Source organism: Brachionichthys hirsutus, chromosome 7 (assembly GCF_040956055.1).
Source record: "Brachionichthys hirsutus isolate HB-005 chromosome 7, CSIRO-AGI_Bhir_v1, whole genome shotgun sequence".
NCBI classification, from domain to species: domain Eukaryota; kingdom Metazoa; phylum Chordata; class Actinopteri; order Lophiiformes; family Brachionichthyidae; genus Brachionichthys; species Brachionichthys hirsutus.
In genome coordinates this window covers 8,197,472-8,269,560 of record NC_090903.1, presented here as the reverse complement: position 1 = coordinate 8,269,560, position 72,089 = coordinate 8,197,472, and the positions used below count along the sequence as shown (strand labels likewise).

The 72,089-nt window shown below is 44.4% G+C and overlaps 2 protein-coding genes across 2 annotated transcripts in view; one reads left to right on the top strand and one right to left on the bottom strand.

Moving 5' to 3' along the window:
* The window catches only part of LOC137896206 (arginine vasopressin-induced protein 1-like), a 2,208-nt gene extending 1,025 nt beyond the window's left edge, over positions 1-1,183 (top strand). Inside the window, exons 2-3 of the mRNA XM_068741734.1 lie at positions 1-103; positions 211-1,183. The exon at positions 1-103 is cut by the window's left edge and continues 217 nt beyond it. Of these exons, the coding sequence (XP_068597835.1) occupies positions 1-103; positions 211-472 (365 nt within the window). The 3' untranslated portion in view covers positions 473-1,183. The remainder of the gene's footprint in view (positions 104-210) is intronic.
* Positions 1,184-32,511: 31,328 nt separating this feature from the next.
* Positions 32,512-62,940, bottom strand: zgc:171482 (zinc finger protein). Its single transcript, XM_068741356.1, has 7 exons — positions 62,876-62,940; positions 57,812-57,928; positions 54,585-54,677; positions 49,774-49,951; positions 47,319-47,576; positions 40,916-41,012; positions 32,512-32,533 (listed from the first exon to the last, which is right to left on the bottom strand). Exons 2-7 carry the CDS (start codon positions 57,920-57,922, stop codon positions 32,512-32,514), a joined length of 759 nt encoding a protein of 252 aa, XP_068597457.1. The 5' UTR covers positions 57,923-57,928; positions 62,876-62,940.
* Positions 62,941-72,089: the final 9,149 nt, after the last annotated feature.

Genomic DNA, 72,089 nt, shown 5'->3' with positions numbered 1-72,089 from the left:
AGGCCCTGATTGGACGAAGGACCCAAAGTCAAAGGAGAGGGTTAAGGACTAACTCAAAGGATGTTCTGGGTTCACACTGGCTGCAAGCCTTTAATCATCTAAGGTAGAAAAACGAAACTTTCCTCCCTTCAAATGCTTTGGTCACCGTTAATCTTCTTGGCTTGTTCGTGTCTTGTATCAATATTGTCTCCTACGATTTATTTTGTTCAGAATTGACGAGAGCCTGCCAAGCAGCCAGGGGAAGGATTGTGTGAATGCGAGTGATTCTGAGGCAGGAGCGCACAGCGATCCAGAGCCACACCACCAAAGCTCCTCGGCAGGGACTCCAAGAAGAGCCACGGGGGCCACAGAGGTGCTGGCTGAGAGCCGGGGCCTCGCCGGAACTTCTGAGAGAAGAGTTCGAGCCAGCTCAGGAGCGAGGAGAGGAGAAAAGAACAAGCCAGAAAGATACCTGCACAGAATACTGCACTGAGAAAATGAAATACAAAAAACTGTTTACCAGCGAAGAACAGTCCACGTGGACAAGCGTTCAGAAACTGGAGTTACAGCAGGATTAGTTACCTGATTGGACATCACAATTTTGTACAGTGCGCTCGTCGACTTACGACCTATGCGACTTGCGACAGTCTGACCTTACGGCCGAGTGTACGGCAGTTTCTGCGGTCTCGCCCACGATGTCTACCGAGAGGAAACTGTCTCTTTCTACTCGTTTACGGAATCATGACTCAGCATAATATACTTACGGTAATTTAAAATGGGCCGACTTGCAACCAAAACCCTCGGAACCAAATGTCGTAAATCAACAACCCCCCCGTATAATGTTTGTTTCTGCCTCACCAGATTTCCTTGATTCATCGTACCACTAGAGCTCAACATATGGTGGTTTTAGGTAATTTATCACGAACCTGATTAAAACATCACTATCACCCGTTTTTATTTAACCTGTCATTCGCCTGCGCGATTTAACGGCACCGGTAATTAAAAAATATAAATCAGCATCGACCAAAGTGCTGAAGCAAGTTCAAACACATAAAACAACTTCCTACTTCACTCCACCATCAATTTCTACCAACATTTGCACGGTTGCAGGCCCTGGTGTGTGTGTGTGTGTTCAAGGCCTCTGTGTGTAAAACAATGTTAGTGTGAAATTTTAGAAAACAATTATTTCCCCACACGGGATTAATAAAGAGAACTTTCTAATGTTTCTTTTTTTTATGATCTACAGTAGTGACCAGTTGAGCTGAGGTGGCTCCAAAATGATTTCGTCTCAGATTATTTCATATTAATCAAGTAAAGCGTTCTAATTTTCTCTCGCCCTGCTTTACGCTTCACGTTCATAGACAGACAAACGCCACTGGCATTAGAGCTGAATGCTGCCCCCTAGCGGCCATTTATAGTAATGACGCCAACATGTACACCAGCTGGTTGGCACTAGATGGCACTAAAGAGCCTTAATTTTGCGAAGCAAGCCATCCAAGAGGAAATAATCACTTGTCATCAATGACGATAACTGCAGCAGAAAGCCTATAAAATGCGGACTCGTTTTAGCAAGTAGTTTAATTAAATAATATTAATAGACCTCGATATGTACTAGATTAAGTTCCCTTTTCTGTTTAGTCTCACAGATTTCATGAATATGGTGATATATAATAAGTTGTACAGTAAAAGAATAATATATTAGACTGGTCTTGCTGTTTGGGTTTTTGTATGTAATAAGACACTTAAACGGTGACTGACGTTCATATTGACGTGATTTATTCCATCCAGTTTCTGATTGCTCATTCAGGTACGCAGGATGCAGCCAGCAGCTGCCCGATTCCCATCAGTTTCACCTTCTCATGGACGAAGGATTCACAGATCATATATGGAAGATTAAATCCTTTCTGTACATCCTTGGCCTCCATAGTGCAGAAAAGGTAGAAGATTGAGGTAATCCTCAGTTTGCTGAGCTTCTCAAACTCATTGCAGAGAAAATCTCATTTCAGCACCCGTATAGATTATCTCAAGGTATCTCACTATAAATCCAGTAACTTCAGATCAAACATGGAATGATGATTGAGCAATAACAACTTAGTTGTAGTGGTTTAATGTGAGCCTCAGCGTATTCTTCACCATTATGATCCGCGTTGGAAAGTAATAAAGTACATTTTCCATCCATCATGATATCCGTTCTAATTTAATTCTATTTTTTTAGTTTTCATTTAGGTACTGTGTCTTACTCCTCCAGATCTCCTCCTCTGCTACAGTTACTGAATTTAGTTTCTGATTTCAATGCAAAATATTTAATTTTAATAAATTCTATATTACATTGCTTATATTTACTCGTGATGGCGGCAGGATTTTGTCTCTCCAGCGTGTTCTAGGTCTTCCCCGATGCTTCCTTCCAGCGGGACATGCCTGCTGGGCCTCCTCATTCTGTGATGTGATTGCAAAGCGCCATGCTTTTGTAGTTCATCACTGCCTTTGAGGCAACATGCACGTCTCGGCCGTTATCTGCATATAAATGAACGTCTTCAGTTTCAGGAGTCTGATTAAGTAGACAATGGAAAATGACGTTATGCTTCTTTCTACGGTAGTTTTATATAAGATTTTGTAATTCCTCAGTCCTTTGCAAAAAAAAAAACCCATCTTAAACCAAAGAAGTTAAGTAAACCAAACCATGTACTTTTTTCTGTCCAAATATATGAAGACAGGAGCATAAAGGTGTAGCGTTTGTATGTTCTCCTCGTGTCTCTGTGGGTTCTCACCGGGTTCTCCGGTTGTTTGTTTATGAACTTGTAAGGCGTCAGATCTGACATATTTATAGTTTCCTGTTAACAATTCTGAATGTCCATATTGTAGATAATAGTACTGTATTTATGAGGGCAATCTACCTAATTGGTCCTTCCATGCCCTCCAATCAGTGGTCGGTTTTGACCTTTCGTTGTTGACATTTGGGATCACTCCTCACCCAAAATATACTGTATATCAAAAACGACCATGTCGGAACACGATGGATTTCTCCATAGATCACTAGTTTCGTTTCTCTAACTTAATTATTAATTCATCAGCAATAACATCAGCCGAGTTGAATCGTCCTTCTCAGAAGTGATTCAGCCAGACGGTGATGAGCTCCCCCCCCCCCCCCCCCCCGTCTTTGTTTTTACAAACTATGATGCAGGAATTTGCCAAGCATTTATGAAACCTGACCGAAATGGCAGCTCTTTGTCCGAAGCTTCTTGCAATTGTTTTCCAGACATTTTTGCAGGGATGAGTGAAGCAACATCCTGCCTTACCAACAAGGTAAGGCAGGAAAAGCGATGAAGAAAGAGAGGAGTGACAGCTGCGTGGGGATCATGTGGAGCGGATTGGATTTTCAAAAGGAAGACAGGCAGGAGAAGAAGCAAGCTTCCTCCCCTTTTTTTTTTTGTCTCCGTCTGCTTGTGATTGACAACGGAAGCCATATTGAAATGCAACACAAGCTTGGATCCGAGAGTCGAACGTGTCCCTCCTGCATTGTACTGAGAGCATGGAACTATAATGAGTAAAATAACATATTCAGAATATGCTTCCCCGTGTCCTGACAACACCCCAAACTCTCACACGCACAGACAAACGCAACATCTGCCACACTCGGTGTCTTTGAATCACGTCACTGCAGCAGGGCACTCATTGCTATTCCTTCCTCCGTGTGATGGAGTGCTCTGTTCTCATTCTCACTCCTGTTCAGCTCAGACTCTCACTCGCTGCTGCAGGCTCTCTGCACTTCCTTCCTGCCCCCCCCCCCCCCTTTGAGTGAAACATCAAACACGATCCAGCAAAGAATGCCCCCCACCCCCCGCTGCTGACCTGAGGCCAGCACCTTCTCTACCTCAACCTCAGCCATGAGAAACCTCTTCATCCGCATGAAAGGATGATCGTTTTCTTCAAACTATGAAAGGAAAGTGAGAACTTGTCTCTGATATCAGGCAGGTAGTGATGATGATGATGATGAATATATTTATTAGATAGAATGTTAAACAGTAGCATGTATTACAGTACAAGTACAGTCAAACATCCTGTCTAAGAGGAACATTTCAAAAAAGCCCTTGCGGTCTTGTTTCCGTTGAAAGTCCTTCGTACATAAATCATCGACATTTAACAATACAAATAAAACCAATATTAAATTACTCAATTTAAACTAGTGCTAGTTCGCCTAGTGCTATACGAGTATTTTCTCTGCACTCTTTGGGCCTCTTTAGTAACAATTGAAGATTGTATGTATGGTAGCTGACCAGGTCCCTTCCTTTATGACCAGAGTGCGTCTTCCAGCGGAGTAACGCGCCGTTCGATGGACTCAAAACGGTTTCCATAGTCACCAGATGCAGCTCCAGCAGAGCACCTTAGCGACGTGGTAGAACGGAGGGTCAGCATCATGGACGTTGCAGCTGATGACATCATTTCAACATGATCCACAGTCTCTGAGGAATGTTTCTAGCGCCTTGTTGAATCTATGCCACAGAGGATTCAGCCAAAAGGAGTCCAGCGCAGCTCTAGCGAGGGGCACCTGTTGAAGCGGCCCCTGAGCGCCTGTAGTTGGCCTGGATGCCGTCTCCAGTCTCGTTGGTAGTACCGGTAAATGTGTTTTCTTCGTTTCCAGTCTGACTTTGAATAAGACAACCTTTAGTTTAATAAATGCCGGCTGTGGTGAGAAGCCTCACAGGATCCGGCTTTTACCTCGTTGAAGCTCATCCAGCAAAAAATACATTTTTTTTATTAATTTTAATCTTAAAACACGAATAAAGGTTTTATTTTAAGTTGGTCTGCATTCAGAAGATGTTTCCTCTGTCACTTTTTACAGCTGAATTTTCTGAAATTTTGTACGTATTGTTCCAGCTTTGAACTCTTCTGCCGTCTGCGGCATCACCAGGGACTATAAGAAATCTGGGCCTTACAAGCTCATGGCTGCAACGCTTTAGTGAAGGTTCGTTTGTTTACCACTCTACCAAAATGTGTCATACAATTAAATGCAAATTGTGATCCCTTCAAGCCAGTCACAGAACAAAGACAACATCGGCCGGTCCATGATCCCTGCTCTACAGGGCCATGTCCAACTCACCGTAGGACGTTTTCAATCTCTAGCTCGTCATAGCGTGTTATGGCACTTTAAGATGTGCCTAATGCATCACTGCATTAGCCGTGATAATTAATTCATCATCCAGTGGCTCTCACTGAACAGCATCAATCAAGCTTTAGTCTGTAACATCAGGACTTTAGTGTGAGATGAGGACTGAGGAGGCGGCAAGGCCGTCATGTCAAAGTGCTGTCGCGAGGGACAGATTTTTTTTTTTTTACCATTCGTTGCTTATTTTAAACCCTGGAGAGGTATTTCTGTGAGCTACCGTGAAAACTGCTCTTTATTTTGTCACCACCGGCTTGTGCAAAGAGTGCAGACTCCTGAGAGTCCAAACATTCCTTTTTTGCTGCTGAAAAGTAATCGGTTTCCCCATCACACGTCTAAACAAAGAAAACATCTCAATTCAGCCCGCCAGTCATACCAGGAGGAGATTTTGTGTCGGCGGATTGGATGCTTTTGAAACACAATGGTGCGTAACTGATGGCCGCTTTCATGCAGTAACGAGCCGGCGGATGACAAGCAGGACATGAAAGTGGCACGTTGCGCCGAACAGCAGGATTATTCTGGAATCACAATGGATGATTTTTATAGGAGATAAAAAGAAAAGAAAGAAAACACTGCATTCTTCATAAATACATATTGATAACAGTAATTTGGAACAATAAAGGTACAGAATCAATAGTTTGAGCGCCGACAGACTTGCATAACGACTCGGCTCTACTTGCCACCCTTTTTTCACCTTTACATCCCTCATTCTCTTAGAGTTAATCCTTTAGAGGAGCGCAGCGTTCTTCAACCGGTACTGTTTTTTTTTTACTTGACAGTAGAGTTTCATGCACACTCATTCGCTTCACGAGATATTCCAGCATCCTGATTCCGGTCTGTGAAATGTGTGTTCATTGTGTAACTGAGCCCCCCCCCCCCCCCCCCTGCCATGCACCTCTTAGAATCTGTTCTCGCCTTGAACTGTCGGTGTAAAATATGTCCCGACATATTCAGAATGCACTGTAACTCATTTTCACGCACGTGTTCGTGTGCTCTGCTGAGAAGAGTCTGTTTTGACTTCACTTCCATCAAGCTCTGCAAAACTTCAGAAGAGACAAACAGAAGCTCACTTTGTCGAAGTGGGTTCCATGCTGTGTGTGCGTGTGTGCATGTGTGTGTGCGACTCAGGGGGCCGGGGGTTGATTGTACAGAGTACAGCAGGGTGCAGACGGAGAGGGAGAGAAACAGCAGCAACTATGTGGATGTGGGAACAGCGGAACAAAAAAGGAACCAGCTGGCAAGCGTATGCTATTTCTGAGACCAGAGTCGTAGTAAACAGAGCCAGAGAACTCAAGAACCCACAAAGCCTCATTGTGATCAGCACAAAATGTAACGCCAATATTTCAAGACAGAATCCGAACGCCCTTTGACAACTAGAAAACTATGATAATTTACTTTACTACATTTATTTAAAAAGCAAAACACACTGTCTGGAGGACGTCTATTAGAAACGGCTGCTTTTAATTTGGGCTCTCATTCCCCTGTTACATGAAGTCAACTATATAAAAATAAAGAACCACTCTTTGTATAGAACGGATTTATAAGACTTCAGTCAATTTTTAAAGAGAGCAAGAAACACAAGATCCCTCATAGAATAATGGATTCATATATAGTTTGTCTCTCAGCAGGGATTTCCAGATTTCCCTCGCCCTGTGTGCGTGTGTGTGTGTGTGTGTGTGTGTGTGTGTATGAACAACCATTCTTAGTCTGGATGGACCACAGGCCTCAGGAGTACATCCGATCTACAAAGAGACTAACCTCCAGGCAAGGCAGGAGGGCGCCGTCTCATAACTGGGTTCAGTTCTGCTCGTCTTATCGACCAGACTCTAGAAACCAACCATTTTCCTGTAGAAAAGTTCAATCCTTTCAGGAAAGCCTGATGCAAATATGTAGCATTACAGATCTCTGACGCTGGGGGGCAGCATTTCAAAAATAATTTTAGAAATGTGTCTATTTAACATCCCAAATAATAATCCTGAGGGGAGACAAGAGTTTTGATGTTTAATGATTTTACACTAAATATATATATTAGTAGTTTACAATAAACTGTATAAGATAGCGTTACGAAATACCAGTTCAGAAGTCCAGAAGAACTACAGCCTTACTTTTTTATTTGGCTCACCTGTAGGTGCAGCAACGTAAATATGGATGAGATTGTTGCTCCCTCTCAGTTTGTGGCTCTGGCAGGTAATCCGTTCATGCAGCTTGTGTTCAATGTTCAATTATTCAGTCTGCTTCTGCGATGGAGATGAACAAGGACATGCTGAGATGGCACGGAGGCAACGGAGAAACTCCTGGCCTGCTGCAAATCCGGTGCGGCGGAAGGCACCTCAGGCAGCGGCGAGGACAGCGCAGGTGAGAGGCCAAGGAAGAATGACAGGAAGTAACACTTGCTCACTAGTTAGCACGGTGGCAAGGAGGGCTTCATGCATGCTGCCACAACGAAACCAGCGCTCAGCGCTTTTGTGTTTGCAAGGATTAATAACTTCCTTTAGCTTATTTTCTCTCCTGCTCTTAAATTGGATCTAGGATTGCAATTCTTTCAGAGCGGCGCCGTTCAGCGACTCCTTCACACCACGGCTCACGTTCACCTCAGTCCTTCCAAGCCACTGGTTTGCTCACGCAGGCTTATTCAGACACACATTTCCAAGACAGAGAAGGGTGATGCTGCAAAGAGGGCGGGGGGTCACAGCACACACCAGCAGGGGGCAAATGAAGATGAATTAAATCTCCAGGATTTCTGGTAAGTTTTTTTGGCAGGGCAGGAAATCTCAACGTCCGCCCCATCTGGGTAGCAGCGCCGACGCTGTCGAATGATGGACGAGGTCCTCAAGCAAATATGAACGCTGAACCGTTTTCATCATTATTGCTCTTGCAGGCGTGCTTTAATCACACTGGGGGGGGTGCAGCCAGAGGCAAGTGAAGGACGGGCGTAAGACAAACTTTATGAAATGGTGTTATGATCAAGACCAAACAGCAGTGGCCACTACAATATAGAAAAAACACAAATAAATACTTTCCATTGTTTATCTCTCAGTCATTCGCTGTTTCTGTTTGATGTCAGTTCATCTTAAATACTACTAAAAGTTGTCAACGCATCATCGGCACGTGATCGCATTGCAGCAGGTCTCATTTCAGACCCTGACATTCTGTTTCTTGCCACTGCACATATCTGAACAGTCAGCACAACAGCCAGTGCGCTCCGCTCTGCTCTGCACCACGCGTCCCTCCATTATGCTGCTTGATCAGATTCGCTTCATTTCTCTCTCTTCCTCTCCACCCCGTCTCCTTCCCTCATTGTCAGACTGACGATATATAATTGACAGATGGGAGCTATCTCAGATTTGCATCATGAATTCCTCACAGTGCACTTATGACAGCTGAGCCTATAGTATATATTGCAGTATATTTATGTTTCAATAGAGATATTCTCTCCTCTGACTCAAATCGCAACTCATCTCCTCAAGTTGTTGAATATGAATTCTTGGCTCAAACTTCTGTTGGTGTCGAGACAAGAGAAGCAGCTGTTTATCAATATTTCCATTTCTGCCAATAACATCACCGCAGCAAATACGCATCAAAAGTAGAATCTGTAGCTTTGAACCAGCAGGGCCGATGAGAGCTCTCCTTAGGAAACAGAAATAAACTTCTGAAATGCATGTTTTTAGATGTCTCGGCATTAATTAGGAGGATGGCAGACGATTCAGCCGTACGAGCGGACTGTGTTTATGACATTGTGGATGTGAACGAACACGGAACATTATGAAATGCCAGATCCTGACTGATAATGTCGGGAGATTTAAATAATGGATGAGGTTAAACCGCGGCGCCTCGTAAATACACACGGCAGCTCTTTTCTCTTTTGATAGGGAGACGCTGAGGGACGACTGCAGGTGATGTCAATAATGTGATCACCAGTAATGATGTAATATTTAATCCATTCATAACTTATGTGTTATTTATGAGATTGTTAATCATTATGACCCGGGATGGAAGGTCTGCACATTAAGTGCAGATTTAAAACACGTTAAAACATCCGTTAGGAAGATAACTCAAAAAGTCATGGACTTGTTGGGAATGGCACTGGGAACAGATGATTACAATAGCTTTAATGACATAAAATCACACAACTGTACTTAGTTACTTGACCCCACTGCTTGCCACAGTTGTTCTTTTATGCCTTTGATCTCTGACACCTGGCGGTGTGCAGCAGCAGCAGTGGAGGTCGACTGCCTCTGGGTTGTCCTTGTGAATCGGGGGTGTTGCTGGCGGCGTCACCCCCTCATTGTCAGCAGAACAGTGGGGCTGGTAAATGGTTCCCTTTTAACTCAATGGCATCAAATCTAATGTGACACGCACAGTAATGCTTCACAGATCTGAAGTGGCTTCTCACTTCACACCAATCTGCACGGCCTCGTCACGGAGCAAATGCTGCTGTCTCCTCTAGCACTGGAACGACACACACACACACACACACAGATAAATGGACATTATTCTGTCTAATATTTTCAGTGCAAAGATGGAGGTGCCTGTCAGCCTCCCTGTGGACTCATCCCTTGCCTTTCTGTCTCCTCTCCTCCATTTGACACGCCTCTGTTCCACCTCTTGCTACTCCTCCCGCTCCCATGAGGACTATGAATTTAAATTTAGAAAGTGGAACCTAACAGTGAGTCTGAAAATCGGATCAAGCTTATTGAATTCTACAATGTCTTTGTGTTTGTCCTGGGATGGAGTTGATGTTGATGTTCTTTAACATCAGCAAATGTTATTACTGATGAGCATTATAATTAATCTTTTTTTAACAGACCAACAAACAGAGTCGGAGGTGAACTGAGATTAGGTTAAAATGGAAATTACTCTATGGAAGAAAATTAGGTAAGATAATGCGATGCATGTTATTCCAGGCTTGCAGCAAGCACATGCAGAGCAACGCAATCATTTGAGTGTATCTGACAATGGCTGACATTAAATGACACCCATCATTATGCAGATATATATGAGGCGAGTATACTAACTTTCCTGTTTGGCTCGACAGGCCTCACGAACAACAAACTTTCTGAGCTAACTGTCATTTGTTGGCATAAATGTTAACTCGTGTTTCACGCCGTCGAGGAGCTGATGAAGGGCGAGGCTGCTTGGAGAGCACGCAAACAAGCTGTTTTTTTTTATTACTTACAAACACAGGTGTCGCCCAGATGGATTTAGACAGAAATAAGCACTTTGTCCTCACAGATTTATAGTGATTGATTCACTCATGCATAAAGCAATTTTCATTCAACGCTTACCAGCAGTTGATTTAAATGCAGACTTTAAATTCCTCGTTTAAATTAATGTGTCAGAAAAACTTGCACATGCATGATGTCTAAGTGTTACTGAACACCTTTTTTTGTACAATTGATCTGTAATGTGATTTTCTTTCAGGCTATCAGTATCAGGGATTGCAGATCTTTTTTGGTGACCTGTTGAAGATCTCAGTGGAGATAAAGCAAACATTAGAGAAATTTAATTTTGTGGTTAGTGCATTGTAAACAATCTTTAAGAATCCTGCTGTAAATCTGAATTTCATATTAGATTGATTGTTACAGGGTTATGCAAAAAACCTATTGACATATTCACATGAAGTTTTCAAACGATCCATTCACATTGAGAGTTTTAATCATTTTCTGTTAGAACTATGCAAAGCATGTCCATCAGTAACTCTGAAAACCCCTTCCACAAACCTTTCCAAATGTTGCGACCTTTCTGCTCGCTGAGCGCTGGTTGTCTCTTTCACTTATTTTCCCTCAGTGAAGGCTTTATGAGCCTAAATAAAAATATCTCAGTATAAAATCTGTAATAGTATTAAGTGGGTTAATATGAAGGTTACGCTCAGGGCTAATTTGTTGTAAAGCTTTTATGTGAACAATGTCTTATTAAAGATGGAGAGTGTTGGCAATTCTTCTTCTTCTTTCCTTTGTTTTAGTGTAAAGAAGTACAAAAACATTAAGAAAAACTTGATATATAATGAACTATTCTTTTACAAAACATTTCATGAAACAGCTCAGATTTCTTTAGAGAAACGTGCAATTTACTTTTATCATTCACATGTATACATTGCAACTGATCCCATTGATTGAATTTGGGGTACCCTGGCAATAGATACTGATAAAATGTGTCCAGACCTATGGAGGCAAATTTGCCCTTCAAATCTGCGTCACATTGCAAATCAATTATTTCTAGCTGGATGTTGACACATCAGAAGCTTTAACTTTGAAAGGTGAGCAAAAAACAGAACATTCTGTCTCAAGTTCACCAAATACCTGAAAACATCTCTCAAACTCGCACAGCAATCCTGCAGTCTTGTCTTTGTACCGTTTCATGTCCGCATTAGGTCTCGTCACACGCACGTCCTCTCAGACAGGGGAAATGAGCAGGATCGCCACTTGCCAGTTGCGTCTCCCACAAAGTCAGCTACCATATGTTGTTTGGTCTGTCTCAGTGATGCGACGTGTCTTCTAGTCTGACCAAAACAGTGCGCCCCCTAGCAGACAATTCTTGAAAAGCATTTAATAATAAAAAATAAAAAATTCATTGCGGGCCTGATAGAACCTCCGTATGTTTGACACCCCTGATTTATGGGTTATTCAGCCATCCCATTACCATTTTATCAGTCTCAGCAGAGACATCGGCCACCACCACCAGTGTCTGGGCTCACAGAGAGATTTATTTAGCTGCTGCTCAGGACAGACACCCTTCAATCACACTCTTCATTCAGAGGCTCAACACCAAAGGCTTTCTGACTTATTAATTATTACATCAACAACTGCAATACAATTTATATTCATTTGACTGCCACCATTTGTGACACCATACTGTATGGATGCCAACAGATACATTATGTGAGCTTCTCATTGGTGGATTAGGGAAGTATATATTGAGATGGTAGTTTAAATGTGAAATATTTACCTCTGCCGTGGCGACCCCCGATGCGATGGCGACACAATCGGGGTATACCCTGCCTCTCACCCTATCAAAGTAATTTGATAGGACTTTGATCTTTTCATGTGCTTTGAAGAGACTTCAAAGGCCACAGATCAAAAGAAGGTTATTTATTGAAGCCCTTCTGTGGACACGTCATTTCTTCAACATGAATTCAAACATGATGGAGAGTACAGTGGATGGCTACTGCGCACTCCTCCGGGAATACTTGCAAGGACTAACCGAGGAAAAATGGGAACATTTAATATCAGGACAAGATGATGAAATAATGCCGTTCGTGACAGATATGGGCTCAAAAATTATTTGGATTACAACAAACTATGTTGATCATTGTATCAGAAATTGTCAGAATTCAGAAGGCCTAAGAAGCAGCCAATTATCTCAGGGATCACAAACACACAATTTGTTGACGGTACAACAAGTCAGGGAAACTATTGGCGACAACATTTCATTGGCTTTCACAGGGGAATTTGGAGAAGAGGCAACTCATCTGTCAAGGACACAAATCATATCACATCTTGTGGCTGAGGAAGTAACTAATAATTTGAACAATACTCTAGTGGGGGAAGGTATCCCTTGGGCAATCGACACCTCCAGGCTTAAGAAAATAGCAAGTTATCTGAAAAACATGCTTACAGTTGTTGCACAGAAAATAAAATGCAAACACAACCTGTCTGAGAACTCATCTAAAACGTCACAAGAGGGCAAAATATCAATCGTAGAAGACAAGAAGCCAGCAGCTTCCATAAAACCTCAGTCAAAAGATAAGATTCTCTCAGAGAGCAGCAGCATCCAAAAAGACATCAAATCCATTAAGAGCATTTTGGACAAAATGTCGAGTGAAGGCATCAAGAGAAACAGAGAAGGGTTTTCAGCAGATGACTGCAAACAACTCGATGACGCCTCCTCTCTGAAATCACACAAGTTAGCAGCAGAGCTTGCCATAGTTACGTCAGAACCAAAAGATGGAAATCACCTATGGGATAAAATCAGGAAAGAAATCCAGGTTTTTTTTGCCGGTATGTATGCGAAGGAGTCGATCGTTAACATTGTAATGAAAATCAAGAATCAGTTTAACTTACCCGCATCCACCGAGGGAGAGAAGCCGCTGTTGGATCTAACCAATGGCGTGGAACAGGTGGTAAATAATGTGGTCCCATCAGAAGGAGATGAGGACATTTACATTGAATTAGCAGATAGCATCTTCGGGATGCAGCACAAGAGCTTTTTAAAGCAAATGTCTGATCTGATGTCCCGCTTTTTGAAATGCACCAAGAAACACATGGCCATTTTTAGCGAGATTCGGAGTCAGACATCCATGTTCATAAAACGCATGTGCAATTGGCTCGCCAAGCAGTCTAAGAATCTTCAGAAGAAGAAGGACGTCTTGAGCGATGCTCTGACAAAGATTGTGTTAATGGTATCATCCCGACCTGCTAAAACAACAGTAGACTCTCCTGTAGCCGAGTGTGCAGAAGGAGCAGCACCTACCGCTGTGTGCGATAAAGTAGATGGAGCCGCTTCTGTGGCAAAAATCGCTAAGGCCCCTCACAATTTGGAAACACAGTGCTATATGATGATATCGGGAATTGTTGAACAAATGTTTGCTAATGAGCTCAGCGTTTTGCTGAGTGAAGATCTACAAAATATCATCAAGTTACTGGCAGGTACGGTCTTCACGAGGATCAAGGCCACGCATCTTGAAGACAAAAGCAAGACATTTGGATGCAATGTTCATAAGATCAGCAAGAAGGTTCATAGGGAGTTGTGTGAAACATTTGGCAATGCGGCGCTATTGCAGATGTACCTGATGTCAAAGAACCAATGGTGTTACGATGCAGTTATAGAGACACTAATTAGGAATCTGGAGAGGAAAAAATAGATTGCTTGTTAGTTTTTGGTTTCGCCCAGAGAGGAAAAGAAACCCACCCATTCATATTGAGCAATTAATGATCTCCCTCTCCACAGACACCCCTACAGCTCTTCCGGGGCGATCCCGAGGAGTTCCCAGGCCAGCCGAGAGACATAGTCGTCTCTCCTAAGTCTATTTTGTGGCAAATGTCCCAGGCTCCGGTCCTCGGAGCCTGGGACATTTACCACAAAAAAGACCTCGGACACGCTGGAGAGACTATGTCTCTCGGCTGGCCTGGGAACGCTTCGGGATCGCCCTGGAAGAGCTGGAGGAGGTCCACTGTGTAAGTACATCCTCACCCAGAGAAGTAGGCCCGAACCAAGACATGGGGTCCTTTACATCAGCCTACAGGATTGACAGTTTTTCAGCAGAATGACTTGGTCTGTCAATCAAAGCCCTAGTGGGCTGTACCTCTGCTTGATCCTTTAAACTAAGCGATCCCTGACTGTTTTGACAAATCGGTCTAAACACACAAGGATCCGTTTTGTTTGGGGCCCGCCAATGTTGTTTACGTAGCAAGGAATTCTGGGTGCTGCAGCCGTTTCACGTCACACCCAGAATGGCTTGCGACGTAAACAACATTGGCGGCCCCCAAACAAAACAAATTTGATATCTTATAAGAAATAATTATATATTTGTGTCTCTATGTATTTACGTAGCAGAGGTATACATCCTTGTGTGTTTAGACCGATTTGTCAAAACAGTCAGGGATCGCTTTAAGATCGATTCGTTTTCCTACACCTGCCGTGGCCGTCCTGTCAGCGGCTAACCAACATGCAGGAGCAGCTATCAGAAGAGGAGATGACAGACTTTAGTGGTGTTTCCGCAGCTCTGCTGACTGCGCTGCAAGTGCTGCTGCTCATGCCTGTGTAAAGGATCAGCCAATTACTGAACTGGCTCCGCCTTCTGTACGTTGATTGACAGACCAAGTTATTGTGCTGAAAAACGACATTATGACACATTTAAAAAAAAATTAAAATCTTTTAAATATTTCATAATGATTATTTTAACAATAATTATGAAAATATATTTAATTATGATAAAATAATAATGATTAGATATTAAGAATAGTGAAAAGATATTTCCTAATAATATTACCTTATTGGACTGAGCAAGCCTGGGGGCCTACTTCTCTGGGTGAGGATGCACTTTCACAGTGGCCCCAGACTGCGAGGACTGGAAACCTCATCGAGAGCCTGGGGCCACTGTGAAAGTACATCCTCACCCAGAGAAGTAGGCCAGAACCAAGACCATAGGGTCCTTTTAGATCAGCATACAGGATTTACAGCACTTTAAAAGTAAAAGTGATGCATACAATTTTGATATTTACATTTACATTTGAAAGAACTATGTCATATTAAGCGTGTCTGTCCGAATAAAGTAAAAAGAAGGAAATCGTTTTCTTGTCCATTAATTCTCTCAAACATGAGCAGATTGTCTATCTCCGGGATATTTATGAGATACAAGGCTTTCTTTAATACTCCCTAACACTACTTAGCAGCGAGGGCTTTCCCTCAGGGCTAACTTTGCAATTAAAATAAGATAAATGCTGTGAAGTCCTTGATTCAGAGGCACAGGGGCACAGAATTGATGCAAGTGATGAGGTTGCAACGCCATTTATTCCTCATTCCTCATGACATCCACATCACAAGATGATTTCTTTTTCCTAAAAAAGGGGAAGAGCTTCTCGTTAGTATACAGAGCACCAGTAAAAGTAAAACAACACACGTCTGAATGAAATATTCATTATTACAGAGCTATCTTTGAGTCAGAGAGGAAGAGAACTGTTCTTTTGACATGCGCCTCAATCCTAATTTCCATGGTGTCCCACAACCTCATTAAGAGCAGTTGCACACTTTGCACACCTGATGGACTCTTTGAATCTGAAGAATAGACAATGAGAAAAAATAGCTCATGGTATCCCCTCCTCCCTCTCTGTCAAATTGTCTCTTATTCCATTTACGTCCCTGGCACTTCTCTCTTCCTCCTGCTCCTCAGGCGCTGTCACTTCAGAAATGTCGGCAATATCTCTGAGGCTGCAAGTAGAAAAGACTTTTGCACCGTCCCAACTGACAAACTGAGGGAGAATGAAATGAAAAATAGCCATGAAGTAGAGGAGTGGCAGCACTGTGGGGGTGATGTGCTATAAGTGCTTGCTGTAAATTCTGTGATTCTACCAGTGGATCAGTCATGCAAGCTGTACAGGTTTCAGAGGAAAAAATGGCCACGGAGAAGAACTTTCAAACATCTGGGTGAGGAGATTATTTATTCACAGGAAAAGAAGCATGGGAGATTTACAAAGGGGGATTGATGTTTTTTTTGTTGCACAGCATATGGCAATTGATTAATATTTAAATTATTACTCATACAGAAGATAGTTATTCAATAATGTTTCACAAGTCCCTCTGAACATCAACAGCCTTTCAATGCAAAATGATCGGATATCTACAACGTTTCATTTCATTTCAATTTATATTCTAACAAACTAGAAAAGACCCTTTGTCTCTGTCTCTTTTACGTTCTCACTCGGGGACGTGAAAAGCATTGGAACCTTCTTTTTCTGTGGGTGATTCTAATTTAATGAGGCATAAAGTTTCAACAAATACCTAAATCCCCAGTATGAAAAGTTCTTCACCCTTGAAATTGAAAGCAGGCTTTATCGCCTTTAGCAGCAACAACTGCAACCAACTGCTTGGGATGACTGGAGATCAGTCTCTGACATTGCTGTGGCGGAATCTTGGCCCACTTTGCAGGGCTGCTTTAGTGCAGCCACATTGGAGGGTTTATGGGGGATTCACAGCTCATTTCAGGACCCACCATTGCATCTAAATGGGGCTCAGGGATGGACTTTTGCTTGGCCACTCTAGGCTAGGAATGCTATTTTGAGCGAGATCAGATACAGTCTTCTACACATTTCAGCTTTTGGTTTCACAGTGCCCCCCCCCACTGGAAGCCCAGTGGATTTTAAACACTGGATTCATGAACACAGACATTTATCGAGCTGACAGAGGTCATCGGTTCCTGTGACTTCCTGAAAGGATGGCCACTTCTGGGAGGGCTCGCTATTGTCTAAGTCGTCTCAGAGTGGATTCGGACTGTTCATAGCCCAACTGCAACCAGTTATCAATTTGGTTTCCTAGTTTGGTTGAATGTAGGTTTTTTTTTTTTTTTTTGCACTAGTGTGTTTAGATATTGATATAATTTTGAATTGCTTAATAAAACTACCATTTACATTTTGAATTCGCTCATAACGTTTTGTTCCGTGACACGCCCCGTCCTGCCCCCCCTTCATGCACACAGAGCAGACTCAGACAAACAGTGACCAACATGGAGGAAAACTCACAAAATAGGATGGCACCATGGTTGGGAAAAGTTAAAGCTGCTCGATAGAGGTTAGAAGCCGGTTTGGACATCTGGACTGAACTCTCGCCCTCAGAATCAGATCCATGTTATCTCCTCCACGGTACAAAGCCTTTAACCTCAGGCCCGGTGGTCTGCTCTCTGGCTTGGATGAGTTACGCTGTGGCCTTCATACATCTCCCATTCATTTTGAAATCTCCTGTTTGACAGGTGCCTGAATCACGGATTAGTATAGGGATCAGAGGTGCATTAATCATAAGATCCATCCTCTGCTGCATCCCTCTTACTAAATATACTGCAACAAGAGAGGCGGGGCGAGGCTGAGATGGTGCAGTGGGGTTTCAGGAGCAGGAATTTATTTTGTGTGTGTTTATTGAAGTGAGCAGTGCCCAAGATATGTTCTGTTGGAACCAGTCTGCAGCTCCGAATGGACTAATGCCAGAGGTAGGTGGCTTCTCCACCTCTCTCTTCATGCCTGGGTGTGAGTTCATCCCGAGAGGACATTTCTCCTGGTCAAATTAAACTATTCAACCCTTATATTCACTTGCTCTCCTTTATTCCACTTCCAACAACTGACCCGCTTTCTTTCCAGGCCAAAAACCAAGCGCTCATAAAAGCACTGACCCCCCCCCCCCCCCCATATAGAGAAACTATAACTGATAACTGTCTCTATTTGGGAGCTTTTCGAGGTGGCGAAAACTTATTTTGAGAGGAGTGACCTTCGGAGAAAGTCAGGGAGTAATGTCAAAAATATTCCTAGAAGAAAGGCTGCAGTTGCGACCATAGAGGTTGAAAGGATTGCTCTAGATTGTTTTCCCACAATATTGTAACCCCCCCACACCCCCCCAGAAGAACAAGAAGACCTTGAGAAGGAATATTTTAAATACACTCTCAAGCAGCAGTTGCTTTGAGACCTCGGTGACCATACTGAGCGTCCCCACACGGGAGATTTCACCGATGTGCCTCAGGGAGGAAAGGAATCAGAATGATGGAAGACAAACTGCAGACGTGAAATGATTGCAGGGCACCGATGCTAATAGCATCACAGCCTTCACGGCCTCCAAAGTGTTCTTCAGTGTGTTAAACCTTCTTTGTCTTCACTTCTGACCCCGTGGCGGAACCTTCGCTGAGAGGTGTCGACTGTGCATCATCATTTCTGCACCTGTTTGCACAGTCCTTTCACGCAGGGCGAGCTGCGAGTGCGCCTTCATAGTCATCGTCTGGCACCGCGCTAAGCTCCAGAATGCATGTGCTAGAGCTGTCCGCTTAATCCTTACAGCAAATAAAGAGAGGCTTACTCGGTTCGTCACACACACACACGCACGAACACACACACACACACACACACTACCGAAGGCTAGTATGCACAGATGCACACACTTCACATGAACTGCCACGTGCTTGTAGTGTGCGCTCCTTCTTCCTGTTGGTGGCATCATTTTTTTCCCTTCTCTCTTCCATCTGGCGGATGCTTCATCCTTCCATTATTCTTGTCTAAGACTGGCTCCTTTTCTTTCTTCTGCTGCCTGTGCCTTATCCTTCCTTCATCCTCAACTTCTCGTCCTCCCCGTCTGCTCTTTCGCATCTTCACTTGCAAATTTGTGGAAAATCCCTGCTGCTCGACGTGCCTCTATATTTCTTTGCAAAGGCAAGGGTTTTTTGAAAATTGCCTGAGAAGCACACGGATTACCACCAAGTATTAGCCCAACCCTTCTGAGCAGACCGCTGCAGCCGCTAGTGTCCATTGAGGAGAGAGCTGCGGTGAGATTTATGATTGGTGATAGAGGGGACGTGTCCTCTCAGGAGGACACAGAGAGGAGGAGAAAGGCTTGCTGCACAATTCTCATGCTGAATCTACTCCTTGATGTCTCCTTACCCTTTTGAAAACAGACAACAAATGAATTCCCTTTACATCTTTGAGAATTGGACGGTTTATATTTCCAGTTGTCAGTGTTTGATCACCGATTACGTCCAAGAGCAAGCGGTGGCTTCAATGCTCAGGACACATTAAGCCCGTCGGAGACGAGACACGATGCATCCGGCTAATGACAGTCGGGTCTCAGTGGAATTAAAGGGGAGTTTCACATTGTTTTCAATACGCAACACAACATATGGAGAATGGTGTATATATCTGAAGAGCTTGTGTGGTGCATGAAGACGTGTTTAAAAAAGGAGGAATACTGCAGTGAACCATCTGGAATGTATTTTTCAGACCACCAAAAATAATCAAAATTCAGATCACCGAATTAGATTTCCAAACCGCCCTTCTCTGCTTTATTTCCATGAACTGACTCAGCACTTTTAATGCGATAAAATGACGACAGTATTGAGGACTTGTGCTGCCTTGCATTAAGCTAACAGGAGAAGGATGATGAGGTGTTTAAATTATTTTTTGCTTGGTATACTGTATTTTCAAATCCAGTTCTTTCTCCGTTGGGCATCGGATAAAAACCACTGTCCACACATCAGGGAAAAAAACAACAACTTTACAGATTGTTAAAAGGATTACACATACTTTCTCATTTATGATCTCTTTGATCATAACAAAAAAAATGCCCTGCAGATGAGCGGGAGACACTGAGCTCATCATGACTGAACAACACCAACAACAAATATTAGAGGGATGCACATTATATATACTGGTATGTAAGAAATTACATGCTGGAGTCATTGTTCTGTTTCACTAACAGGTCAATCAGATCAGTGTTTGTTTAAGCAGTGCAGCGTCATTAATGATCGGTGGTACAATCTCCAAACATTTGGGCCACTCAGAATGTTGATCTTTCCTTTTTTTTTCTTTCCTGATGCTAAGATATTTCACGAATAAAAAAAAATACAATAATTAATTTTACAATTTGTACCCTATTAAATTATTTGATCAAAAAAACAAAAAAACAGAAGGTATATGCTTATTTAGAATTTTATGCAAGCAAAAAGTTGGTAAAGTTAATAAAAACCTGATTGGATCATTCTATAGGGAAAAAGTTTCGTTGCTTCCTGATGGCAGTCCAGCATTATGACGAGGTCTAGCAGAAGTAACGATGACGAGAGCTTCACCATTTCCACTACAGATTTCCATCGGTTAAAGAGCGGTTCTCAATGTGAAAGGGTAAGGATGGCGTATAACGTCCTCCAAAACCCGTGAGTGCTCCAGTATACGCAACTTTGAGAAAAACATTTCTTAGACTAGCACGTTAACATAATTCTGTTTTAGCATGCATGTGTGATGGACTATAGGACTGCATTTATGTCTCTGGAGTCTGCGCCTGCATTCCTCTTATCGATCTCTTCCTGGTCCTTCGTCTTGCACACAAAATTTCCCACAGGGCGGTTTGCTGCTCCTCTCCTGACCTTCAGAGAACTATCCATTCTTTCTTCCTATCTCTTTCAGGCTGTCTGTTGGCACGGCACAGAGGGAGCAGTCCATCTTATAGAAAGTCTATCGACTGCACCAGCCGCTCATTGCTGCTGTAATAGCTGAAGGGACCCTCTGGATTCCAGTCTATAAAGGCGTCTTGTCTTGGTGAGAGGCCTTTGTCAGCACTGGAGGCAAATGACATGTTTGATCGACCACCTTTAGGGTACATGTTGTAGTGCGTGTGTATGTGTGTGTGTGTGTGTGTGTGTGTAGGTGTGTGTGTATGTGTGTATGAGTCTCCATGGGAGCTGGGAAAGATCAGGAAAAAGAGATGTGGGAGGAGGTTTGACATTGCAACAGTAAATCCTCTCTCATTGTCTCAGACTTTGCTGAGGGGAGAAAGGTGTGTGTGTGTGTGTGCAGAGTACCAGTGTGACCACTAATTCCTTGAGGCTTGCTCTGCTTTTTGCCTGGACGGCAGGCAGCTGGCACGACTGCCTCACTCCACATACATGCCAAGTCTCCTCAATCAACTTTTGCCAGCAGAGTTTTTGCAGAGGAGACAAAATGGCAAGAGATTAAGCTTTGCATAGCTAAAAACGGGCAGCTGAGATAAATTCATACCTGCACGTATGCAGCGCTGGATACCAACGCATGACAAAAATGTATCCAGAGCTTCGCTTACTGAAAACTGTCATCTGCAGAGACCAGATAGTCCCCAGATGAATATTGAATGTGTGGCATTCTGAATGTTCAGGTGCTTTAAAAATAGCTTTTCATGTCGTACTTCCTTCCTCTCGTCATCATCATCATCATCATCTATGTGGGCTGCATTTCCTCATGCTTGATGATGATGTCAAGGTTCATATTTGGAGTCATAGCGCTTTGATTGATCGCATTGTGCAGCTTTACATACAGCAGCCAGTGTTTTCTTTCTCATTCAGGCGTCCCAGCTCTCCCGTTCTCGAGTGTTCTTTTCTCCATCTCAGAAAAGTTTAAGTGTTTAATCCTGTGTTGTTGATTTTTTTTCTTGGCCCATATATCGCTTTTAAATACCCCATCTATTCCTTTCCCTTTGTGTTATTGCAGCTCATTTGGGCCCAATGAAACTGAAAAGCCAGAAAGCCCCGACTATAAGAATTCCTGGGTGTGCCTTTTCTCTGCTCTCCACTTCCCTGTTTTCAACTTTCACGTATCTAAACATCACAGTGAAATTACGTCTCTGTCAAATAATCCGTTAGTCAGGAACAGATTACTGATGGATATTTGATCAGCGATGTCTGGCTTTGCAGTGCGATCTGAAGTTATTAAGGCGTGTGTGTAGACGCCGCCTTCGTTCTTTGCCCATCTTTATTGAGTTGACAACACACATATTTGTTTTTCGCTGAGAAGCCGGTGCTCTGGTGTCAGTGAATGTAGTTCATAGCACCTTGAAATGAAACCTGATACGTGGTTATTTATTGCATCACCAAAGTTAGAACATCATCTCAGCTCAATGTCGGATGCTGCATCGCATTAGTAGAGCAGTTTTATTTTGCTCATGTGCTCAACAGCAGGGCTATTTCCTCTCTAAACACACACTGTGACAGTGCTGGTATGAAACGGTCTCATAGCCGCCTTTCGGCCCATAATTCCAACTTGAGCCTCATTAGTGTGCTACCACAGGTGGCGCCGGGGGGGGAGGCAAGGAAGCTGTTTGATTGACAACGCTGGCATTCAGACTTAGCGGGTGGAGACAGTCCTGCAAGGTCACTGTCAGGGTAGAATAAATACGTAGCGACCAGCTAGTGCCTGTAAAATTCATGGCACATAGTGAACTACCTTAGTCATGTCCAAGCACTCAGAGGGAACAAAGGCCACGGGGGGTTAACGGCAGTGGTGAAGCAATGGTACGCGTCAGCGTTATCTTGGGAGGGGGTTCCCTCTCGGCAGGACCGCGGCGCTAATGCCACTGTCTCATCAATAAACGGCGACGCCCACACAAGGTCATCACGCCTGTGATTTCTCCACAGTTTGACACCACTGTGGAGTCTCCGAGAGTTCTCTGTCAACACTCGAGCTTCTCTCTTTGTCGGGAGACTCTTAATCACTGGTGTGAGATAACCCCCCCCCCCCCCCCCCTGCTGATTCCGTTCCACATTTTTGCTTGCGGCTGACTGGGGAGGGAGAGCGGCTAATGTGATTATGGCTAATTTCAGCCAAACTGCTGGTATTGTGGCTCAGGGGGAAGAAGAACATGTGTGCATGCATTTACAAAATGCAAGAGGAAAGGCAAGTCCTGATTGAATTAGGGCAAAATAAACTGCTTCCCCACCAGCAGCGAGAACTCGATTAACTTCATTAACATCGCGTACCTGGGCAGAGCTTCAGTGCTGGGGGGGGGGCAATGTATGGATGGATGGCTGGGGTGCAGGAGGTAAACTTGGGACGAGGCAGAAGCCAGATGGAGAGGTGAGGTGAGGAAGAAGAGAGGGAGAAGGAGGTAAAGACTGTGCTGAGTGACGTTAAGGGTGTCATGTTTCAGCTAAAAGGAGACCTGTGTGTGGCCGAAAATAAAACACAAAAGCATGCGTTCCCTTTCCTCCTCACGGATGCCCTCTGCTCGCGCTTGCACCCGCAGGGTCCCTGGTCCAATCAGCAACAGCTGGCCCATTCATCTGCTGCTCTGTCGACAGTTGTGCACGCAGATCCCGGACAGAACCCGCCACCGCTCCGCTCTTAAACTGAGGTGAACTGTGACAGACAAGTTGAGCAGCGGCTGCGACGGTGTTAAATTGCATTCGAGACAGAGCTCCGTATGCAAAGCTTCGCTAACAAGCCCCTCATTTTGCTTGCCGATCAACGCGTCTGTTTACTGCTTGCGGGGAAAGCGCTTATCTTTGAATGAAAAGGTTGATCTGCAAAAGATGCTTTGCAATTAGCCCTTTGTGTGCTGGAAAGCGGCTGTAATCACATAAACACGCTGTTGTTGATAGGCAGGTTTACTTTTACCATTGTTCTGGTGGGAGTTAAGGAAATAAGTCACTCAATGCTATTGAGGTACAAGAAAATTAAAGAAGAGATCCTGATGTTGCAGCTGTTGTTTGAGGTCAGAGTTTCGCTGCAGCTTTCGGCAGTGAATTACCCACAATGCCTGTCAGCTGACACGTTCACATTTAGTCTGAGGATTTTTTCTTAATGAGAAATATGGCACCTGTCATGCTTGTGTGTGTGTGGGTGCATTTTGTATGAATGCCAGTGCATGAATACTAGGCTCTTTTGCATGTTTCGCTCCATGTGAGTCGTCACTGTTTCTTTGCTGGATTTTGGCATTTATCTGGGATTCAATAGTCACACATGTGGGAAGTTATCAAACGTTATGTTTTAGGACTGACGTCATCCAAGTCAAGTGCAGCAAGCCTATTTTACATACAATCACTTCCCTTCTCTAATCAACACTGAGTGCATCTGAGCGTTCTCATTAATGATCCGTCTCATCCCCCTCACTTATGTTGCAGCGGCTGATTGAGGCCAAGATGCACAGACGCATCGCTACGGAAGGGCGAGGGCTGTTGCTGGCATCGCTCGTTAACAGCAGTGTGATTTCATTTCAGCGTTTCATTATTAATTGCATGCAGCTATAAAAGGAACTGGAAATCTGACAGTCAAGTGGCTCAGAGGCGACTCCCTGTGTCAGCTGAAGCCTGTCAGAGCAGGCGAAACGAAGCAAATGGTTTGACCTCAAAAGGCATTCTGAGGTCGGGAAGGCGGAATCCCTTTAGAGGCCGTGAATATGATTTCCTTTTCAATGTTTTGTGTTCAATGAATCAGGGCTGGCCTTGCAGATGAATGTCATTACAGTGCTTTGTGTGCTGAGGCTTTTTCAATCCACAAAATGCTTTCTGAATTTGGAAATAGATTTTCATGACTCAAGTGTCCCCAGAGTCTCTTTCTATTGTCCCCGTTTTACCTCATATCTCCTCTCATATTTCTCTGTGTGTTTTTCTCCTTAAGTTCGACGCTCCTGTGCCTGCTCTGTATTCCAGTCCCCCCCCCCTATTTTTCATTAACCTTGGCTTTCAGCCAACTCGCCTACCCCCCTGTCCCCTATTTTACATTATAATAAAATTTTTTTTTTACTTAAACCAGGCCACTGTGCGTCTCAGTCTACTTCTGGGTCTAAACTAGAAACCTTGCCACAACAGAAATATCACATTCAAGGTGACCTTGATTTAGTCTGGGTCAGGTTAAAGCAAGAAGCACAGTTAAGATGTCTTTGTTACAACCGGACGTAGAAAGCAGCAGCATCCACGTCTGCAACGGACACAGTGATTACTGATCGCAGACACCTTGGTTGCTAGGGAGATGGGGGCGGGGTTCAGCAGACTGGGAACACTGGCCAGGTGTTCCCAATTACTCGATTCCACCTGAGGACCTGCTAGGCGGAGTCATCAGTCCTTAGACTGTGGGGCCGTCACAGTCTTCAAGATGCTCATGTTCAGTGTAATCGTGGTTTCATTTGCCTCAGTTTGTGATACGCCAAATTTAAATAAAAATAAAAAACTAGTTTCATTTGCAAATCATTTATCGTGAAGGGTAAGGTCGATAACATGGACCTCCATATCTGCCACGATGACACTCTCCCAGACCTGCAGGGCGTTCAGCTTCACTTTTCATCCAGCGCCCTTTTTCTTTACTTTGGTCTTCAGGGAAGTGAAATTCCTGCAGAGTTGGCTCGAGGTCAGGTGAGTGATTCCGTTCAGCCATTAAAAAGCTGCATAAAAGATACAATTAACAGAACGCTTTTGTCTTTAAAATGCTGGAGGACAAAAATTAAACCTTGATTTAAGCGATGGGTATTGGAGGCTTCTGAAGAAGAGTTTTACATAATTTAATTAAACTAGACCTTCTCTTTCTTCTTTTTTTTCTCCCACACAGATAATGCTGTTACATTAAACTCCCTGGTTCTGTTCACACCTTCCTTTGGTCTGCAGTCATAATACTTGATACTGAAATTCTCGGCCTCGCTGACTATAATTTCTTGGTGCTTCTGCTGAAGGACAAGCTTTTGTCTGTTTTGTCTGATATTGTACACGATTGACAACAAATACAGAAAGACATGGACATAATGTATTGCTTCATGCTATCATGCTATGCTTTTGAAATGATGTTTAGCCTGTAATCATTTATTGTACTTGTGCATTCTGTATTTGTAAAGGTAGACAAGTCCCTGCTCGTCTCTCGTCGCTTACATCTGTGACTGAGTTTTAATGAAATGTAGACCAATATGAAGTTTCTCTGAATCCACTTTACCTCCTAACTGTACTCAGCTGAAGTATTTCAGAATATTTAGGTGAAGTAATCGCATTAAACTACAGCTTACTGTTTTGCTGAGTGCAGATGGAACCCTGCGTTGCTCCGCGATGGTTTCGAATGGATTGAAGAAATGTCTCGCGTTGATCGGCTTTCACAGACGACGCTGATCAATCTATTTGGAACATATAGTGGATGCTGATTGAAGGACGATCGGCTGGAGCATCCCACTGTTGGTTTTCCCTCTTTTGAGAGATGGCAGATTTTTCCATTCACATCTATACAACTTAAGCCATTAGTCATTGACAGAGAGTCAAAGCGGCTGACTGGCTGTCTGCTGGCTTTGACAACCAAATGTCGGCTGCAGACAGGCTGCAGGTAAAGCAGATTTAGATCCCTGGTTTGTCGAGCACTCTGCAGGCCAAGAAAAGGATATTGAGATGATAACACTCACAGGGGGGAACCTTCAGCCTTCAGATAGCCATCAGCTGACAGATGCATTCCTCTAGTGCCCCCCCCCTGAGTGCAGGCACAGATACATACGGTATGAAGCCAGAAGCTTCCTCTCTGGCCCAGTTTATGCAGAGTCCTGGTTGTCAGAGTGAAGGCATCGTGGTAATTCATTGCAACAGTCCTGCGTGGTTAATGTAAGCTAGAATCCAGCAACGGCAACATAAAGCAATGCATCTTTGGGAGGTAGTTAATTTAAATTAGTTTTTTTTGTCCCGGTTGTCAAGTTATTTACAGTTTCCTGAGGGTCCTGTTCAATTTAAATGAAAGGAATTTTCTTTGAAATGAACAAGATCGATTTGTAATGAAAGTCTCCAGATGGCGAAATGGATTTTAGATGGATTGTGCACCCTGTAATGAATTCTTTTAGGTTGCGCTCACTTTGCAAACACTTGCATAAATCTTCACACAAACACGCACAAGTGCAAATTAAAGTGCACATAAATTTACATGTGCACATAAATATGCAAAGAACACCTGTATCTCTTCACATTTACGGCGAGATACAGGCATCTAGTGTGAACCCCCCCCCCCCCCCCCCCCGCCACACACACACACTTGTAAATGCATGCTGATGCAGACAGTGGCAGAAACAGTGACCGTGTCTGATCAGCGTTTTAATTACAGTTTCTAACCATCCAGGGAGCAGCAACAGAAAAACATTTTAATGGAGTGTCATTCGAAAAAACACCAAGCAATTGATTTGGATTTGAGCAGAAGCCATGAGAAATTTGTCAGTCAATCCTAACAATCCAATTTCTTTGCTCTCGTCCCAAAACGGCACCAGTGAACCTGAGTGATCATCCTTGAATTAAAAAGACACACACACACACACCTTTATCCCGACTGCAGTTCTAGATGATGCAATGCTTTGAATTAAAGGTCTGTGGCTGCAACCTCTCGGGAAAGAAGAATTAAACCATTAGGAATTATAACAGTTGCTCTAAAGGCTTGAGGCTGACTTAAAAACAAACAGACATCATAGTTGGTCCAATCTTACCCAGAGTTGTTCATTTAATTCTCTTAATTCTCTCTCTGCATGCATGTTAAATGGTCTCACCGAGTCGTGGCCATTAATCCTTGTTTTACCCCTGGACATCTTGATTTTTGGTGAGGCGGTGTCATTCTGGGTGAAATCTCAAAATCTCAACTTTCCATGACCCTTCAGACAGAATTCTAGAAAGTATCCAACAAATGGTCAGAAGGGTGGTTGTTTTTGCAAGGAGGGCTAATTTAAATTGTTACAAATTTGAAGATCAAAATTTTCATTGTGAAAATCCGTATTTTGGCCCTGTGATCCATTTTTATCTCATCCATGAACCGTCAGCACCCAAATGCCCTGAAAGGGGTTAAAATTCTGGAAGTCAGTCAAAAAGTGATTTACTGTAACTCGATATGAGTCACCTCAAGGGTTTTGAGAATAATCGGTACAAATGGTGACATTTACAAACGATAAAAATGCATCGTAGGGTCAAACAATGGATTTTCATATTGAAAGTTGGCATTTTAAAATTTAACCCAAAATTAGCCCTTGTCAAAAATCACCCCTCTGTAACCTTTTGTAGGACTTTTTGCCCACTTGAAGGGCCATGGATGTAGGTCGAAGGTCGCCTTCCAGCGCAGAGAGAATGGAGCGTCCTGGGCGGGTCAGGTACTTCTGAAGAGATGTTGGATTGCAGCTGTTTAACATCCCATCTCTGTCTGAAAGAATTGGCACTAAAAGGGCTCTGGTGTTGACGCATTCTGCTCTGCATGCTGCATATGTGTCTGGCTGTGTCATCCGCCTGCATGTGAACCGCCTGTCTAAAATGCCAGCAGGGGCTGAGGGGCTAAATCCCGTGATGGCAACGATGATTTTTGACAGGGAAGCTCTGACAGCCTCGACAAGGAACAGCAGAGCGGCGGAGCAGAAATGTGTTGCTGCCGGCCGGGCCGTCTGGGGTCACATCGCCGCTGCTGACGGGAACAAGCCGTTGGGAGCGGGCAGGCACGACGTGTGGCGGAGATGAGAAAATGGGAATGTTGCATTTGGTTTGTGGAATGGTGCATTCACAGAATGTTAAAATACGTTGGAGATAATCTATTTCTGCACCACTCTTGATTTAGTTAAACTCGCTCTCTTTGCACCTGCACCATCACTGCACCCATTTTTTCATCAGACAGCCTTTGTTATCAGAGAGGAGTTAAATTTTAGCAGCCAAATGCGTCATACTGAGAGGAGGGTGCTGTACAGCAATGAAATCATGCGTTTCCTCTGAAGGAAGATGTTTTCCGTGTGACCCCCTTCCTCATATTCCCTTTAAAATGTCAAACGAAGATGCGTCTCACTTTTGATGCAGCTACATAATGATGCCGCTACACACAGGGCCACGCAGAGGACAGTGTCGCTTCTGATCTGCTTCCCTGGACAGCGTGAAGCGTCTCGCCGATTCCTCATGCCGGTGTCATCGCCACAGCAGCCCCACTGAAAATTTCAAGGTGAGGCGAATAGCCACACCGACGTCTCAAATAAGGATCCATACGCCGAGCTGGAAGCTGGACTCTGCGGAATATGACGTTCTAGTTCCGAATGAATATGGATGAGCCATGGAAGCATCCTCCACTGTTGGTGAAGTGGAGTGGTGGGTTAAGTTTCTCACACCCAGAGGTTTTAATGGCGCAGTGGAGATGGCATAATACCAGCTTTAATGTTTTATGCTGCTCTTCTCCGCTTGACTACAGTGGGGCCATTAAAAGTACGTGGCATCAGCCATTCCCTCTGATTTCCTCTCCCTCCTGTCGCTTTCGCTTCTGTCGCCCCACCCTAGTTTCTTTCTTGCATTTACTGCAAGAATCAAATCAACATTTTGAGCTCCATCCCAAAACATTTTTGAGAATCCAGGCTCTTTGGTTCGGGAACATTTTAAGGAAGGAATATTGTGCGATGATGCTACGGTGTTCATGGCGTACCCCAAATGTTTCACATCGATATTTTACCATCCAGCAGATGCGTGAGTGTTGCTATGGTAACCTTGTCAAGGATCTCTCAGGTTGTGCACCTGGTCAGAACAAATGATAAATAATAATAAATTGTTGCGCTCTGCTTAGCTTGTTCAGTTGACGGTTGCCTCAATCATCAGATCCTAATAAATGTTCTTTCATGGTGAAAATTTTCACTGTTTTCCACGACACTTCATCCTGCCGTTGCGTTTCCTAGATGAAACGACAAAGTTAGACCGGTAAATGAACTGCCTAACATCAATATGACGCCCGGGCTTAATAATGTTTAGCAATATCATAGTGTAAATATGAATTGGATTGATGGAGATCTATGTCATCTTTCCCATTTCACATCTATTGATCATGCTTCGAGTACACGGCATCCTTGGTTGAGGGAATGGAAATGAGACTCTGATCGAATTATAATATCAATCATTTAAATTTGACTTCTCCGGTGAGTGTGAAAGCTGGAGGGTCATGAATGTGTGGAAACATGTTTGCTTGGCAGTAAAAAGTGAATTTCATGCATCAACTTGGCAACAGACAAAAGGACACGAGGCAGGATTTTTGAGAAAGAAAATTGTTGTACTCTATTTACCATTAGTTGTGTTTTCCACGTGTACCGGTACTTCCAGCGAATCACTCACAATCATGACGGCTTCTATAAATGCAGACTGCAGGCATCACATCGCACAGCTCCTAACCACAGATAATCTCTGTCATGTATTATATAAGATCTGCTAAAATATGCAGCATGTGATACATCCGTCCTCTGCACATGCTGCGTTGTTGGCACACACACACAGGAGCTGGAGTAAATAGTCACCAGTACTGTCATCGTGTTGGGGGGGGGGGGGGGGGGGGGCATTTTAACTGATGTGTTGAAATCCAACAGTTTATAACCACACGTCATCATCCTGGCTGCTTTATCAATCCACTGGCAAAGCAGTCTATATATATGTGACATTTCTCCAAGGGGATGGTGACGATGTTGAAGCTGATCAAGAGCCCTCTGAGTGAATTTGACGGTTGTTCTGGATTTCGGTCCATCACCGCTGATTCCTTGTCTCAGGATGATTTTATTTGCACTGTGAGTGCTATTTATAAAAAACAACAAAAACAAACCTACCCATCAAAACACAATTCTCACGTCAGTGCCCAAATATTTGTATTTTTCAAATACCACCCTTTAGCTCAGCGCAGATGAGCGCTCAATACAAAATGTGTATCTCTGAAAACGCAAACACCATTGACACAAATAACTTCTTCTGCTTCATGAAATGACGCACTTCAAACTCCCGTTGAAGGATCGTTAATATGACGGCATTATTCTGTGAAACGAGTCCTCATCCAAAGCGTCTGCAGGAGAGTTGAGCCAAAATCAACCATCTCAGCTTTGGATAGTGCAGCTTAGCTTGGGAAGGACGGGCGGGTGAATAGAGTGCGACTTTCAAGAGCAAATGGGAATATTTGCAAGTCACATAATTTTCCACAGGATGTTCCTGCACGTGTTTCAAAAACACTTTTTAATAATTGAAGGGTTCCGTCCACTGAAATGTGAACAGCGGGATTTAAAATGGCTGCAGGAAGTCTTGAATTTGTGCCTCATTGCGTTTTCATTGCATTCATTTCATTTCAGCAGGACAAATGGGGCGAGATCAAAACGATACTTCGTGATCGTGTAGTCGCACCGATCAAATTGTTGCACAGCATGACCTGGACACCTTCATCGCTGGTGATGTCACTCGCCATGAAATCAGCAGAAAGAGAATCATGTTTCTTAAAAATATGCTTACACACAAAAAGCGCTTGAACCATGCAGAGAACAGCTTAGCTTTGAGTGCATTCGAGCTGTTTCGCCAGCCGCAGGCCAGTCTCGGTGCCTGCATGTGAAAAGTGGAGCATGACTTCCCTCCTCATGATGCAAGAACAACGCCGGCAAAGCCCCCTTCACAGACGCACTGGAGATGCGACAGATGGATGGTATACCGACGTGACTTGTCTAATTCAGAGGCATAAAGAGGGATTTCCTTGAATAGATCAGCTGCTGGCAGGTACAGGTTATACAGCAATGCACCATGAAAGCATCATGAGAGCAGGGCTAACGCAAAATGAGCAAGTAATGGGTATAAAAAAAAGGCTAATTAATCTACTGTTTTACATTGTGCATGCACCGAACTACATCTCACTTGTGTTGCACATCGACCGCTACATGGTGTGAAATTTATTTTCTCTGGTCAATACAAAAGAAAATCGAATTTTAAATAAAATAAATAATAATAATAATCGTCTACACACCTTGCCTCTCGGAGTTGGGTAATTTTTTGACACATTTGCATTGCATCTGACATCAGTACTCAGTGTTATGGGAATGTTTTCAACAGTACATGATTCACATGGGGGGGGGGGGGGGGGGTCTCACAGGAGGTCCATGCGGTGTGTAACGGCTGAGGTTGTGAGGAGGTTCCTTGTCCTTGGGCCTGAGGAGGACTTCAGTAGCCTGAAAGTGAGCCATGTATTTGTGTATTTGCTGTAAATGAAAAAAGGCATGTAGGAGCGGACCCCTGTGTTCAGACACGGATCACCGTCAGAGCAGGGGAGGGGGGGGGGGCGCTAGTTAGAGCGTTATTAGCACTGCTGCTGCTCTATGACGATCATTGCACTGATTATTTCCACTCTGGGCGATACACTGACATCATTTCAAATAGAAGATTGTGTTTCACTCAAGAGTTGTATGGCAATAGTCCAGAACCTAAATCTCACATCTAGATTTCGAGCTCACCTGTAGAAGTAGTCTCACTCACGATGACCCGTACAATGCCTACTGCAGACGGCCATGCATCCTCACACACACACACACACCATATATAGACGCAACTCTGCAACTCGTTCCCATATCCTTCAGGTTTTGGCACGAGTCCTCATTTCTGAAGTTGCCTCTTCCAGTAATCTCTCCTCTCCAGTGGGGCGTGACTCTGTGGCTTACTGCTGGTGTTGCTTCAAACTGAAAACACAACAGAGGAAAGAATTTGTTAGCCCCCGATTTGCCTCCGACACGGGACGATCTGACAACGCGGCGGCTCTTGAACCGAAGGCAGAACATCGAGCTGAATCGCTGAGCAATATTACGTTTGTGCCATGCTCTCCATCCCAGAGAAGTACCAGTAAATTAAGTTATCAGTATATTTGTTTCTCATGCCATTAGTAATCACACATAAATGCCAATGCAAACACAAGCAATTATTGGCAATGCATCAGTTCAAACGTGGAGATATTCTAACACCCTGGTCTCGCTCTGCTGTGCTGAGAAGGATTTCCTTCCACTGTATGTGAAGAATTGAGCAATAATCCTATTTTGTAATCTTCTCATAATAACTTCTGCTCATTATACCTCTGGCTGTTACCCAAACGATGGAATGTTGAAGTCATTACGGCGGATTTGGCCTTTGTCTGGAGCGGCTGATTGTTCTTCGTGATGAAACGGGCTGTGATTACGTTCTGCAGCTTCATCACAGTGAAACAAAGCAGCTCTGGAGGTAAACAAAGCCACACTCGATAAAAACAAAGAGTCAGGTGGGATTAGAGCTCATGACAAACTGCACCCGCCCAATGCATTTTCCTGAGACCATAAGATGGGAATGATTTACAGGCAATCAAATCTCCAGCAAGTCTGCAGCTGATTTTCCCAAAGCAGAAGATGTAAATGACTCCGGGATGACCTCGCTCAGTCAATGAGTAGATATCCCAACAAAGAAATGAACTTCCTTGCTCATCTTTTGTTGTACATTTGCTTCTCTTGACAGTTAGAGGAGCTTTTTAACTTTGATTCTTGTTGCAGTTCTGAAATGTTACTGCGTAAGTGTGAAACTTAGCCCCGTCTGCTTTTCTATTCAAAACATAAAGACGCATTAAATTCAGTCTACTTACTGGATATGGCCTTCGCTCTGTGCCCCCCACCCACAGTACAGCAAATTCCAACATTTTGATCACTGTCCTTGTTAAAATGCCACTTCTACACTGTTTCCTAATTAGGACATCGCCCCTCACACAAATTTCCAATGTGAGTTGGAGAGAAAAGGAAAGGGAGCGCTTCTCAAGCGCCGTATCTGTCAGCTCCTATCCCAGTAATGGCTGTTCAAACAGTGGCATCCAATCCACGTCCTGTCTGCTCTGTCACGATTCATCCAATAGTGTGCACTCTCTTAGGAGTGGAAACTCTGCACAACTCTGTTTGCTTATTTAGTTCTCTGGGAAGGGACATGTAACAAAAACAAGGGAGTAGAAGGGTAACCAGGGGAAGAGTGGGGCATTGATGGAGGGAGGCAGGCAGATCCTTTGTGATGGGCAGAGACATAAAGATGCCCCTCCAGCGGTTGAATTGAATCATAAGCACATTCTATTTGCCTTTAATGCATACAGTATAATCTGAAAGGCTTTGTCCCCAAAATAAATATTAAACTTGAAAAGCACTGAGAGCGCAGACCTCCGCCATGCAGCTCATTCGCCTCCTAATTGGATTTACACCGACCACATGGTGATCTGGATCATCACCAAAAGGTTCTAAATTGTTCTTGGTATCTTTATACACATAAATTGACTAAAATATGCAGAATTAGATTAAAATGCCATCTCTCTCATGCAAATAACTGGTAATTAATTAATCTGCCATTTCATGATCAATTAATTAACAAATAGAGAGCAGACTTCATTATGCCAGAAGAATAAATGCATTGCCTTTAGATTCAAGGGTAGATAATCTCGATTACAATTGTTGAAATCATACATTTGCTTGTGCAAGTTCCAGTTATCTGCCAATATCGAGTGTTGTTTCTATGGAAACATGGTACAAAGGATGATGGAACAGGTTTGATGTTTAGTGAACATACATGACTAATACAGTATGAATATTTATACCTTTCACATGAAGTACTTTCCATATAGATGTGCCTATGTGGGTATCCGTGTTTAAACGCAGCTGCTGAGCGAGGAGCAAGGCGAGGAGAGGAGAGGAGGAGCGTGACGCGAGCGAGACGGGCGGAGGAGCCAATGAATGAGCAGTGCCATAAATAGTAAGGTGAGGTGTGGGATGAGGTAAAAGCAGGTCATGGTCTGCCTGTGCAGTAATCCAATAATCTCTCTCACATACACGTGTGGAATGTGAGCGATACGGGGATGAGTGTGCAAAATAGGGAGAGAGAGAGAGAGAGCTTTTGCCTCTTGGAAATGTTTGTGAGGATGTGAAGTTCACCTTGGTGATTTGATTTGTGTGTGTGTGTATTTGACACAGGCCGATGGTAACAGTTGCTAAGGGAGCTGAGCGGTGAGTCATGATTCGATCATGACCCCCCCCCCCCCCCCCTTCACCTTCTTAACATCCCAGGTAGTGCTGCTCAGGCCATGCTGAATATATATGTGTGTGTGTGTGTGTGTGTGTGTGTGTGTGTGTTTTCCAGATGGTCTATGTGAAGAAAGACAAGGACAAAAGCCTTAGGGAGAGAGGCTTGAACCTGCATGTGTGTGTGTGTGTGTGTGCCCAGTTAAATGTGATGGTGGATGGTTGACCAGCGTCAATCCTGAATTAACCTTTCTCCTTGCCTCAGGCAGGGAGAGGGCGCACGCACGCACGCACACACACACACACAGCAGCAAACGTGCTCTACACGCAGGTTGATGCTGAACGTGCATTAGTCGGCGTCTTTGTGATACGGATGCTGAATAATTACCACGGTGAGAAGGCTAAATGAACTGACTCGACCTCGTACCCTTGGGGCCCACATTCACACCAGCGTCACACAGACACGCACACACCTTTCCCACACTGTGGACATAAACACTCATTAAGGCCGGCTGCAGGTCAGAATTATAGAAGGCAAAACCACCCAGAAAGCTAAAGCCTCGTTTGTGAGCGATGAGAGCATGAACAGGGTTAATATTACATTACTGTGTTGTTTCAGAGACGCAGCCTGGCAAAACCTGCCCATCAAGTAGAATACACCTAAATTGTTGCTTTATTGGCTCTTACGGACAACAGGGCACTAGTTAGTGCTCTTTTTTTGGTTTCATTATTATTATTATTATTTTTTAACATAGGATTAGTTGAAATACGTTTTGGTTGCAGAATTCCCCATAAAGCTCCTTGAGGATAAATTCTCCCGCGACCAAACTCTCAACAGCGGCGGCAGGCTGCTGGGCTTGGAGGAAAAACACTGCAACAGGAAGTGACGAGAGTAAAATGATATCTGTACAATGTAGGATGACGTTCAAAGACCTTTGGTTTGCAGGACATCATTTCGTTTGAGCCGAGTTAAAGCAATAGTCTCCTTTAGGGCAATGAATATTTAGTCAATGACCTCTCATATTAGTATGTGTTTCCAAATAGTTTAAATGCTGAGCAATGGCATATTGAATGAGTGGAGAGATGCTGTCAGCGCTGGGAACAGCACACCTTTACACACCTGTGGGGTTCGGCCCTTGTCTGCTCCATCGCCTTCTGAAACTCTAACTTTGTAAGCACACTTTAGTCTGGAACCAACATGGCAATTTAAAGTTAATTTACAAGGGATTGCTGACATTTCCAGAAGTTTCAGGGTTTTCTCGGTCTCAGACTGGCAGCATTTATTTGCAGATGCAATGCCTGCGGCTACACCGAAGCCAGTCAACGGCTTACAAACTGCTAACGGTTTTCTCTGCTCCATGTTCCCGGCGAGCTTTCTGTTGCTCCCGCTCTGACCTGCTCAGCTGCGTGGAGCGATGTTCTAACGAGTGATGATTCAGAATGAGTTAGGAATGAACCCCCCCCCCCACCCCCCCTCTCCTGGATGCGGCGTTCACTTACTCGATTATCTCAGCCAGAGATGTTGCACTTTCATCGGCAAGATTTCGCGGGAGAGCTGGCTGAACACCCGGAGACACGGCGACTGGTCATTTCCACCTCGTGGTTCTCTATAGTCCAATCGTTTTCCTCCAGTGTGTTTTTGACTTTTTGACCGTAAGACTGCATATTTAATATTTTGTTTTGGCAGTGCTTTTTAAAATTTCCATCCTTTTATCGCCGCCTGCCCAATGTGGAGTGTTTAGCATTTAGTATTGCCTGCATTTTGTTTTTCTGGGACCTCAGCCAGCCCATGCAAAAATAACCCGCAATAGGCAAAATCCGCAAAGTAGTCGCCATTATTTTTTTTTACAAATATTATATATGTTTTAAGGCTGTAAAACCCCTCTCCACACAGTTTAAAACCAAAAGCACTCCACCCCTGCGCCCTCTAGCTCATAATCGCTTGTAATGTTTCTGGTCCCTGTATTGAATGCTATTGGACACGTGAGCTGTCAGTCAAAACCCTCAACCCGTCAGGAAGTTTGTGTGAGAGGCCAGATGTTTAGTAAGTTAGAGAACAGCAGTAAAACATGAAATCAGCCCCCAAATCACCCCGTCCTTTGCATCGTCCTCCCCAACACCAGCCACTCTCATGTCCTCCTCACTACGTCCATGTATCGTCTCCTGGTCGACCTCTAGCCCTGTTCCCTGGCAGTTCCATCCTCGGCATCCTTCCACCGATATAGTCCCTGTCTCTCCTCTGGACATGTCCAAACCATCGAACTCTGGCATCTCTGACCTGATCTCCAAAATGTCTAACCTTCACCGTCGTAGTCGTATAATGAACGTCGATCTATCGTGGCACTGCTGCTTTTCGGTGCCATGCCTGAATGGTGAATCTGAGCTGCGTTAGCAGAGGTTTTATGCTTTCAGAGTTCTTGTCTAGTTGCAAAACACATTCTATCAGCTGTGAAAATGTTTTGCCAAGTTTATCTTGTAATATCTGTTGTAATCTTCCTGTACACGTCCAATTCCAGCAGCCAGTCTGGAGCGACTGGCGCAGCATTTAAATGACCTGCAGCTGACTGCATCCGGTAGGAAGCAGATGCACGAGACAGATGCATCCAGCTGTTTAAAGAATAGATAAACCTGATGTTATATGATGACGCAGTCCTAAGACAGATGTTTCTTAAATCCATTGCTGCTGTCAGCCATGCTTTTCTTTTTGGTTCTTCACCAAGTGAAGAGACATCCAGCGTACCCGTATCATGCGTTAGCGGAGGTAGCGGGTGAATGCGGAGGAAGTGAAGTCGATGAGGTGGAACCTTTCATCTTGTTCTTTGTTTCCCAGAGGAACGATGCAGCAGTGCAACGGAGGCAGCCAGAATGATCTCTGCCAGTTGTCAGTGTCACAGGCTTAACAGAATAGGTCTGCAAGGCTTTGGTGTAAAATTATTAAATGTGCTTTGAGGACTTTTTTTTTTAGTGTGGAATCTTGCAGATGTTGCTGAAGGGAATTTTACACTATACGTAGCATTGTAACAACTCAAACGGAACAATTGTCAAACGAGATTCATCAAACATCACCCATCTGGTGAAATTAACACACGCACAAATGGAAATGTGTATCATTCCTTTTAAATAACGGCCATCCAGCACTTACAACTGAAGTCACGTCATTTATATTAAGGTCGATGTCCAGTTAGATCTTTTTTTTTGTATTTCTGTCTCCATCCAGTGATTAGTGCCCCCCCCCCAGGCTGTCTCTCACTCCTCTTTGTCCCTCCATGCTGCCTCTAAACGTTTGTCTTTATCTCTCTGAAGCCACCTTTCAGGCCAATATAAGGACATATCCTCTTTTGGTTTTACTTTCTCTTCTTCTTTCTGTGTTTTCCACATCCATTTATCTTTCCCGATCCATTTGATCTCCATCTGTTGCCACCTCTATGCTCTTTGTCTCTCTGCATCTCTTTCAACATCTCTCTGCGTCTCTGTGGGGTCTGCTGCCCTGAGCCCATCGGTCTTGTCTCTCTCTCTCTCTCTCTCTCTCTCTCATAGCGACGGCTCTGCCCTCTTCTCTGCTTTATGACTGTAAAACACGTCAGCAGAGAATCGGGAGCCTCTATTTTTCCATGATTTGATGCATCTGTGTGGAAACAGCACGTCAAAACTCACTTTTTTAAGAGCGAAACTGGCATTCTTAACAAGCTGACTGACATGAATCCCCGACTGTTGTGGGCTTTGAGTTAAATTGTAATTATTTAATGTTCTTATACCACTGCGCCATCAGGGATGTCAAAAATGTGTCTTTACAAATTAAATTGGGGCAGATTTTAAAAGCAAGAAAAGTAGTTTTGCGTATTTTGGATGCAGACTTAATATGAGTTGAATGCACATTTACGAGCATATGTGTGTGAGACGTGGGTTTTTAGTTTTTATGGAGACATATTTCATTCCATAGAGACAGACATCATCGATTTTATGGTACAGAAACCAGAATTTTATGGCGTGCCTCTCTGCAATTCCCATGCCTGCTGCTCTTTCCTTTACACCCACCACTCTCTAAGAGTTGTGTGTCGGTTTGGGGAGGGGGGACAAATACAGACATTCGTACTGATGGGCTGCAACTCTCACGAAAAAGACAAGAAAAAGAGCTGCAACACAGAATTTATGTCCTCAAGCAGCCTTTCATCTGACATATTCTCCATCCACAGAGCAGTTTTACTCCCTTATTTTGTTAAAGGTATTGCATGAAAGGCTTGGACTAATTCAAAGCGTGCTCTTATTTTTTTAATGTTCTGCTGAAGGCATCAACACCGTGAAACGGCAGACATGGATTTATGCAGTCAGCAAAAAAAAAGTGGAACCATGGCAAAAATATTGCACATTTTTGAATCTTCAAAGACGGCAGTCGAGTTTTGATTAGAACGCACTCCTGGCATTCCGTCAACCAGCTTTCACGAGGTCCGTCACCTCGAATAGTTTCCCGAAAAGGTTTCAGTGGAACTTGTTGACTGCTTTTCTATTGCTCTATAGCTCGACTCATCCCAGAGAAGCTCATTTGGCGATTCTTCGCTCTCCTTGTTTAAATGATCCTCCCAGGTAAATGTTTAGGGCCACTTATCCTGATCAAAAACACATGACGGTCCTGCTAAGTGTGAACCAGATGGGAAGGCACGCTGCAGCAGAGCGCTCTGGTCGAGGTGGTGATGATGATGATGATGGTGGTTACATGTGCCTTCAATTTTGAACAACTCGCCAACAGTGTCACCAGCAGAGCCACCCCACACCGTTGAACCGCCTCCTCCATTCTAACCACACATGCAGATGCCATCTGCTCCGTTTTGCTGCGTCTCAAAGACTTAGCAGTTTGAAGCAAAATTCACATTTAGATGCCCCAGACCCACCAACAGATTTCCACTGGTCTGCTGTCTCTTTCTGTTTCTTGCCCCCCCCCGACTGATGCTCTTCTTATTAACTCACCCCAGCAAACGTTTCTTTGCAGCCATTCAGCCATGAAGGGCTCAGAGTCTCCTCTGAACAGTAGATGTCAAGTTCAAGTTCGCATTCGAGGCTTCCTGTGAGGTTTAAAACGAGGAGTTTTTAATTGGTGATGATGATGAGTAAACCCCCCCTGCAGCAGAATTGTGTTCAGCCTTCTGTTCCTGGGACGGTCTACATGAGAGCCAGCTTGACCGACTTTCATGTCTTAAAGTCGTGATGGATGTCCAACACATTAAAAAGGCAAAATGTTTCTCATTTTGACAAGGTCCGCCCGTCAAAGGAAATCATTCCAGTCGACTGCCTCGTGAAGCAGAGTTGAGATGGCCCCACCGGTGCAGAATGTAAAGCTGTCATGGTGACATTCATTACATGTATGACGTGACGCCGTTTCCCCGCCAGATGTTTAGGATGATTCAACACGCACTTGAATGCAAAAAGCAAGCGCTGCGATTTAAGTGTTGCTGCTCAATGTAGCTTCTCAGTCGTCTCGCTGAGAGTCCTTCCGTTTCAGTGTCTTTATAGCCTCAGTCAGTGAATTAAACAAAAGGGTTTCAAAGGTTAGCACTGTTGGACGGTCTTTCCTCAAAGGCATTCATCATGTTTGCACACATGAAAAGAGTTTTAAGCGCTGAAGGAAGAAAAAGAAAAAGAAGTCCTTGAGTGATGACTCTCGGGTCGCCACACACCCAGTCATTTGTTTTTGTGTTCTCTTTTTCTTTTTGTGTTTTACAGTTTTTCCTTCTCTTTATCATCTCAAGATATTTTAACATTTTCCCATTTTTGACAAAGTTGAATAATGCATTAGAATTATTCATTCATTCATTTTCTTCTGCTTTTTACGCTTTGCATGCAGGTCCACACAGAGACAGACAACCACTCTCACTCACACTACGGACAATTTGGAGTAACTAATTTCACTGAGTTCGACTGGAATGCACTCCCCAGGAGGCAGGAGGAAACCGGAGAACCTGGCGTACGTACAAACGCCACACAGATTGGATTCTAACCCGGTCTGATTGACCGACCCTCCGTCCATCCATCCATCCACCCATCACTTACTGCACTCACTTGTTCTGGTGCTTGGAGCCCTGAAGGTGTGCGTGGTACTGCTCTATGGAGTTGAGGACCACACTGCAGACATTGCAGGAGTAACTACTACGCAGCCCTGGAGACACAAACACAGACACGGCGGTTACTGTTTGGACACTTCCGTAAAAACGGTTCATAAAAATCCTTAAAAGCTGCCTTCATCTTCAGCCGCACTTGACAAGAGGCCAGCATGAGCAGCAATAAAAGATTGGCCTGACACCAAATAACAATCTTTTCCACTCTGCAATGCAGGCCAATTCTCCTATTTCAGAGTGTATATGTGTGTGTGTGTGTGTGTGTGTGTGTGTGGGGGGGGGGGGGCAGCTTCTTTTCAGCGCGTGTTTCTCTATATGTCTGAATGGCCTGAATCTTGTTCCTCGACACAAGAATTAGGACACAAGGCGTAATAAATAAATGGTGCGGCAGGCCGTGTCGATGTGGCTCTGTCTGATGCTCTGCTCTTTTGCAATGTGTTGGAGAATGCTTGTGTAACGGTGGTGCTCAGACACGGATGTGCACTAATTAGAGGGTTTGCAGGTGGTCGGGATCAGCACCCAAAATAGATGGATGAGGATGGAGCTACCGGCAGAGTGGGGTGAAGAGAAACAGGTACAGACGGAAGAGGGAATGTGCAGCAATGGGAACGTAGCAAAAATAATGAGTTGTCACACTGCAACGGCGATGTAAAATGCGTACCGTGGTTTTAATGATCACATGGACACGTGACGCATATATTAACAATAACTGTCACAACAATCTGAAACATATTATTTTCTTCAAAGTGGCAGAGGAAATGTTTGCCGGGTCGTTGAGAACAGGACAATCACCAAACACGGCCTAATGGGACGTGGATTGTCTGTCAGAGACGCAAGGAAATGGCATTTTGGTTTTCTTTCCCTCTGCTGAGCCGTCCTGGTCCAGATCAGAGAGGAACAACCTTGACGCCTGATTCAACCTTGATTCCCTCCTCGCTTGTGTTTCAGTTTGACGTGTTGGCGTTGAATGCGTAATTCCGGGTGTGGCAGAGTGCCCTTTTCTCGGCTGTCTGCTTATTGCTAACTGTCCTTGGGATTTATGGAGCTGTCTGTGTATTCCAGCAACTTTCGACACTCTGTGGTGGTAATTGGTGGAGCATGTTGGGAGATGAAGCGGTTACAGTGTTGTGAGGTCATTTATACTGGGCTGGGGCGGCATAATGTTGTCTCTGTCCCTTTCAGGGGTGATTGAGTGCAATTACATTCACATTTCATGTACGAGAGAGCCGCTGTTGAATTAGTCGCCTGGGGTAGGAGTTGTCTCGTGAAAAGAAGTTGACACTATTTATCTTTTGGTAGCTAAAATCGAAGTCCGCATGCCAAGGAGAGAAGAAAAGATGATCCGCTGCTGCCAAAATGTTATTACATCTTTTCTCTTAATGAAAAGCCTATTAATTGGCGAGGAGATAAGAAAGGAATGATAAGCCTCTCACTCTCCCTTCTCTTTCTACTCGTGGTAATTCCATCCCGTCACAAAGAGGCCTTTTCATGTTTTTTGTGTGTGTGTATCTGCACACACACACAAAGGCAGCATCCCTGCTTTTAGCCTGATTGATGTCACCTCCCTGCTGCATGACCGAGTAGCACTGATGCACAGTGTGTGTCTGTGCCAGAAAATGAGCTTTTGAACAAACACACACACACACACACACACAGTCATATGTACACTTACTGTTTTGGTTAATAAAGCAGTTCTGGCACAAGAATACACAATGCCTTAATCCATGTTAATTACATTCAGGGAAAGTGTGTGCAATGCAAATAGTGTGGGTCTTTTATTTAGTGTGTGAGCATGAGCGGTATTTGTGAGACTGTTCTAAGCCTTGTTAATTACACATGAAGACATGCCAAGGACGGAGGAGAGCGCGTGGCCGAGATGAGCTAAGGCGATTGGTGCGGAGCTGTTGGTGGCTGATGCTTCATGCCGTCTTCCGTACAGATGACCTAAAATCCTCCTGCCATCTCAGTTGGACTTTATATTCGGCTTTAACAGCCCAGTTGGAGCCTGACGATCATGACTCCCTCCGCTACGAAGCCCTGGAGAGTGATTTTATTTGGCTCATGGGGTTCACAGGTAACAGGATGACTGTGAATCCCCTGAAACAACCACTGAACATCATGTCACACACGGATGATTTAATGCGGCAGTTTGCTCTGTTTTCCGCTTCCTTCTTATGGGACGAGTTCCACTAGGAATCTCATTGTGAGGCATTCATCTATAATCGTATTTACCGAGGAGCCAAGAGAGTTTTCAGCGCTCTTGCCGCTCCGGTGCCTTTGTGCTGTGGTGCGCCGTTAGTTTACCATGTGCTTTGCAAGATTCAAAATGAATTGGATCCTGAAAGAAACCCACGGAGATGCAATCAAACCAAACAGTCTCCAGCAAAGCCTTGACAGGACATCTCACATGAATGCGTCAAAATGCAACCGCTCGGGGGAGGGAGGAGGGCGTGGCGTTAAATCCATTTAGAACTTTACTAAGCTGGTTGGTTCAGTCCAAGTCACTTTATAAGACAGAGGACATTTTTTTTGTTCTGCAGTACATCTGAGAGGAAACAGGAAGATCATCCGTTTCAGACAAAAAACAATCAATCGATCAATGAAAGTTTGTGACAAAGGTTTGTACCGGTATGCTTTCCAAGCATGGATGAAAGAAATGTTCAAATGGTTTGGAAAGTTTGGAAAGTTTGAAATTCGTTTGTTTCCTGTCTCCTGTTAAAACTCTCTGAAGTGCATTTTTGTAAGAATACACAGATATTCATTTTCTTTGAAACACGGACATATGAATATACGAAGGACACATCCATGTCCCCTCCGGTACCCCCCCCCCCCCCCCCCCCAAAAAAAAAAGTCCTGATTGCTGCAATTTTACATGAGTGACCTTCTTCGGAAGTGTGCTGCGTATCAAATAGCGGGTTATCGCCGTACGCCCACCTGCTGTTGTGTCCTGATAATGCCTCGACCCCTTTTCATAGAATCAAATAAAAGATTGAAATCTTATCAGAATAAAAACATCAGGGCAAAAATCTTTGAACCTTTGAATTTGTACCCAAGGACAAAGATGTCTTTGCCACTGGAAAAACCTGAATAGAATAAAACTTTTGTCATAACAGAATGATAGGAAAATGGCAGAAAAAGCAGCTGAGATCAAAGGTAAACTAAAGAAATCAATTATCAGACGCAACCTTGAGGGCTTCCTACAAATGTGTGAATGGCCGATGAGTTGTCTTCTGGCTTTAGTGGAAAGATACTTTTTTCAGCCAGAAAGATCTGTCTACAAATTTACAATCATAGTACCCTTTTTTTCTTTTTCTTTTTACAATGTTAATAAAAATATTCTGGATATGCATTTGCAGATTCCTGAACACATTTACAAATCTGAGGATGAATTTAGGAATTATTTGGCAAATTCCCAATCCTTGGAATGAGATACAGTCACACAATGGCCCAATAAAACCACCCTTAAACTTCAATGAAGCCACAGTTAAAACTATAATACTGACGAGTCGCACTTTGAACACACCGTTGTCTTTAAGAAAGGTTTTTTGTAATCGCCTGGCTTTCATTTATGCGTCGATATTACATGTGTGGAGCTAAAATATCAATGTTAGATCTTTTTATATGTGCGTAAATGTACATCGCAGAGGAGGTCAAGCTTTGTCTCAATCTTCTCTGCTTTGGTTCCCCCTCCCTCCCTCAGGTCCACGCACGCGCACACGCACACGCACACGCACACGCACACGCACACGCACACGCACACGCACATGCACACACACCCACACACACACGCGCACACACACACACACACTCTCCAGTCCTAGACGCTTATCTCACAGCCTCTAATTCTCGACTGTGTCTCACGTGAGCAGAGACAGTGTTCCGCCTCTGTCTTGAGGGGTTTCAGCCCCTGTCATGATTTATGTGAAGACACAGCTGAATCAGACCGCCCCCCCCCCCCCCACCCCCCCACCCATTAGCCATCCCCACTGCAATTCCCCTGTCCACCTCCATAATCCATCGTCGAGGGTTTTGTCTGACACCTATGCTGTGGGAAAAAAATACACTGTCCCTTGTGCTTTGTGTTCATATAAAAATAAATAAGTCCAAGAGCCACAACGGCTGTTGCTATAAATGTAGTGAAGATCTTAGATGTGTTTTGGCCTTGAGGTTTAAGAGGTGGAAGCTTGCATGAGCAAAGATCAGCACCATCAATCGGACATGCCTAAATGCTGGAGCCGGGAAGTCGCAGATGAGATTCGATCAGAGTTCAGAGCCTCCACTCTCATTTTCACCAAAAACAAAAAGCCCTGCAAATAAATGACAAAAGACGAACATAGCAGCAGAGAGAAGGTGGGGAAAAAGGAAGACTGCAGAAGGAAGACATTTCTGCAGAGGAGACGAGGCCATGGGTGAATTATATTTAAGCGGGAACAAGTTTGCCGTCTCCCCCCTCCTTCCTCTCTGTCTTTACTTAGCTCCTGCCCCACGTCTGACCCTCCCTCTGAGATCACACCTGTGACTTCACACCTGAAATGGTGATAAAAGCAAACTTGCACCAATTGAAGAGTGTCTCACGGATTGACTACTGACGATCAGTCACATTGTGATGAACACAGTGCCTCAGACTAAAGGTGCAAGACGAAGTGCTTGGTTGATGCCACATCTGTATTTATATGTACTCTCACCATGCATACACACTCGTATAGATCCTGTCCCGTAGTTGTGTGTTTGGACTCACCCCCCCCCCCCTAGAACAGCTGAGGTAGTGAGATCTGGGTCACAGAGTGTGGACAGAGGACGATATCCAATGTGACGCCTCTGAAAGCCTTGGAGCCAGCGCAGGCGGCAACATGACTCATGCTTTTAATATGATTGGCTTCTTGAGATGATGCCTTGTGTCACGCCCGGCACCTGGAGCACAAAGCGACTGGCACAGCGTTGGCTCACAAAGTGTTGGCCTGTGTGTGTGTGTGTGTGTGTGTGTGTGCAACACGAACATGACTAGAGAGGGCCTCTAAGGTAGGGTGAGTGTAAACATTAGAGGGCATGAAGGCCCCGTGAATTGAATCGTTGTGATTGTGTGTGTGTGTGGCGTGTGCGTGCTGGGCTGCGTGATGGAGTAGGATGATGTTGGACGTATCGCTCACAATAACTACAAAGGACAAAAATAAGACACTTTCTGGGCCAAATACTATTAATAATTTCAATAAAATACCCTTCTGGCGGAAATGTGTGTGTGTGTGTGGTTTTACCGCTACAAATGTGTGTGGACATATGCGTGTGGGAGAGGGAAGGAATGAAATTGTATTTAACGACCAGGGCACATCTAAAGTGTGATTTAAAATTTGACCAATTAACGATGTTCATAGGGTGAAATCCTCTGGGTGCAACCCCTTCCTCTTAGGTTAATGACCCGCCTATCAGTCTGAGCAGGACTCATGGAAACATTAGCAGGCAATGTGTTGATGATTAGCGGTCGGAGCTCCAGCTTTGATCTCCCCGTGTGACGTGAGTGATTCCACACTAAAGTGTGGAAGCTCTGCTGCAACGTGAGGAGGCTGAGCCGAACCAACCCAGGGTTAGGGTTACACTGTGGTAAAACATGATGAATACGATGTGTTAAGACGTCACTAGCACTGAGACTTGACATGACGGAGGAGCTAACGCCTTGATTTGACAGTCGAGCGAGCGAAGATGTGCAGATTTCATCTCAAGTACGGGCCAAGCTCCCAAAAAGCCGCTGCCTCCTGCAGTTAAAGCAGTGCAGACAGAAACCTCTCTCTTTTCTTTGTTGCTGGCCTCGCTTTCAGACTGTCCCTGTTTAAAATGTAGGCGTTCGATTTCAAATCAAAATGCTGTTTTCCTGGAGAGAGCTTATTTTAACTCTGAAATGTTCACGGCCCTCATGCGAGCTCTGATTTGACTTTATAATTCTGCATCTAAATGCATTGACAACATGGCAACCTTCTGTGCTTTGCTTTCTTGGCTTTGACGGTGGAACAGAAGTCGGGTTTGAACCGATTTGATGGAAATACAGAAACACAAGGACCCAGGAGAGGCAGCTAAGAGTGACACAAGTGTGTCCACATGCATGCCGAATGTTGGACGAGACAATCCCAACTAGCATATGGTGCTTAGTTTATCCGTGACCGACCGGCACGTCTTACCTCAGTGTAACATCCATGGAAATCCACACCCCATTAAAGAGCAAATGGACATTTCAGACATCAACCCTCGCTGCTGCGGATCGTGAATGTGATCTCTCTCCCTCATCGTCTTTCCTCGCCCAAGGTCCCAACGCCCTCCTTGCCCTCCCCCTTGTGTCGGGCTAGTGCCAAGAGGCTGACCTGTGCTCTCCGTGGCATCCAGACTACCGGCTAGCTGCTCCAGGAGGCGTGCCCTGGCGGCGTTCCTGCGGTGCTTCTTGCCCTCGTAGTGCTGCTGAGCCATCAGCGGGTTGTTAAACCAGGCCCCGCACAGGCAGCAGTACTTCCCCGCCTCTCTTCCGCCATTTCTGCCATCTGCCGCCAAGGGCCACGAGACTTCGGAGGGAGGAGGGGGGCACGCAGCGGGGTCGGCGGGAACCGGGGTGGAAGGGGAGGAATCTGGGAAAAGTGACACACAGAGAGGAGGAGGAGTGTGAGGGAGAGTAATCATATCAATTAAAATAAAGACAAATAAATGTACTGTACTCCTCAACCTTCCTGTCATGTTGTTCTTTTCTTTTTTTCTTTTTTTACCTGCATCTAATTCTCTCGTCTTTCCTCTCCTCCATCCCTCACCTCTGTCCTCTCTCCTATCCTCAGTGACAGAATAAAACAAACAAAAAGGACATGGCAGACTTTGGGGTGACCTACTGCTCATGGCATGACACTGGTTACCATGGTGATTGCCCATTAATAGCCTAGAGACGCTGACTGGCCTGCAGGATATGGCTGTGGCTCGCCCAGTGAAGACTCCACATGCTCAGCTGGCTCCAAATCTGTCTCTAACCTGTTTGGTGAAAATGTGTGAAGGTGTGTATGTAGCTGTGTGTGTGTGTGAGAGAGAGAGAGAGAGAGAGACAGATGCAGCACATGCACCAAATAATCATCTCTGTTTAAACTGTTTATCTGCACACAAGGAGGAGGTGTTAAGTCCGCCGTCAAATTGCACAAGAATGCGTCTCATGCCAGATGGCATGTCCAAATGTGCCGTTCCCCCACCTACGATGAGTCAGAGTATATCGACTATGACGGCTACACTATCGCACAGCTAAAGCCTTTCATCGCTCACTCAAGACGAGTCGTGTCACTTCTTCAACAGCAGCTGTCGGGTAAAGAATGAAAAGTGCGGCTGCAACTGACCGGTGAGAGTGAGGTGTGTCTGTGTTGACTTGACTCCAGCCCCCCTGCGAGCTGATTGGTTGCTCGTACCTTGTTGTGGCTTCAGGCCCTGTTCACATAGTAACTGTATCTATGGCGGGCTCTCTGCTAACCTCACCAACCAAACTCGCTTGCATCCCTTTCGCCTGTGTGTGTGTGCCTTTGCTGCACCATCGTCTAACTTACAAAACCCTGTAACACTTTTGCTGCCATCCCGTAATCTCTGTGTCGCCATGTTCACGTCTGTGTCTGACTGTTTGCACGGCTGAAGCTCACGAGCTCTGACGGTTCTGTGGGATGAAAGGCGCACGGGCGAGCAGCGACAGCGAGAACGCCTTGGATGCGTTTTCCCGCTCCATCCTCGTATGCCCCACCCTTTCTTCTCTCGACTCTGATCTTTGCACGCTGGAGCGGAAGTAAGTGCGCTCCACAAAGTGGAGAACAGAGAGTGTGTGTGTGTGACGATGCGTGTGCAGGTAGGAAGAGGAGGCTGTTGTGGTCTGGAGATGGAGGTGTGATGCTGATGTGTAACTGTACTGATCATGTGTGCATTGCGTGTGTGTGTCTGTGCCCATGTGTAGTCACGCCAGTCAGCGAGGATGTGGAGCCCTCATGCAGCGTGACTTTAATCCCTCCTGAAATTGTCTTCTTCTCTCCCAGGTCACTCTTCACTGCCTCTCTTCTTCATCGCTTTCTTGTTTCTTGTCCTCCAGGTCCCACTGTCACAAAGCCCTCGGCGACTCCGTGGCAGTGGCTGTGTGGATGTGACACTTTTCCAAAGTAGGACGAGGTTTAGCGAAAATCACCCAGAGGCTTGATTATAATACCAAATTGCAGTGAATGTGTGTTTATGGCTCTTTGAATTCTTTTATTTATTTTTTTTACTTTGAATGCAACTTGAATCACATTATGTGAAGCTCCCTGGAGACGACACACCAGCGCTGACACTTTAAAAAAAAACGTTTTTTGAAAGTTCAGCAATCACAAGCATGAACAAAAGCGTGGGATGCTTGATTTGTCATGATTGTTTTTATTAATCATGAAATCTTTATAAATGAAAGCTGCATGTGTGATTCACCTTCAAAGTGTTGCTCCTTTCGGCCTCTAGGTTTTCTACATGTTTTTTCCCCTTTTGACTGAAGCGTGGCTTTAGCAACACATTTCAGATAAAAAAGAATTATGCTTTGAACTAAAAATAGTTTTCAGTCCCAGTAAAAAAGATTGTGCCATGAAGTGGATGTTTGTGAAGGTCACCAGAGGATGAGGTTTACAGACTGGAGTCTAAAACGCTCACTGTCAAGCTTGACGTAAGAACAGCCAGACCAAAGAACCTCTTTAGAAACTGTAATTCAATTACTAGCTCGATTCCTTCCATTTTCATCACAGTTCAAATACACAGTTCAAATAGATAGATAGGCAGATAGAAGAAGAAATCTACCTGTGTTCGTAAGGCTGGCCACAGCTGTGGAGAGGCTGGGCGGCTCCCCCAGGACCAGGCGGACTCTCTTGGCGTGGGTTTTGCCCTGGTAGTGGGACTGGGCCACAATGGCAGAGGTGAAGAACATGTTGCACAAAGTACAGCACTTGTTTCTGTCCACCTCGGTCTCTGCACAGCCCTGCAGGGAGAGGATAGGAAGGGGAGGAAGCGAGGGAAGGGAAGAGAGAAGGAAGCAAGATGGAGGAAGTGAAGAAAGGAAATGAGGTGATAAAAGAGATGAAGGTGAGGAAAGGAAGAACGGAGGGGAATCTTCACTGAACTCACTTGGCTTCTCTCTCTCTCTCTGATCAAATATTCATCTTTCTCTCTTGGTTCAGACTGTGTCTTGGCCCTTTCACCGCTGCTGGTTCATTACTAATGATGAGGGGGAGTCCCCCCACCCCCCATGGGAGAGAGGGAACACAAATAAAAAGATATGCATGCAAATACAAAAGATCAAACTGACACACGCACAAATACGCACACACATCAAACGGTATCTCGGTAGCATTTTCTGTTTGTTTCTACCCAGTAGTAGAGAGAAAACTGAGCCCACTGAGCGGTTTCAGGGAAATCACGCCAATGCTCTTTCATAAATCATCCAAAATAGAAGTCACCATCAAGGAAGTTCAGCTGATGCTTAATTGTCACACAAATGACTGAGATAAACAATGAATTATCTTCTGCTGCTTTCATCCCACCGTTACATCGCAGAGGAATAACATTTATATTTAGACTCATCTCAATGCTTCACTGAAAGCCGATCGCCTGGATTGACCTTCAGCTCGTGAAGCAGCAGAGATGGATGATGTTTAAATGTATGGCTTTGGTGATGGGAGGGGGGGGCATTAAATGATGTCCAAACCAGAGCTGTGACTTGAGACTTGTGCAAGAGCCCCGAGAAATAAACAATTAGTGCTGCTAAAGGCTCATTTAGATCTTCCCTCATAGCAGAACCTGCATCCAGATGATGTCACTGACGAGTGCCAGTCAAGCATCGCGTGGAAAGTGATGCAAATACTACGTTTAGTTTCATCAGTTTTTAATGTCGAGGAATGAAATGATTACAATCATTAGACATCAAAAGAATAAAACCTGCCTCAACTAAATGCGATCGGGTGCTTTGTTTGATAATTGATCGTGAAGATGACGGACTTGGATCTAATCATTGATGTCATTGAATGGGATTGACAGAGAGCTGATACTTGTTTGAAAACGTTTGCACCAAGAGAGAAAATCTAAGAAATACCCTCCCAGAACTCTTGTACAAACGTTCCAGCTTGACAAGGACGTTGTCCAAGGCGGGACAAAGACTTTATTACAGAAACATTTTGTTCTGGCTTTGCATGATTTCCTGACCTCAACTGTGTCCCGCATCTTTGGGATGAATTAGGACCCTGAGCTGGGTCTCTGCTGCTGGTCTCTGACCTGACGCTCCTTCATTCTTTCTTTTCACACTAGTTCTCTCTCTAGTCCAGGTGTCAAGTCAGCTTTGAGGAGAGAAACCCGATCTCCGCCAGCGAGAGGACAATAATAGAAAAGAGCCACACTGTGTGTGTGTGTGTGTGTGTCTCGTGTCAACCCTGGTCAGCATCAGACGGTGGATAGGAGAGTTCAGGACACCTTTACCTTCCAGGCTCAGTCTTGTCTCTCAGCTGTCCCAGTTCCCTCTTTCTCTGTTCTTCTGTCTTTTTTCTCTCTCTCTCTAGCATTTAAAATGTTGTTTCATCCTCCTCCTCCATCTCCAACCCTCTCTCTCTCTGGGCGCCGGTCTCACTGATTGTGTATGTGAGATTAGATATTTGGCTCTCACCAACTCACTGTTCTTCTCCTCCCTCGCTCCGACTAACTCGCTCGTCTTCTCTTTCTATGTTGTGCACTGTGTCATGATGCCCAAATGAATAGAAAGGGTGTGTGTGCGTATTTGTGTATGTGTGAAAATATATCTACTATATTTCTCCCATTATCTTTATTCCTTAGTGCATCACAGGAGACACAGTTCCCATGAGGACAAGTCTTCTGTGTCTCACCTAAATTTCCCCCCAGCTCCCTTACTCATCCTCCTGCTTTGTCGATATCCTGGTCATCCATCCCTTTGGACGGCCTGGCAGAGATCTGTCCTGCTTCTAATGTTGTTGGACCAGGAAGAGGAAAAGCAGTGGCACCGCGCCGATGTCCTACGACTGTATAGTTTTGACTCAGGGGACAGTGAGGCTGAGATGATTCTCCGTGGCAACCCAGCAGAGTTCTCACCTTTTTTTTTTAAAGAAATGCAACGAAAATTAAAAGAAGAAAAATAAATACTGTTGCTCGATGTTACACTCGGGATTCAGCGACAGTGTGGGAAAAGTTTAAAGGAACATCGAGCATATGTGGGTGACTGACAAGAATAATCGTCAGCTCATTAAAGCCGCCGCGCAGCGGCGCCTCTTCAAACAACAAAAGCGTCTCTGGATCGCTGTTTCACATCTTCTGCTGAAAGCCATCAACCTTTGTGTTTCTCCAGTCTTGCTGTTGCTCATTTGCATGTTGCTTGCTATATGCTGTCCCTCCCCGTCTCTACCTGTCACACCTCACAAATCTGCCGGAAACCTGTGACCTGGTTGCCATGGCGTGCCGCATGTAGGTCTCGCTGTGATATCTATGTTGCGGGATATTTTGTTTGCTTGCCTTCATCCTGTTCACGCACCTAACAATAGACTCCTAATTAGCTGTGATAATTTTCTTCTCCTTCTGTTTTCCTTTCTTCCTGCGCCTCCCTATATTTCTCCTTCTGCTCTGTGTTGAGGCGCTGTGGGGAAACATTGCTAAATATACACATGGAGCAGCGCGGGGAAGCAGACGCTCTCATTTGGACTTTGAAGAAGAGCTGAAAGTGTAAATTGAAGGGCGCAATGATGCAAATACAGCAATAAAGGAGAATGAAATGCAAGGAAGAAGGCATTTTGTGATATCTCACACTTTGCATGAGTGTAAAACTGCTCGGATCCAAATAGAAAACAGTGTGGAGAGTAAGTGAGAGGCACGCACTAAACCTCGAGGCACGACGTTTCACACCAGGCACAAAATGGTATTTGAGTCACTCTGCAGAAACGCGTTCTGATGCTCCCATTGGATTCCGCCATGTCAATCAGTCTGACAACAGAAAGTTGGGGGGGGGGATGAAAAAGTTTATCCCAAAGTGAATGGTGATAATTTCGTCTCTGGAGGGCTGCTCCAGTTTTCCAGCCTTGTCAATGTCAAATCTCTGTGAACGAACAAAATGAACTGGCTGTGCAGCTCACGCAACTTTACAGTACAGTAGAGTTGTGTGTGTGTGTGAGTGTGCGTGTGTGCACGTGGTCTTTTTGTGTATACTCGGTGTCCCATATGAGGTTTGAGCCGGGAGGGGCTGAGTCGCGTCTTATTCACTCAGGGAGATAGATGGAGAGACGCGTGTGTATTTCTACAGTGAGTGTTGGTGTGTCTCTAAATCCGTGTGTCCTTGACTGCTTCAATGCTAAATGGCTGCACTTAAATCACTCTTTTATAACACCTTTGCAGTGCCCAAAGCGCTTTACAAGTCGGCCTCGCACTCAACCATTCTCACACACGTTCACACTCCCGTGGGCGACTGCTGCCGCGCAAGGCGCAGCCAGGCCCACTGGGAGCAATTTGGGGTTCAGTGTCTTGCCCAGGGACACTTCGACGTGTGGACAGTCAGAGCCGGGACTCACTGGACGATAGCGTGGCACAGCTATATCGCCGCTTCATAATTAAGAAGCATGATCCACCTGGTCGAATAGGAAACGTATGCATTGGTGCACAAATTAATTCCTCTTTTTTGCGGTTTCCTACATCTGACATTAGAATTGGGGGGACATATCCAACAAGTCCTTGAGTTGGGCCCGGAACGATGCCCCAGGGGGGGGCTTGGTGTTTCTGAAGACACTCCATCTCTCCCCATCTTTCGTACTCTCTTTCTCTTCTCTATCACAGCTAGATTTACCAGTTAGTTTTAGAAACGGAATTCTTTTCCAGCATCTGCGTCCTCAAAATGTGCGCTCTATGTATTCTGTGTGTATTGTGTCACGTGGGACTGACAGGATTGTACAACGAGTGGGGCACAAAATGCACTGTAGAATAGTAGAACACGCACACACACACAAATGGAGGCAAATGCATAACAGAGCCACACATTTTAATCAACAGCAAAAAGGCAGTAGTTGTTAGCTCGCCGCTAACCATGGAGGGGAAGTCAGCCTAAGATTTTGCTACAACTGTGCCGTAGAAATTCAGACACACAAACATTGGTGAAGCACTGACCTCCCCAGTCACGGCCTGCAGCGGTCAGATACGGAGCAGCTTGTTGGCGCCTGCCTTGACTGAATCTTACCAGCTAAGACGACCTCTAATGCGATCTCTATTGGGAGGATTACAACAAAACAACTGCACACAACCGATTAAACTAATCGACCCACGAGCAGCTGGCTGCGACGGCCGAGCCCGACTGTGAACAGGCCTGGTAAATTATTACATTGTAGGAGGTGATCTCGCGTAAAATTCCACACACACAGAGAGACACACACACTTTCAAAGTCACTTCAGTTTGCGTCAACAATCTAAAACAGGTGAATCTTTTAATTCGGTGGTTCTTCTCGTACTCAAAGCCAAAACTGACTTAAATTAGACCACAAATCCCAATTTAAAAAGATTTTGTATGGTTCCCTCATCTGTTGAAAAAGTATGAACCATGAAAAAGAATTCTAACTGAGGAAATGAAAGGAGCATACTGGGTTATCCGGCCTCAGTCTCTTGGATGGCGGTCCGCCGTCTTCGGGGTGAAGCATGTAGAACAGGCGTACCTTGTTGGCATGCTTCTTACTCTGAAATGCCAAAGCAGAGAGGATCAGAGGATCAGAGTGTGTGAGCCAGAGTTTAATTTATCAAAGCAGGAAACGGGAAAAAAAAACCATCAATGATATTTCACTCATTTGACTGATGATATGTCCGGGATGGATGGATGGATGCCTATGCTCGGATCTCTGTTTATATAAGAATATTCTTATTTGATTTGCTAAGCGTTCTCTTTTTTTAGATTGGTATTAGTCTGTACAGTGTTTGAAGTGTTTGGTGAATCATGGCTCAAAGGAGGTGCTGCATTTTTGTTGCACATCGGTTGTGTTTCTGTGGAAGGACGATGAAATGCTAACAAGCTAAAGATGAAGCTTGAACACGACAGCAGGGCAACGATCGGGGGGTGTGATCATGCGATGAGACGGAGCTGGTTTGAAGCAGCAGTCTTGCTCGGTCTTTCATTGGCTCACTCTGGCCTCCACGCCTTCCAACCACACAGTATTTATCTATCTACCACCACAAGGGTAATTTCCTCACAAGCAAATGTTGACGTTCTGAATCTTCCACACATGCAGTAAAATACTAAATGAATGCACGACCAAGGACAGAGAAATGTTGAGCTTGTGATAAAGAAAAGAATGGAGGGAGGAACGCGGTGATAAAAGTAGAGTGTGAGTATTTGTCAAATGCTTTCAGACGTCTGGGGGGGGGGGGATTGCTTGTTTCAGCCTTGTGATTTGTGGAATTAGGTTCTGAAGATAAGATGGAGTCCATCGTGGCTGCTTAAAGGGAGATGGTGACAAAACGGCGAACGGGCTCCAGCGCTTCGGCGGGAAGCTTTGCCCCCGGGACAAGAATACGCCCCCGCTACTGCCACATGTCAAAGCTGCTTTAATGCATTTGGTCCGAGCTCGCGAGTGTGTATGTGCGTTTATAGGTGTATTATTGGACATGCAATAGATGGCCCTGGGGTATGGGCTAAAAGCGAGACCTTGTGTCACCATGGTTACCCTGTTCTGATCCTCAGTGATCACCCTATACTCTAATGGACTCCATGTCTCTCTCTCTCTCTCTCTGAATCTAACCTTTTCTTTTGGCAAGTGACAAATCAAGTCGGTGGCAAGATAACTTGGAAAGTGTCGTCGTCGAAGCTAATGGTTCCTCTTCATTTAAAGTTTCGCTGCACCGGTGCAGCTCCCCAGAGAAGAGTATCGATCTAAGTTAGAGTGAAGCGTCAGAAATACCATGGCATTTCCACTGCAACAGCTTCATTCCAAATCAGCGGCATCTCTGTGATCGATAAAACTGTCAGTCAGACAAAGAGAGCCGAAGAGAAGCCGCGCTCTCCGATCTTAGTGCTCCAGAAGTTCAAGTGTTAAAATCATGTGATTATATTGCTATTTTGAGGAGCAAGTGTGTTCAGGAGAGTCTGCATCTGAGTTTGCTTCTTTGAATATGAGTGACAGACGTCACTCTTCTGGAGCGAAGTTCTGCTGCAGCTTCTGATGAAGGGTGGGGGGGGGGGGGGGGGGGGCTTATGGGCTTTGATGCCACACTTCACTGTCGCTTCCCCTCGCTCCACAGTGCGTTTTGCATCTCCCTGCAGCAAAGACGCTGTAGACACCAGCCCTGGGTTTGATGGGTGATGCTGCTGTCTCGTGGAAGTGCTTTTGTCAGCTGCATATTGTATGTGTCTGAATGTGTCAGTGGTGTCGCAGATCCTCTGCAGCTTTATATCAGCATTTCTAAGGAAACATTCCTGAATGAGAAAAAAAAGAGAACAGTGGACATATGTGCCCCACGCCAAAAAAGATGTTCATTATTTCTCAGTCGCTGTCGAGGCATGGCCGAATGTCTGATCGTAGTATGAGGAGGTCACACTGTGCTGTTAAAAATCCATCTCTTTCTGGCTTTTAATAAAAATCAATCAGCTGTTTTTTTAAAATATATTTCTACTCTGCAGCCTTTCCAGCTCGGCCTCCGCCTTGCAGTCGGGAAACACGGCAGGGCTGTTTGTTTCTGCCCTGGAGTCGATCCTGCCCTCAATGGTTACTCCAGTCTCCTCAGCTCTCGGAGAAAGAGCAGATTACTTTCTGGTCTTTACAAGCTGCAGCATCTATAAAGTGGCAACGCCGCCTCCAGCCTGTTGGATATTAACTGGCAATTTACTGCTAACCTTTCCCACCATGCTAAGTATTCATTGCCACTTTTTTTTATACCACTCCTATCTGACTCGTTCAACCCACACATAGGTTCAATATGCAATCAGTTCAGCACTGATCATATCAATGCTGATTTGCCACTGGCTGTGTGTCGCTTCAAATTTGTAGTAGAATTTACTTGCACAATATTCCAATTAATAGTCACTCCAGCTCTCGCATCATTTCTGTTTCAAGTATTAGAATTAAATGCTCTACAACCTGCTCTAAAGTAATATGCACGCATAGAGTCGGTTGCATTGCACCCGTGGTGTCCAAATCCGATTCCCATTTTAATCTCCTAAATACTCCTCCATATTTATTATTCTCAATTTTTAAAGCTGTATAACATTTAATTGTCTCAATTTATGAAATGGGCTGCGCAGCTCAAGCTGAATCTCCTCAGACGATATCCGTCGTGAAGCAAGAGAATAGAATCTCGCCGCATTGAAACATTTCTGGCCGTGGCCCCTGGACTTCGACCGCAAGACAGAGCTTTTACTAAGATGACAACAACTTTCTGTTTCTTTGCACGGCTGTGTGTGCGTGTGTGTGTGTGTGTGTTTAGAATTCTTTGGAGTGTGGTTTGTGTACATGCGTGCAGCAACAGCCACTCTGTCACTGTCCTTGTTTAATTCTCTATAGACCAAGGGCCTTGTCCTCATTAGTCTGCTTGTTATTTCTAATTGTGTCTTGTAATAAAGGACAACCTCAAAGCCCATGCATACATAACCGTGCATGCACATACACAAGAGTCTACGAGTTAAATAATGCACCACCCAGATTATTTAATGACTATTCATTAAAATACTCAGAGGGGAGTCTCCCGAGAGGCAGACGACGTTGGAATGTGTGTGCATGTTCGTGTTCGAGTGAATAGCATTACCCTAAGTTTGCATGTAATGGATGAGCACAGTGGTGAATGGTGCAAGCACACGTTGGTACCGAAAGCAGAGTGAACTCACCTCGTAGTGAGCGGTGCGCTGGGACTCAGAGATGAGCTGGGCGTTGCAGATGTTGCAATAGCTCTCTGTGAACAAGCCTCCATCCACGATGCCCGCAGACTTCATCTTCATCTGGGACTACATCATCCCCCAAACATAAGCAAACAGGAATACCATTAATATTCAGAATGGAGTAAAGTGCTGTCGGACTTTGTGTGTTCGAGCTGCACGAATCTCATCCAAATGGATGAACAATCCAGACTGACATGATTTTGTTTTTTTCAGGCCAAATATGTTGATTGTCTTTGTCTCTCTGTCCGATACTTTCACTTTCAAGGTTTTTGGCTCAAGTTTTGGAATCAATGGCCAGAGGCTCTGCTTTTACGATCACGAAACCCTTGTATATAGTATATATTTAAATTCATAGAATCATTTAGAAATACTGAACATGCAGAGTGACAGATTGAAGCGGATGATCACGGTGGTAATGATTCATAGTTTGAGTTTTTGGAATGTGTGGCATTTCAAGCCTGTGATAAAATCCAATGACAAATTAAATGTCGTGGGGAAAAAAACCCACACAAAGTCCCCTTGTGTCGTGAACTACAGGATAAAACATGAACAATTCCAGCAGCAACGAGGTTTTTGACCAGTAAAACCACAGAGACCTGAACATCCCACTGGGGGCAGCTGCGGTTTCTTTTGCTTTTGCACCGAGTACCATAATGGAACATCAAATGGTTTAGTGATGAGCTCTGGGGCCTCGTCGATTTTCTGTCCTCTTCATTATACTTCCCCGTTAGGTGCTGCTCTGAGAGGGCTGGGGGTGAATAACAGGCCCGCAGGGGGGAACGGTCCGGGAACGTAAGCCATTAAACTGGATGAGCGGTTGCCCCAAGGAGGTGACAGGACACGGTGCTTGTAGGGGCAAAGTGTCTCATAGCGTACGACATGAGGAGGCTGCGGAGGGTCAGCTCTGGGAGCGCCGAAGGAAAAGGGCCGAGCTCTCTGAGTGCTTCACAACGTTAGTGAGGACACACACAATCTACTCAGGAGGGGGGACGGGGACGTAGAGACAGTAATTGGTGTTCTTTATTTCACATCTAGTCTGTAATTACCTTTACACACACACACACACACACACACACACACACACAATTCCAGTCAGTACCACTATCTGTTCTCTTTGCCTGTTTATTGTAACCTGGACCTTAACATTAACCCAGCATGCTGTGCAGACACATCATTATCTAATTTAATTCACAATACGAACCCCGTAGATGAGCTAAAACAGTATTTGCAGACACTAAATGTAAATTGCATTACATTATATACAGCTGAGATTTGTAATATTCCTTCTGGGACGTCACTGAAGACAATCTAGATTCTAGATAGAAGCTTGCTTTGTCTCGGGGGGAGGGGCATGGCTGCATTATTGCCTCTGATATGAGGTGTCCTGTGACTGAATATATATTTGGGGAAACTGACTCTTTAGAGACGCCACAGACTCACGTTGCGAGAACAAGACCTTGTGCCGTCGATCTGGACGTCAGCAAGGCGTTTAATCTGTGGCCTAATTAAAAGAGCTTGCGTGACTGCGGAACTATCCTTATCTTACTAATATCTCAATTACTGCTGACTATTACATGCAAGATGGGATAGAGGTGCTAATTAACAGAGCCGGCCTGTTGGTGAGATTAATGGAATGGCAGGTCCAACAAAGTGAAAAGACGGAGAGAGAGAGAGGGAAATAGTGAAAAGGGGAAGGAGAGCGAGCGAGCAGGGATTAATGGGAGATTTATGATCGGTGGGTTGTACGTGATATGCTAATATTATAAGGCTTTAGCGATCTTAATGACTCCTGCTGCAACACACCAGACCTTGAGACATCTCAGTATGTTATCTTAGTTTTCAGATTGTTTAAATAATTGTATCTCACTGCTGCTCGTGATTTTTATATCATTTGCAAAGCGGCAGTTGCACGAAGGAAAGTAGTGGACGTGTGGCCCTCGCAGTCACTGAACCTCAACTCTGCATCTTCGCTGAGCCATTAAAATTCATTTTAATGATGGCTTAAATGTAGTCTGACACTTTTCTCCTCACAATGTCACCAAATATATATATTATCGTGCCGCTTCGGATTGCGTTAACATTTGACATTTGCCACCGTGGGACCATTAGAAAGAAGCTACACACAGATTTTCCATTCTGTTCATTGGATCTGGTCTGTCTAATCCCATGAATTGAAGAGTTCCACTGTTTTCAAAACCATGAACGTAATTCACAAAAAAAACAACAGATCTGGCAAAGTGGCACAACAGGAGTTCAATGCCTCACGTAATAAAGCACCACACAGTCTTAATGACGCAGATCAGACGCCCGTGTTAATAAAAGATACGTAGATAATAATAGGATGGTGTTCTGAACCTATGATTAATTGTATTCAGTGGTCTAGATACTCGCAGTAATAGAAGTCAGAATGCTTAGTGAGGTGGACTCATTCTAAATATATGGACGTACTATTAGAGGAAGATTTGTGATTATACAGTCGGACAGAAAACATGTAAATTAGAAAGAGGATTTCAATAACAAAGATGAGTCTCCGTGAGCATGAAGGCCTAGGGCGTCTGACGACGAATCAACCTGGGGCGGGGAGGGGGGGGCTTCTCTTCTGGGACCACATTAAGTATTTTACATGAACGTAAACTCCTTTAAATTTCAGCCTCTGGCCCACTGTTCATTAAAAAGCCGAGCTGAACGTGGCTTTTTGTTCTCCACTAATAGATACAAACACTTTGACAGGTTTGTGTCGGGAGCTTAGAATATGAATTAGCGTGTAACACTGAGTGCAAATGAGGTCCAATATAAAATGAGCCATCTGCTTTACCAATTGACTTAAAAGTTCTCCTATTCAGAACACATTCTCAGCTCTGTTACAGCTGGAATAGACACCGCTAGATGTGAACAAGTGGGGCAGTTGGGCTTCTTCTGCCTTCCCCACTTCCTTTCCTGCCCTCTCAATCATTCCGTTTGTGCTGCTGAGTAGTAGTTTTCCCTTTTCCCCATCTTTAATGCCACTCTCTTATTTGAAAGAAAGTCTAACTGTCAAATTATGCAATTATGAAATATTGATACGAGCCGGTGAGCCCGTAGTGCCCCCCCCCCCCCCCCCCCCACCTCTAACGAGCCCCTAGTGCGGAGAGAATGGGCCTCATTGGTTAATGATATGGAACCCTTTGACGTGTCACTTTGATGCTCTGCATTCTATTATTAGAATTATTTTTACATTTCTTTTTTGGTCCTTCCTACCCCCCCCCCCCCATCAATCAAAGGTAATAGACTGAGGGAATAAAGTCTTTAAAAGAGCCTGAGAGCGAGTCCGAGTCCAAATCCTCGCTCATTCCGTTTGAACTGCATGAATTCACTTTGTACTTTCAACAACGCTGCACGCTGCAAACATACACACACACACACACACACACACACTCACACACGCACATGCAGCCAAAATTAATGACACTGAAGCCTCACTGTGGAATATAATGAGAAGAGCTGAAAGTGATTGCAAAAATAAATACATAAAAAAATGATGAAAATATTGGTTTTAGTGTTCCTGGCTGTTCTCCGCAGTTCATCGGATTCAACCCAGAGAATGTGCCACACAAAAAGCCACGCTGCCAAGGTCGGGTCACACACTCCGTTACAGTGTGTGTGTGTCTGATTGTTTCTGTCCCTTGCTCACAACTTAGGTCCCACATTTGTACTTTGGCAATGAGCGCTGTGGAGGATCCTGATTCGTTCACGCACCCACCTCCAGTCCCCCCCCCCCTTTTTTTTTTGGGGGGGGGGGGGATAAATATCTGTGATTCATAACATGAATTCCCATCAGCCTCACCTCTGCTTTATGTTTAATTTAGAACATGTTAGCACAGTAGCATGATAAATGAAGATATTAAATAACGTACCAGCGGCTAAGACAATCATGTCAACAGTTCAAATGTGTGAGCCTTAAACCTGCTGCTGTTTACAATAATAAAAGATGCAGCGGCGAGGAAGCAGAGCGCCGAGCTTCCCGTCCTCCAGAGAACAAGCAGAGAGAACAGGAGGTCCAGAGCTCCGGTTCCAGCTTATATCCCCTCTGCCATCAGACCTTTTTATTCATGAGGACACTGTGATGCTATTAGCTCTGGGTCGTTACTCGTTAATGGTATTAATAGCAGATCTGCCGCTTTAGGCCACAATATGGATTCATTAGAGGGTGAATGGAATCTAATATCCTGGGCAAAGTTAGGTTTTCCCAGTTTAACCGTGTGTGTGTGTGTGTGTGTGTTCAGATACAGACTCTTAGGCAAACTAAGCTAATGAGCTGAAACAAAAGGCGACCTGAAGTTTCAATGGGGCCGTTATGTGACTGTAACATATGGGAGATGCTGCACTGGATGACAACAAAACTGCTGGGGTCTATCTGTTCTATTAGCAACTCATTACGGAGTTTTTATATGTTGCCACGCTTTGTCTGAATATTCTTGGCCTCTGAAGTGTAACTTGCAATTTAATTGCAGTCTGAGCACCGTTTTGGTTTTTGCAGATCGAACAGCAAGTGCGTGAGCTCTGAAACGATCCTGGTGTCACAGAGAGCTTTTGCGTATTCAACAGAAAAACTGCTCATTCAATTTAAAAAGTCCCTGCATCAAACGGACAGAAAGGCTTGCATGGAAGTGGTTTGTGAGTTTGGAATACACGTCCCTCTCAATGCAATACCCGTATATCACATACGGTGGACAGTGAGTGTGTTCTTCCTCAGCTTTAAAGTAATACAGTCCACGATTTTCATGAATGTATTTTACAACCAAACAAAAGTCAAAAATGAGAACTGTCCAAATTATTATAATTTACGTAAATATCACCAACGTGCATCATAGTGGTTAGTAGAGGAGAGAGACACAATTCCCACGTGGTAAATGTACATAAAAGACGTGTATATAAAAGGTTATTCTGTGGTGAGACGAGCAAATAATACATTCAAAAGATATTGGGGGAGAGGGGGGAGAAATGTAAAAGAAATCAAGGATAAAATTACATTACATGGAACTACTGAAGTAACACGAGTCAAATAATGCCTTGTAATGACTTTCCTTGCTCCAAAATGTCTCCCGTGGCTTCTCTTTTGCTTTCGTTGTTGGATGGGTGTAAAATCTGAAAGATTAATTTAGAAAAAGGAACCTGCTTGCTGCATGCGTGGAAGAGAAGACGAAAAGCCTCGACCTGTGTTGAGATTCTGGCCGTCTGACGGCAGCAGTGCGTAGTGTCAGTACGAGCAGAGTCGATGATGTATTTCGGTCCTAAGGCGACAAGCACACAGATATTTTTGCAGGATCAAATGTCATTCACAAGGCTCCCGTCTGCCAGTGTGTGTACATCTTTGCTTGAGTAACTGCAAGTCGCCTGGCCTGCAAGAACCCCCCAGAATAGGTTAAGGTTAAGAAAAGCCATTGTTTTTGGAACATGTCTTCAGATGTAGAGCGATATTTATTTCACAGCGATTCCATGAATGCATACAAATACACCCTTGACTGCTTTTGTATACTGTATACTGTACATACTGTATTGATTTTATAGGTTTGAAATCCAACTGTTGGAGCTCTTTGGCTTTTTCGATGCACGTTGGGGAAACTGCAAGCTGATGTTAATGAAGTCGATCAAACAAAAACCTCACAATCAAGAGCAGCCTCTTCAAAATAATATTATTCACCCACACACCACTTCTACGCCATGTTTCACTCACATGAACTCTGCCTGCACTTGCCATTATAGACAAAGCACTGTATTTAATACGTGGCGTGTGTGTGTGTGTGTAGGAGGGTGATTGCAAATAAGAGGGTGGGGCATTTGTGTGTACAGGACAACCTCCAGATGCGCACACATGCCCCCCCTTCGAGAAAGACAGAATGCATAAACCTCATGCCGTGTTGTGAAAATGATGAGTCAAACCATGCACACAAAGGAATATGCTGTTGATATGTACGCCTGCATGCTGCGATAGTGCATCACACACACAAAGACTAAATGGGGTACGACCTTGCTGCACCTCACGGCTGCAGGAACATCAGGGCCTCATCTCCTCACCTCGCTGGGAAGTAGTTGTGCTCACGTTCTTTAGCGAGTAAATCATTAATTGCAACAAATTCAAAGATGTTAAGGAATGAATGCTGCACCTGATATTTTGCTGCATATTATCTTTTTTCCCATCACTAATGTATTATTCCCTCCCAACTGGCAGCTGGCCAGTTTCTAAATATGGTGATGGAGCAAAGGAAAATTGATTCCTAGTCTGCTGCTCCTGGATAGGAAATAGGCAGCCGACCATTATTCTAGCATTGATATTAACGCAGCACAACAACTTTGTCGAGATCTACGTGTAAATGAAGGGCATCTCTGATGTTCCCACTGAGAGATTCATGGAAGGGGGGGGGGGATGATCCCCTGCGTGTGAACGCCTCTCAAATCCTGATCAGTGCTGTGCAATCCTGATGACATCTGCATTGTTTAAGAGATGAAGACAACAATCTGTTTTGTAAAGGTTGGGACTCGACTGATGCCGTCAGAGACTAACATCTTGGTCTTGCAGACGAGTGTAGCGGTTCTCCTTAGATGCATCCATTTATGAATGTACACTAAGGTCAAATGACAAGCACTGATGTACATGGACAGACACACATACACACACACACACACACACACACACACACACACACACACATGCTCAATTAATCATTCTCTTACTATAAAGGAGAGGAAGCAGCAGTTACTTTTCAAGAGCATCACTGCCTCAATTATTCCTCTCGGATGTGTGTGTCTGTGTGTTTGTGTCTTTCTCTGCATGTGTGTGTGTGTGTGTGTGTACAAGCTTTATTTGTATGCATGGAGGGAAAGAAGCGCTTTTCAAGATCAGGATCGTGCCTCTGTTTTTCCTTCAGGACGGGGATAAATGATGCCTGCCGGTTAATCAGACTCTCCTCCAGACAGAATTTATTTTTTTCTTTTAAATTGTTTGTTCCTCTTAAATTCCTCACATAATGCAAATCACAACTCTGATGATTCGTTGCAGTTGTTTTTGTCAAGGAAAAGCAATGAACGCTCTCTTTAAGGTAATTAAATTCTTTATCTCGTCTCACAGATAATTTATATGACCATTTTTGGATTTAATTCAATCACATTAGGTTCGTAAATCTGCTCATTATTTTCTTACTTGCCCAATTTGTTCATTTTGAGCAGCAGTTCAGAAATCATGCCGATCATAATGTCTATACTCGGAATCCCGTCGTGAATTGTTTTGATTTATAGAACAACAATTCACATCCAAAGGATATTCATAAGGCAAATATGATTAGAAAATCAATCAAATAATTGTCATTATGTTAATGAATCATTTAATAGCCAGACTTGTTTTCTGGGAACCTCTGATGGGCATTGCTAATCAATCTGTTCCAATACAGCACTTTTATTCTATTCTATTCTATTCTATTCTATGCTTGCTCTTGGCTGCTGGAGTGACCTGAAGTAAACTATCGGAGCATGCTGATCAATAGCTACATGTAAAGAGAGCCTTAACCCTCTGCCCAGCTCTGACAGCCGGGTCACCGGGTCAAAAGGACCCGGTGCAACTCAGAGGAAATGAAAGCTTTAAATGCACTGACCTGAATGCCCCTTAGTGTAAATAAAATCCGCTTTCCAAAGGCTGGAATGGTGATTGCATATCTGAACATGTACTGTGTGTGTGTGTGTGTTGTCAGGCCTGGTGAAAGGCAGGTGAACGCTGTTTAAAGCCATAAACTGGTATTAGCCGTCTGTAGATTCCCAGCTTGAGGCTGACTCTACATTCTTCCCAAAGTGACGAATACTTATAGTTAGAAAGCTCTCATGCAGAAAGATGGATAGAGCCAGTGAAACCAGGAGCCGGGAGTATGCTACTAATCCGAGTCTCATTTACACATGTCATGCTACGGAACATGCAAAGCCTGGATTTGAAACGTTACGAGCTGACACTGATCATATTTGAGTGGAAAATGAAACGGCTTTGAGGACAGCTTTTGACTCTGATCCTTTGAGACACGCCTGAAGCTGAAACACTGAGGTGTTTTCACCTTTTTCCAGTTTCAGCTGAGCTGATTTTCTTTGGGTCGTTGTGAATCTTTGCACTGTTTATCGATCAGAACATCATTTTATCATTTTAACATCTCATCTGGACTCTGGAACACAGACACTGACATTTTTAATCTGATATTTTGTTTGATATTTTATGATTTAACGTTGACGGAACATTAGAAAATTCAGAAAAAGGATTCAACAATAAACAAATGAGTTCTTCTTCTTCAATGATATGTAATAGAATATACTGTTCTGCGTACAGTACACGGCGCTTGTGTACAGCATTCACCTGACAGGACTTGTGACGTCGCCGTGCAAACACATCAGGATACAACTTTTTGCTGTTTGATTAAAGTAGAAACCGGAGTAGTTTTAGGAGGAATTCTTTCCATAGCTGATAACAAAAAGATCAAAGTTCGCAGGGGTTGCTTCGACGTCTCTAAAATGCTGCGTAATTCAAGGCGTCCAAACTTTCACCAAGCTGCTCGAAGCCGACCAGAGCAGAGCTCGAACCCGACGTTAACGCCTTTCAGTAACGGATCAGCTGAACTCATCGTTCAGTTTGAGGTCTGCCTCTTACCTGGCGCAGAGGCAGCGTCTCCTCTCCACAGAACGGGCATCCGCCAAATGCCCGTTTAAACCCTTCCGCGCACCTGTGCTGTAAAATCCCTCCAAAGGTAACTGGAGTCCGCGATGAGCCAGATTTATTTGTTGCTTTAATCCACACCAGTCACACCCTCCAGAGGACTCCGCCGCGCCACGCCGCGCCGCGCCGCGCTGCGTCGTGACGCGCGTGTCCCTCCAGCAACTCCGCGGTGTCGCGGAGGTAAGAAGAAACGCAGCGCTGTTGATATCATCCGCTGCTGCTGTAACCCCCGCCGAGAGGCGGGGAGGGAGCGCGATTCAAAGTCAGCTGTATCCCAGCCTGAGGGAATGAAAGTGTGAGCAGCCTCAGCCGGGATGAATGAAAGGCGACGCTCTCGCCTCACAGAGCGCGCTGGGTTGGCTGTGAGTGGGAGCGCACTGGTCGAGTGAGTAGGTTTCCGCACAGCGCACAGCGCACCCACACCAATATCATCTTACATAAAAACCAAAGAAAGATGGTTCGCAGAAAGAGTGTGTCCAGAGACGAAGCGGTGATGCTGCTCCTCCAGGTGGCAACTTGTCTAGGACTAAACGAAAACTGTCCAGGATGACTCCATGCAAGCAGCTGTGCGTTGTTCAAAATGACGGCGTTCATGGAGCCAGAGCCAATCAGAAGGGTGCTAAGATGATAGAGGAACACCAAAAGAAATCTGCGCACAAATCTATTTGTCATGTACACACACACACTAAAACATGTGTGAGACTTGACTGAAGTCTGCTCTTTGAGGAGATGACTAAAGCAGACTATACCCTGATGGGGACGAACAGCAAAGGCCGTCAAACATGCATCTTTAGAGGGGACACTAAAAAGCGCCGTCTCACAGACATGATGCTGAGAACCATCTTCCCCAGTTGGAATCATGACGATGACGTTTCTTCTGTGATGAAACTAATTCCTCAGCATGTGGATGTGGTTCAGTTCATCTTTAAGACCCTGTCCGGGTGCTGAAGAGGCAGCTGTGGCTCAGGAGGTAAAATGGGCGGGCCACTAATTGCAGGGTTGGTGGTTACAGTAATGGCTTCTGGTAAAGGCCCGGCATCCATGGTGTGTCTGTGTGTGTGTGCGTGTGTGTGTGTGAACTGCAGCCCACTGACAGTTTGTCAGCAATTCCATTTTCATAGTTGATTGATAAAGTGTTTTATCAAACAGAAATGCTGATTCATGCTTGTGCATGGGATGGGAGAATTGATTGATGTTTTATTTCTTTATGTTGGGCTCAGGGAAAAGTCGTGACCATCTTTCACTATTTCCCAGTTTTCATAGTTTGCATTCAGTCAATTATGTAAAAGAATAAAAATGGCACACATCCCTTTCTCAAGGAGATAGCCAAGTTGCGCGCGCACACACACAGACACACACACACGACTCTGGTATGAGTGGAAGTAAGAGATCGCGATAGAGACTCTCAAGTCTCTCCAGTGTTCCGGACCCGCCACTGAAAACAGTGTTAATGTCAGGTAAGAAGGCACTGATGCCAAATAAATGTAACCGATTAAGACAGCAAGACTGCTTTTGGAACTGTAAGGAAGACAAAGTAAATCTATTTGTGTTGTAAATAATTGTCAGAAAAGATTACAGACATGTGAAACTCACCTTACGTTACTTTTCACATCTCTATAAAGACCGTAATACAGCAGCGAGTCCTTCATTGTGCTTGCCTGTGATATTTGCATCTTTACTTCACGTTTCCTGCCTTCCGTTTCTCCTCTATAAACTGTGTTCTTCTGCAGGCATGCTGGAGTAACACTGAAATCCTAACATGCTGCGATGCGGGGATGATTGCTGAGGGCTCTGCTCGAACAGAGCTAAAACTGACACTTTCTACTAACCATTATTTTTTCCTTTGAATCCCGATCAAACCAAGACAACATTACGGAGCCGCGGCTCCATTTGCAGCACAAACTCGCAGGAACTTCTTGTGTAGTGCCAGAATGTTCAGCACAGCCAACAACAACAAACCTTGATCCATCGAAAAATGGCATAAATTCACTGTGGTCTGCGCCCCAAAGCAATCGCATGCACCAAATTTAGAGCTTAGCTGAACAGAATGACGCTGCTATGCCCCCTTTTAAAACATTTTCTGTTTGAGTCCTTATAAAAAGCCACATTTTCTTCCTAGCATATGGCTGTGCATTCATTCCATGCTTTTAGAGGCTGTGACAGCAACCTTCACCGAGGAGGCCAAACACTTCACGGCTCAGACAATGTGCCCATGCAGGCAGATGCGCACACATATGCACATACAACGCGTTCATCCGGCTATACACAAACCCGCTGACACAATGCACATCGACGAGATGAAAAGGCCAATTTATCAAACCACCAGCCGAGGCAGGCCGGAGGACATATAGTGCCGGAACTGGTCTGGACAAAGAGGGCAGGGTGTCCCTGTGTGTGTGTGTGTGTGTGTGTGTGTGTGTGTGTGTGTGTGTGTGGACAGAAGTTTGATGGCTTGACAGCAAAGTCATTCCACCTAACATTGCATACAAGGGGTGAGGAGGGAAAGGAATGAGGCTTCGGTCTTGTTGCGTAGTTTCTCATTAGACTGTGATCGATGCTCATTCTCTGTCAGCGAGCTGCTGGGCAGAGCAGCAGAGAGGACACAGTGCCGTGCTTGGAGTGAGGTTGTGTTCACACTCAACAGAGCAGCACTGACATTTGTGTAATGTTTCTTTGTGGGTTTATACAGATCCTGGTAGAAGGACGTCCACAGGTGGAAGGCTGTTGGATAGTCTTCAAACTGAGACAGACACAAGAAGACAAAAGTCCGGGTTTACAGATTAATATGTGTGTGGCTTTAAATTATATAAGAGTCGAAGTGGAAATACTGATTAATGGAGGCTCTCCCAGGCACAATAGCACAACATTATGACATTCGATTTAAACTTTAACTCCACACACAATTTATTTTACATTAATAATTGATATTCTGAATACATTAGATCCAATATTTAATGTGGGAGATTAAATTTAGTGGGTCTGATTTAAGGAGAAAGAAATGATTTCTTTACTCATTAAATAGATAAAGCGAACGCATATGGAAATGAAAGATGTGCAAAAGTCACAAAGGCACCAATAATAACAATATTCAATTATATGGCGTGTTTAAAAAAAAACCTTGGACACAAAACAAGGATCACAGTCTACAGGAGAGAGAGAGACAAAACAAATTGATATGCAATTAACAATAATAATAGCAAACAGGGGTTGAAAAAAACAGATGATGAAACACAAACCAGGCTGTAGCAAGAAATAAGCCGAAAATATAAATGTTTGGAAAATACAGTTTTATTTAGAAGGGATAAAAGAATTAAGCAATAGATAATAATTTGCACAGGATAAAGAAAATATGTCTTCAGGAAGATTTTGAGAGTCCAGACACTGCTGCTGTTGCTGTTGCTGCTGCTGCTGCTGCTGCTGCTGCTGGTGGTGGTGGAGGCTGATGACTCTCCTTAGACAGAGCATGAAGCATTGGAATTAAGACTAGCTTGCATGAAAGGCGTAAATGACAATGTGGTGTAAGAAACAAGCTACAAAACAAAGTATGGAAATACATATTCATCTCCTCCCTCATCACTCAAACTTTTGATGAAACTGTATCAGCCATCGATAAAGGAATCCCACAAGTGAAATCAGGATGAAACTGTTACACCAGATTTGATTTCCCCTCATTAGTAAGTAAGTCCCGAGCTTCGGGAGGGTTTATATTTAGATGTGAATCTGTGTTTGATTCTTTGTGATGGAGAGCATTTCAAATGTTGGTCCCTGATTCTGTGATGCCGACTTCAGTACGGTGCATCTGTTGGGTTCTGGCTGCGCCGATAGACGACTGGCCCAAGCGGCTTGATACTGCTCCAGGATCTGGGGGGCCGCCTGCCGGCACTGCCAGGTGGTGACAAGCCCAGGCGGGGTGGGCTGCACATTGTAGTTTAAAAAAAACAAACAAACAAGAAGAATGTGGTCCCAAAAGGATTTAGAAAACTGACATGCCTTCGTTTGTTCTCCAAAAGGCCCGAGACACAGAAATAGACACGAACGGCTCGGACACCGACGGAGCCGAAGAGCCCCCCCCCCCATCCCTATGTAAAGAGTTAGGATAACACGAAGCCATGAGGATGCGGACAAACATGGACACATGTTCTCTCCAATAAAATGTTTATTGGTATACAAAACTGGAGGCATCCACTGAGAGATTTAATTTCAGTGGCATCAGCAAATCGTGCAATTACAGCTCTGATCAATTACAAACAGCCGCATACAGAGGACAGCCGACACTGAGTGCAGCTAAATCAAAACTGATGCGATCTTGTCACCGCCCCGAACACCGAGGCGACAGAGAAGGAGCCAAGTGTAAATGATATCTACGGCGTTAACGCCAACATCAATTCACCCTCGCGATCAATGCCCACTCAAGCGCCTCAAACATAAATCTGTGCTCTTACTTTAATCACGAAGACGGCTTATAAAGACATTTATAAACCTGATGACTTGAATTGGGAGTTAGGGAACATTAATGGATGCATTAACTTCATCTGACTATTTATAGTCTCAAGTCATTCATGGAATCTCTGTTATTCTTATGTTTATTAGGTTCTTTAAAAAAATCATGGTGACAAATCAAGAAAACAACTACAGTATATGAAAGTGAGTTCGTGTGACCTCAAACGCTTTAACTGTGAACCTGATCTATAGCGCTGTCGCGGGGAGATCTATGGCACCCCCATGTTACAAACAGGACACTTGTGATCAGATGCCGGCAGCAGTATTTTTTACTTCACATCAGATGAAGAACTGGATTATGGTCTTGTGGCAGTGCGACAGCCAGATTACAGATTATAACTTCTATTTTATAGCACGACGACGCACCAATCTGCAGAGGTGACATTTGAAAAGTTGCACCACCTTCATTAGCAGGTCACCAACAGGATGCTGCTTTCAGGCAGCAGTAAATGCATTCCGTATGTCATCAGCAGAGCTTGCAGAGGGACTGTCCTATTGGCTGACCCGCTGGACTTCATCTGAGAGCTGTGGCCCTCTAGAGGAAACATGAACACAGTGCAGTTCCTCTAAAAAGAAGCTTCATAAAAAACATTTTATCTTGTAAAAAAAAAAGAGTCCTATGCAGAGTATCAGATGAGACGGGCAGTAGGAGAATGGGGACTCGTGATTAAGTGTGTGTGTGTGTGCGAGAGAGAGAGGATTTTTTTTCATGTTGCATTGGACTGTTTAACAGCTAATTAGTATTATTTTAAAAATATAGTATATAAGGAGGGTTGAGTGATTTTGCTTGCCACTCCAGATGTCCATCCTGCCTATGGTGGGTCTCTATACCCCACAGCCAGGCCCACGTCTTTCCCTGTTCTTTCACGCAATACTTTCACACCAATGGCTGTTAGAATGTCGCACCACTTTACACGCTAACGTTTTTCTAAGCATCTTTATTATTTAAAGGATGGACTCTCTGTGGCTGTAGGATCCTTCGACAGACACACGGTGGCACTAGAG

Bases quoted from the DNA above. Each gene is read 5' to 3' on its own strand.
- zgc:171482 (XM_068741356.1), bottom strand. From the start codon at position 57,922: ATGAAGATGAAGTCTGCGGGCATCGTGGATGGAGGCTTGTTCACAGAG. The intron at 41,013-47,318 runs GTCAGCCTCTTG...TTGTGTCTCCAG, and splicing joins GGATGCCACGGAGAGCACAG to GGCTGCGTAGTAGTTACTCC. The intron at 32,534-40,915 runs GTGAGTGCAGTA...TTGTGTTTTCAG, and splicing joins GGCTCCAAGCACCAGAACAA to TTTGAAGCAACACCAGCAGT.